At 35.4% G+C, this 72089-nt stretch overlaps 1 protein-coding gene and 1 long non-coding RNA gene across 4 annotated transcripts; both read left to right on the plus strand.

Moving 5' to 3' along the window:
• Window positions 1-8470: 8470 nt before the first annotated feature.
• LOC104239527 (uncharacterized) lies at window positions 8471-13768 on the plus strand. Its single transcript, XR_011406275.1, has 2 exons — window positions 8471-9044; window positions 13513-13768. It is a non-coding gene; the product is annotated as an uncharacterized lncRNA (long non-coding RNA).
• A 10713-nt stretch (window positions 13769-24481) lies between these two features.
• LOC104239532 (uncharacterized membrane protein At1g16860-like) lies at window positions 24482-31838 on the plus strand. 3 transcript variants are annotated; one of them, XM_070171255.1, is made up of 5 exons: window positions 24482-24666; window positions 25536-26561; window positions 30792-30947; window positions 31054-31265; window positions 31451-31838. In XM_070171255.1, the coding sequence occupies exons 2-5, from the start codon at window positions 25662-25664 to the stop codon at window positions 31641-31643; spliced, it is 1461 nt and encodes a 486-aa protein (XP_070027356.1). In that variant the 5' UTR covers window positions 24482-24666; window positions 25536-25661; the 3' UTR covers window positions 31644-31838. The 3 variants fall into 3 exon arrangements, with proteins under 3 accessions (XP_070027356.1, XP_009792486.1, XP_009792493.1); XM_009794184.2 differs by having other exon boundaries at window positions 25636-26561; XM_009794191.2 differs by having other exon boundaries at window positions 24493-24666; window positions 25622-26561.
• Window positions 31839-72089: the final 40251 nt, after the last annotated feature.

Below are 72089 nucleotides of genomic sequence, written 5' to 3' on the forward strand. Positions count from 1 at the left end.
TACGGTCCACACCAATTGACCGCGGTCCGCACAAGCCAGCGCGGTCCAAGCGACACCTACCGCGGCCGCGCGATGCCTACCGCGACCGCGCCCCTTCCGCGCAAGCCAGCGCGGTCCGCGCGACGCCTACCGCGGTCGCGCCCCTGCAGTCCTCTTGGACCTGCTACAGCTGCTGCATTTTTCTGTTATATTTTTCAACTTCAAACTTCCCGTTAGCCATCTGAAATCACCCCGAGGCCCCTGGGACCTCAACCAAAAGCACCAACGTATCCTAAAACATCTTCCAAACTCGTTCCAATCCTCAAAACACCTCAGAGAACATCAAAACCATCAAATTACATCGAATTCAAGCCTAAGAACTCCAAGAACTCTTGAATTATGCTTTCGATCAAAACGTCTATCAAATTTCGTCCGGATGATCTGAAATTTTGCACACATATCCCAAATGACACAACGAAGCTATTGCAACTCTCTAAATTTCATTCCGACCCATATATCAAAATCTCGCCTATCAACCGGAAATTGGCAAATATCAATTTCGCTATTTCAAGCCTAAATCTTCTCTACAACTCCAAAACTCATTCCGATCGCGCTCCTTAGTCACAAATCACCTCCCGAAGCTAACCGAACCATCAGAACTCACATCCGAGTCCTCTAACACATAAGTCAACATCCGGTTGACTTTTTCCAACTTAAGTCTTCTTAGAAGAGACTAAGTGTCTCATTTCTTACCAAAACCACACCAACCGCAAACCAATCAACCCGATCACATAAAACACGGATAACGAAGCATAAATAAGCTGAAATGGGGGAAGACGGAGCGGTAACTCATGAGACGACTGACCGGGTCGTCACACTTTTCATTAACTTGTAACTTTATTTAATATCATTATCAAGTACTATTCTTTAATATAATATAGATAAAAATATTTATTTTGATTTAAAAATATTGCTTGAAAATTTTAAATTATTTAAATTTTAATAATATTTTTAAGTATTGTATATTTACTTTATTTTATTTTCTAAATTTATGATTTATAAATATCCTCACATTATCTCTAATTTATTTTTATTATTCAATATTATTAATTTTTGATTTTGTATATTAGACTTGAGTTACGTGGACTTACCCATATTATGAGTTTTCTTATCACAATATAAAAGACTTTCTTATCTCAAATTTAAATTAGTTTTACCCTTTTTCTCTATGATAAAAAATCTGAATTTATATTTTTTCTCTATTTAGTCTTTATTTTTGATATTATATTATTCAATTCCTAATATTATTACATTGTCATGTGAATTTTTATTAGCTTGTTTGAATTTAATATATATTTCTGTCACACTCATTCTAATATAATATAGATAAAAATTTAATAACTTTCTCATCTCAAATTCAAATATTTTTTTATCATTCTATTTTCTAAATTGGACCTCATTTTTAAAAATTTATGTTATGCTTTCAAACTTAAACTAACTGAATTCAATTCAAATATTAATCATATAAAAATATTTTCTTAATTGTTTGAACCCATTATATCTAAATAACATAGTAATATTTACGTATAAAATATTTGTTTGCCTGATTTATCAATATTAATATGACTTTATTATTCTTGTTATTAAAATGTTTTTTTACTAATTCTTTAATTTTTTTTTCTTACCTTATAAATAATTTATATACTTTATATAAGATCTATGAGTGGATCAATATATAGATACAAATCTACATATAAATATAAATATAAATATAAATAAATAAATATATATATATATATATATATATATATATATATATATTAGATTTGTCTAAGATCTATTTAGATTATGTATAGGATTCATTAAACTACTTCCATTAATTATGTTTCTATTTATAATTTCTAATTATTAATGTTGTCCTAAAATTGCCAAGTGGCTTCATTTTAGCTTGCCACTTGGCTTAACCACAATGCAAATCACTCTCATTTTAATATAACTAGTATAGTACCCGCGCGATGCGCGGACACAAATATCAAATTATAATTTGAGTTATTGGAATTACCTTAAAATTTAAAACTCCCATATAACATGTTTCTTTTTATTTATATTTTTATTTTATATTTGTAATAATCCAACTCCTTGATTTAGTACTTGTATTTTATTTTGTGGTCAATATTAAATAATATTAAACATATCACGTTTTTGATGTGTCTTGTTTGAGCATATTGTTTAACAAAATTCTTACTACCACTTTATGTTTCACCGCAAATTCGAATAAGTCTTATCCTTCTACATTTTCACTCAAAACAACTCTTTCTTTAATCTTTGCTTCTAGTTATTGCATTATCTATTACTTAATAATGTTATATTCATGTAATCTTTTATTAGCTTACTAATTGACTTGATATCTTGTTTATTGCCCTTTTGATAAACACATATAAATATAATTTTTTTTATTCCTAAAAGTTAATTTATTTTTGTACTTTTATCCTCTTACTTGGAACTCTTTTTTCAATAAAATCTTTCAATAATATTTTTGAGTATTATTTAATTATTTAATTTCCTTATACTTAATTAATTCAAAGTATAAATATTCTCACACTATCTCTGTTTTCCTCTTTATACATCCTCTTCCCTACAATAAATTTTTAATTAGTTTTTTATATTAATATTTTACCAATAAATAAAATATATAATATCACATTTTATTTTAAGACTTTGAATTAGTTTAAAATATTAATAAATAAGTTTTTTCTTATTATATTTTAAATCTATAAAATTTTCTTATAATTGTTTTTTGTATCATGTGTAATTAAATTTTCTTTCTCTTTTAACGTTAGGATACAAATTAGAATTTAATTTTCATTCATAAAATTACCCACGTGAGATATTTATTTTGTATTTACTTAGTTTTAATTTGTTATCCAATTTTTAGTTTTTTATGTAGTAAAATTTTAATTTTGTAGTCCTATCCATAGTTTGAGCGTTTTCACCATAATTTTAATCTAAATCTCAAGTTCAAATCGTCTTTCCCTTCTATTTATAATATTAAATATTTTTAAATTTTTGATTATTGATATTAAGTTACCTAATATGTAGTACTTTATTTTTTTATGTGGCTTTCATTAACATGCCTTTTTATTTAATATCATAATCTATTTATATCCTTTAATATTATTATATAAATTGATGTATGATTTTTTTAATATTGAAAAAAAATATTATTTTATTTAAAATTAATACTCAAAATTATTAAATAGTTTAAATTCCTTAATAATATTTTTAAGCATTATATATTTACTTTATTTTTTAAAACTAATTCTTAGTATAAATAACCTCGCATTATCTCTAATTTATTAATATTTTGATATTTTTTTAAAAAAATTAATCTATTAAACTTCAGTTATATGGCCTTATCCACATCATTACCTTTTTATCATACTTTAAAAAACTTTTTTATATCAAATTTAAATAAGTTTTATCCTCTTTTTTTCTTTATGATAGAAATTTTGATTTTTTCTCTATTTGTTTCTTATTTTGCTATTGTATATTCAATACTTAATATTATTAATGTTGTCATGTGCTTTTTATTAGTTTACTTGAATTTAATATCCACTTTTATCACATTCATTTTAATATAATATAAATAATAAATAAAATTATTTCAATAGTAACTTTGACTCTATTGCTCATATTTTTAAATATGATTTTTCTTGTCATATTAAAAAAAAAGTCTCATCTCAAATTCAAATATATCTTATTCTTCTATTTTCTCCATTGGACCACATTTTCAAAAATCATATTATACTTTCAAAATTAACCTAGCAATACTAACTCTAATTGTTGCAGCAATATTTTCACTATTATTTTAACAAAAATATTTATTTATGTATAAAATATTTATTTATCCGAATTGTAAACATTAATATAACCTCATTATATATATATATATATATATATATTATTACTATTTAATTATTTTTCCTACCATAACTGAATTATACACAAAATTTAATTAAAAATACCTATAATAATGTATATTGTTCACAAGTAAGGTCAGATACAAAGCTTGTACTAAATAAAAATTATTATTCCAACTTAAATTAATGTGTAAGATATAAAATAAAAATTTAATTAATTCTTTCTCAAAAAAGAATACCTACCATAATTGAATTATACACAAAATTTTAATAAAAGATACCTACAGTAAAGTATATTGCATCCAAATAAGGTCAGATACAAAGCTTGTACTAAATAAAGAATTATTATTTCAACTTAAAATTAATGTGTAAGATACAAAATAAAAATTTAATTGATTCTTTCTCAAAAAAGGATACCTACCATAACTGAATTATACATAAAATTTTAATTAAAGATACCTATAGTAAAATATATTGTACCAAAATAAGGTCAGTTACAAAGCTTGATCAATTAATTAAAATTTGTCCCTACCATAATTATACGAAAAAATGTTAACTAAATTATACTACTAATAGAGATTTGTATCATAATTAAAAAATAATTCTTATTGAACTACTACTTCCATTAATTATGTTTTTATTTATAATTCAAAATTTTAATGTTTTCTTAAAGTTGCCAAGTGGCTTTTTCTTAGCTTGCTACTTGGCTAACCTCATGCTTCACTACTCTCTTTTTAATATAATATAGATACTTACCATAATTGAATTATACACAAAATTTTAATAAAAGATACCTACAGTAATGTATATTGCGCCCAAATAAGGTCAGATACAAAGTTTGTACTAAATAAAAAATTATTATTTCAACATAAAATTAATGTGTAAGATGCAAAATAAAAATTTAATTGATTCTTTCTCAAAAAAAGATACCTACCATAACTGAATTATACATAAAAGTTTAATTAAAGATACCTACAGTAATGTATATCGTACCAAAATAAGGTCAGTTACAAAGCTTGATCAATTAATTAAAATTCGTCCCTGCAATAATTGTACAAAAGAAATGTTAACTAAATTATACTACTAATAGAGGTTTGTATCATGATTAAAAAATAATTCTTATTGAACTACTACTTCCATTAATTATGTTTCCATTTATAATTCAAATTTTTAATGTTGTCTTAAAATTGCCAAGTGGCTTTTTTTAGCTTGCCACTTGGCTTAACCTCATGCTTCACTATTCTCCTTTTAATATAATCTATATTATATTAAAAGGAGAGTAGTGATGCATGTGGTTAAGCCAAGTGGCAAGCTAAAATGAAGCCACTTGGCTATTTTAAGACAACATTAATTACTAGAAATTATAAATGAAAATATAATTAATGGAAGTAGTTTAATGAATCTTATACATAATCTAAATAGATCTTAGACAAATCTAATTTATATTTATATGTATATTTGTATCTATATCTATATCTATATTTATATCTATATATTGATCAATTCATGGATTTTCTTCTATATTAGCTAGAAATATGGAAGTGAAAAAATAATTAAACATTAAAAAACTATAATAGAAAAAATAAAAAATACAGAAATACGTAAATTGAAATAATCTATGACTATTTATATTTTGGAGTATGTTAAAATATAAAATAAAATTAAACTTTGTTTATGATATTAAAAATTTATCTATCTATATTATATTAAAAGGAGAATAGTGAAGCATGAGGTTAAGCCAAGTGGCTTAATGAGAAAAAGCCACTTGGCACTTTTATGAAATCTATTTGTTGGATTCTATTTGTATAACATTGAAAAATATATTATTTGATATTCTTTTGTATCTAATTATTAATTGGATAAAAAATCTGTTGGGAAAGAAAGATGAAATTGAGCTATCCGTGAACATATATTACCATATCTATATAATATTATATATAAGTTCATGGTTTCCGCCAAAAAATTATTATTAGATGTTCTTTTGTATCTAATTAATAATTAAATTTTTTTGGGTGGGAATGAAATATGAAATAGAGCTGTCCGTGAACATATATAACCATATTTGGAGTAATATTACATATGACAAATATTCTGTTAAAATATGAAATTAATGTTTTGCGTTAATATGAGTAAGAGAAAAAGGTATGAAATATTCTGACATAAAAATAGAAAGAAAAATTCTTTCCAAAAATGTGTTATGGACCAAAGTCCAAAAATAAGTAAAAGAAAAAGATCATTGTGACAAGACAATATATGATTACTCACATTTGCCATACAAAATTACAGGATCATCGATTTGTAATACTATTAAGGATTTCTTTTATGGTAGGCATCCTTTTTCGAGAAAGAATAAATTAAAATTTCATTTTGTATTTTACACATCAGTTTTAAGTTGAAATAATAATTTTATATTTAGTACAAGCTTTGCATCTGACTTTATTTGCAAATAATATACATTAATATATGTATCATATACATTACTATAAGTATCTTTAATTAAATTTTGTGTATAATTCAGTTATGATAAAGAATTAATTAAATAAATATTGTCTTACATCTATATTATACTAAAGAAAATAGACTAAAAAATTTAAGAAAGAATTAATTAAACTAAAATGTTCTCTTTTTAATGACCAGAGTAGAATCTTTTGGTCGTACACAAAAGAAAAAGATGCAATTTTTATTAAGCAGACCAATATATTATAATTATAGGTATCTTTAATTAAATTTTGTGTATAATTCAGTTATGGTAGGTATCCTTTTTTTTTTTTGAGAAAGAATTAATTACAATTTTGTTTTATATCTTACACATTAATTTTAAGTTGAAATAATAATTCTATATTTAGTACAGGCTTTGTATATGACCTTATTTACGAACAATATACATTATTATAAATATCTTTAATTAAATTTTGTGTATAATTCAGTTATTGTAAGTATTCTTTTTTAAGAAAGAAATAATTAAATAAATATTTTGTATCTTACATCTATATTATATTAAAGGAAATAATATTGAAAAATGAACAAGAGGACAAAGGCAAAAGACAAGAAAAATTAAGGCTTAGTGGTTAACAAATTTTAATTAACAAAAAAAAAACGTTGAAAATTAAAATAAGCCAAACTAAAAAAATAAAGATTCGTATCATTTTTTGCGCACTTACTCATACAAATTGATTTACACATACCTTTTTAAATATTAGGATTTAATATACTTAAAAATTGATTTACTTCCTTAGAAATATTTATTTAAACAATTTTGCTTAGGTTTGACTTCTCTACATTACTTAGGGTTTAGCTTCCACACAAACTTCTGCAAAGTATAGCTCCAAACTATAACTATATCAGCGAAATATTAATGTCCAAAATGAGTTAGAATTTGAAGGGTCGTGTTGTTAGATTATGACACATTCCAAACCGCGAGAAACCAAAAAATTCTAATTTAATTGAATTAATTATTCAAGATGAAAATGTGCATACTCTTTTACATGTTATTTTTTTCGAGTTGTGATGTATTTTCTTCAACTTATGCGCCTTACTAAATTAAATTTCTTTTCAAATTTTTTATTTTAGGGAGATCAAATTCATGCAATTATTGGGATTTTCGTACTTTCAATACAAGCATCAGGAAATGTAAGGTGTCTTACGCATAATTAGGTTTTCAAATTTCCAAAATGTTAGTGACAAGGGTTCACTAGAAATTCTTGAGTTTTTACCCATATCTTTTTGTAGTGATAAACCTCAATACAGAGGACAACTTATGGAAAATGCACTGCAACATGTCATGAGCATTTGCTACAAAACTGTTCCCTTAATTACGTGCTTCATATCAAGCAAATTGTATAACATCATTATTTTTTGTGGAACATTCATATCAAATAAATTGTATAGTATCATTATTTTTTATGTAATATTTAGTAGGAGATGTAATGAAAGTTTTACTGGAATCTTAAAATATTTTTAATGTTTGGTTGTAAAGATGGTATTAACACTAACATATTAAACTTTATGGTGTAGATCGTTCTTTTTAATAATCTGCGCATCGCGCGGGTACTAATACTAGTATAGATATAGATGCATACTACTCTCCTTTTAATATAATATAGATATAGATTTAATTAATTTTTTAACTCTTTATTTCTAGCTAATATAGAAGAAAAATCTAAGAGTGGATCAATATATAGATACAAATATACATATAAATATAAATATAGATATATAGATTAGATTTGTCTAAGATCTATTCAGATTATGTATAGGATTCATTAAACTACTTCCATTAATTATGTTTCTAATTATAATTTCTAATTATTAATGTTGTCCTAAAATTGCCAAGTGACTTCATTTTAGTTTGCCACTTGGTTTAACCATAATGCATACTACTCTCCTTTTAATATAATATAGATATGCATTTTATTTTTGTACCAAAGAATCATCTTTTAAAGAGCTTTGTTACACTTTCTTCAAAAAGTTGTTTTAACTTAAACAAGCATATAGGGGAGCCCAAACATACAACTATGTTATCTATAATCTAGAGTGACGACAAAAAAAATGTTGGTTGTTGGTCTCTTAGGGTGATAATGTTTCTACTGACAAATCCAGGGGGTTATATGATTTTCGCAAACTTTAAGCGTGTAATTGGCAAAAGGGAACAAATCGGGGGATGCTTGTGCATTCTCCCTTTTAACTTTATTGTTAGATCGCCGAATAACATAGAATTCGAGGGTCTTGTACGCACTTGACCGAAACTGTTAGTGAGGATTTTTCGCAATACTTGATCCGAAGTAGTCCAAACTGAGGGAAAGTAGTTCATACGGGAAAATCTTCATTTCTAGGGTTAGGGTTTCAGATCTGAGCAAAATCATTGGGGGAAGGATATGTCGATGAGAAACTTTTACAACGAGATCAAGGGCATGCGAGTGAAAGAGGTGGGGACTTACCTCAAGCCGATGTTCTCCGTGGGTTACGCGAAGAGTGCTGTGAAGAGGGGATTGGATAATTACCATGCCAAGTACATCCAAACCAGCTCAGTTGATCCCGTCTACCACGTCTGCTTCGGAGGCATGGCTTTCTCCTACCTCGTCGCCCTTCCCGAAGAGCGTCGCCACCTTGAACACAAGCAACACGCCAAACATTGATCCTCCCGAGGTATCTTTTTATTTCACTTGAATTTAGCTATTAAATTGACATTGAAATAGCGCCTTTACACAATTTTCATTGAAATCATGGGGTGAAATCTGGTGATATTTATATATATATATATATATATATATATATATAGATAGATAGATAGGTTATAGCTTACTGGCTATACTGTTTGCTACCTATGATATATATTAAAATGGATCAGCTGGTGAATTTAGAAGGCAAGGCTCCCGGCAATCTGTATCGTGTGGGAAGCATTCTTCACTTCACACTGATTGGCGCGTTGCATCACTTCACATTCAGCCATCACAGTTTTTTTAATCTTCGCGGGGACATCAAACCATTTCTACATGTTCTCTTAGGATCCTTTCGAACTAGGGATATCTCATTCACGTTGTCCATTTGTGAGAGAGGAGATAGCTTGAGCAGATTTTGATTTTTATACTTCAAATTTGCTCAACTTGTGTGCCGTTAATGCTAGTTTGTTTCCTCTATTGTTTTCTTTGGATGGTTGGTAAGGTGAAACTCTTTTTAAACGTCACGAGGTTGATGAAAAATAACATATAATAATACCTTGGTGGTTGGAGTGTCAACATTATCCTGTTGAAAATGCTATAATATTTGTGGGCCGCAGTCTAAGGATATGTTTTGCTTAGCACTTGGTTCCCCTTAGAGTCAGTATTTGAAGGAGGATTGATTGATGGTCCATCCAATGATCAGCAGAGCTATGTCTTTCTCTAAGCACCAATCGTAGTTGTGGTTAGATCTTGGAACTTAGTGCACAAGGATATGGATTATTCTGTGATTTGAATCTTTTATGACTTTGTCCTAATTCTTCTATTTTCTCGTGCTCTCTCCTTCCTCCCAGTCTCCTAGGCTCTAGTTCCATCCTCCTGTATACCTAGTTTTAAAACGTGATGTTTTTACTCTTCATTTAATTTTTTGTTTTTCTCCCATGTCGGAAATAAAACCTAGTTTCTTTGTTTGCACGTGGGTGCATTCTCCCTCAACTCTTCATCTATTTGTTGTAAAATGTGTCCTCTTTCTTACCCATAAAAAAAAAAGGTGTCATCTTTCTTTTCGCTGCATTTTTCCCTCCTTAACTCATCTACTTTGTTGTAACTTGTATTGTTTGCAAATTGTATTGTTTACGTGCATCATGTTTTTACAGTGGTTTACCACTGTGCAGGGCACAAAGGAAACCCTTTTGTTCTAAGGCAATCATGTGACACTGTATTTTTTTAGGGGCATCATTTCTTTACAGTGATTTACCACTGTGCAGAACTCAAAGGAGAAAGCCTTTTTGTGATTTACCACTGTGCAGAACTCAAAGGAGAAAGCCTTTTTGTTCTAAGGAAATCATGTGAGCTTAAGAAATAGCAGGACGAGAGGAATAATTGAATACTGCAATTTTTTTGTTAATTCTCAAAAATAAATGAATACTGCATTCTCTCTCTCACTCTCTCTCTCTCTCTCTCTCTCTCTGTGTGTGTGTTATTGTCTAGGTTTATCATTTGATAAGTTTTGTAATTCATCTCATCATAGAGGGAAGAGAATAGGCTAAAAGAATTTGCAACCACCCTTTGTTATTTGGCTCATCCTAATGAGTGAGAGAACAAGCTAAGAAAAGGATAATCAATTGTCTTGTTTGGGCACATACTGAGTTGCAACTACCCTTGGGGTAATGACCATATGCAAGATGATAATGTTTCTAAGAATTTCTTCATTTGTATCCGTTATTCAGGCAATGATGATAGAAAATTGTTGTGCTTAACTTAGCTGCAATTGACATAAGATAGTTGCTGAGTTGCAACTACCATTGGGGTAATGACCATATGCAAGATGATAATGTTTCTAATATTTTCTTCATTTGTATCCATTATTAGGGCAATGGTCATAGACAATTGTTATGCATGACTTAATGATTTATTAACTCATGAACTGCATTTTGACGTAAGATAGTCGCTAAATTATCTCCATTTTCGCCTCGCTGTTATTCGTCACTAAGCAAGCCACTTCATACATGACTTCCCTTTCTTATTTATCGTTGCAAACTATACCCTTTTTTTTCTTCAAATGAAGACTATATTCTTCTCAGTAGCATCACAATGATTCACAAGTTACCAATATGTGAAGAGTCGCCCAAACATCTTTTCAGCTTAATGAGGACATGACCATTGATAGGATGGTCTGGAGGTCGAGAATTAGGGTAGTAGATTAGTAAGTAGTCGAGTAATTTTTTTTTCAAACCTGTAATTCTTTTTCATAGCTGTAGTACTAGTGTTATCCTCATATTCCCTATTCTTATATCTCTATTATTACCTGATGCTTCTTTTGCTTCGGTTGTATTATTTTCTGGCTGTTGTTATTGCTTCTCTTCCCCTAGTTCTTTGTCATAACTGCTGTGATTTTGCTTTCATTGAGCCGAGGGTCTATCGTAAACCTAAGTTGCTCGGATTCGGGTGCGGGTATCCGATATGGGGACGAATCCGAGTATCAGATTCATCAACATCTAAATTTTAATATTCGAGGGTGCGGATCCGGATATGGATACGAGTGCGGGGATTCGGCTAAGAAAATTCAAAATAATAAAAAATAGAGATGTAAAAATATTGTAAATTTTGAGCTATAAAAATACTACAAAGGTAACTTCCTAATTTTGATTGTACATTTGGATATAGAATCTTTTAGTTTTTCGAAATAAAATTTACATATTTGAAAATTATACAATACTACTAAGTTACAATATATTATGTACAACTAGTAAATAATTTCGTATAAATTAATTTTGCGCGATTAAAATGTATAAATTATTTAGCAAAAAATCAACATGCTAATAATTAATTTAGAAATTATTCCTATATTGTATGAGAAAGAAACATTTACAAATAGCAATTAAGCGCCTTTCAATTACGTGTCACAAGTATGGAGGATAAAGGGGACAAGTAGCATATAATGGAGAATAAAGGGTTATCTTATTATATTATTACAATTAAGAGTCGAAGGAATTGTAGATCGTCTCTTCTAGGCTGTCTTCCTCAAAATTCCCCAACTTTTTTCAAGCTCTCACAGATGCTCAAAAGCCCCCAACTTCTTTCAAGCTCTTACAGATTGCCATTCACGCTTCGTTCATATCCCTTCGTTCTTCCCTCATAAGAGAACGCCTTCCACCAAGATCCATCTACATCGCTACTGGGTCTACAAGAAGTCCAAAATCAGAACATGACCCCTTGAAATCTTGGTTTCTCTGACACACAAAGCAGCAAATATGAGACAAAAATATTACAATATTGAAGGTATGCCATTTTCTATTACTTAAATCTGTTTTTTTTTTTTTTTTTGATTTTGAGAAATCAAAATCTCAATTTTTCTCCCAAATTTGTAGATGGACTCCGGTCAAAGTGTCCGATGTCAGTTGACCAAATCTGGGACGTATCCTGCTCCCGTCCCTGTCTCGTATCGGGACGGGGAAGGCACCAAAATTGACGAGTCCGCGCAACTTAGCCGTAAACAACCTCTCTACCTTCACGAGGTGGGGTTAAAGTCCGTGTACATACTAACCTCCCCAAACCCCATTTGTGGGAATACACTGGGTATGTTGTTGTTTACAATCCTAAGATTACACCCCAAAAAAAAGGATTCAACAGATGTCAAGTTTTTAGTACTTAGTACTGGGTTTGAAGCTGAAGTCTCCCAAAGCATCTCGTGTTCATTGTCTTTCTTAGTGTCCAAAAAATGCAGTAACGTATTGCTTGCCATCTCTTTTTTTTTTTTATTTTTTTTTTATTTTCCATTTCCATGTTCCATGCTCTCCAGCTTACAAAAGCTTCACAGCATTACCCATCATGTAGAAAAGATATTGAGAAACATACACCTTATATTTCTCTATACAGCACAATGTAGGAACAAGTGTTGTACAACCTCTACACTTGAGTTTCATAGGCAGCATTTGTTTCAAAGTTTCAACCCTCTTTTCATCAGATTTCGAGTTAGGCAAGGCTTTTACATCACTGTCCAGCTGTAGCATGCCACTTTAAACCTTGTTAATTAGTCCATCAGCAGCTAAACCTATACTCTCAGTTGTTTGTGTCATGTTATTCTTTAATGTGCGTAAACGCTTGTTAACGCATGATTTACACAACTACTCAGCGGAAAGAGTATTTTCAACCTTGGAGTTATTGCATTGATTTATTTACTTGTTAATATATTTCTTACGCTCATACTTCTAAGTAAATTTCAATCTTGTAGACATTGGGTACTCATGTATGGTATATCTCCTCAGAAGCTGAGCTACTATTGCAGTTTTCTTATGGAAGTTTTACTAAAAGTCTTGTTGAATGAGAAAGCGATTTGCAACTGTAAATACCTCTGAAGTACACCCATTGGTTGAATTGTGTTTTGGAACAGTGTTCTATATTCTTGCCGACGGAGTTGTATGTTAAAGCTCATCCATTTTTGCCTTTCTTGACAGGTCTCTTGGGAGTCGAAGTTGGATGGTTCAGCAAAGGACTAGCATTGGTGTTTGTTGGTTGCTTTCCGTTTCCTTTTCCTAATGTGCGCAAAATGTGGTTCATTTAGAATGATGAAAATAAAATTTGTGGTACTGCAAGTTCCTGACGTTTATACTTAGTATTGTCATGCCTGAAATAGGCAAAATTGGTTTTGGGTTGTGTTACTGTTGCACCCCGCAATATTACGTCAATATTACATCCTGCAATATTACGTTACGATAGTGTTCTACCCAGCATTATTACATTACGGAGATGTTACGCTTCACATTAATAAATTACGACAGTGTTGAACCTGCAGTATTTTACGTTGAATTTGTCGTAAGGTAATTGACATCGGTCCAAGGAAAAGATTATTTGAGGATTATAAGGATTTTGCAATTTCACAAGTAATTAGTAAATTCATGAAGGTGAAAGGGGGAGCAAGTCTAAGAAAACGAATTGTCAAAGTTTGGCATTATAGGATAAAATATGGCCCGAGTTAAAATACCCGGTATTTATGGACTAGTGTCATACAAGGTACTACATGACCATGATAGTAAGGTATACAAAGTATGTTAAAAGTGAGTAATATTTTAAATAAGTGGGAATAATTCTCAATTTTATGGGTAATTGATTAATTATCAGGTAACGAAATATTACCCGATTAACTAATAAGCGGACAAAACTTAATTAAGTAACTCCAAAAAAAACGTGGCACAAATACCACAAGGCAAGAATGACTCATAAGTCATATATGCCATGTGGCAACTTATGAGTCAAATTAAAATTTAGGTAACAATAAGACTTGAATAAGTCTTATCTTTATTTCATTTCTTAGTCCAACTAAGATCATAAACGTTTCCTTCTTAAAAGGATTGAAGAAAACGTTAAATACACTCTTAACTTCATTTCATTCTTAGCTCCAAATGAGATCAGAAACATTTCCTTCTTAAAATGATTCACGAAAATGTTAAATACTTTCTTATCTTCATTCATTCTTAAGTCTAAATACATGAGAAAGATTGGAAACATTTCCTTCTTAAAGATTCAAGAAAACGTTACACACAGAAGGTAGTTTTCGTTAAAAAAAAAAAAGGAATTTATTGGCATACTAGTAACGTGGAATTTTGCGATTCTGGAAGAGTACAGTGCAATCCTCGTCAAGAATAGTATACGAAATTTTCCCTACTCCAGGTATGTTAAGGCTAAGCTCTTCTTTCATTTGGCATGATCTCGTCATTACATTCATATCCCGGAATTTACGTATATTTTGCTAGTCGCAAATTGCGTATATTTTCTAGTGTTGTAAATTATAATATTCTCTTTCTCGGGATTGCATATTCAGTTGAGTATTTCCTTCTTCCAGTCAAGAGAGCAGAGAATTTATATATATACAGTATTAAAAGTATTTTCATTACCATCGAGCTATAATCGATGGGCAGGCCCTTATTGGGCAACCTCTGATCAGATGGTAAGTTATATACCGAGCCTACTGTGGCCGAACGCGTATGAGTGAGCCAAGTTGGTCGAGATACAGAGCCTAGTATGACCGAGCGCTTATGAGCGAGCCTACTACGGCAGAGCAGTTATATATATACCGAGCCTACTATGGCCGAACGCGTATAAGCGAGCCCAGTTGGCCGAGATATAGAGCTTAGTATGGTCGAGCGCTTATGAGTGAGCCTACTATGGCAGAACAGTTATATATATATATATATATATATATATATATATAAATACCGAGCCTTATAGGGCCAGACAACTATTTTACTTACTATATTGAGAGAATTGAGTCAGTATCAGCAGGTAAGCATATCTTCAGATTATCTTTGACTTCCAGCTACTTGCAGTTATTATATTATCAGTTCAGTTTCAGCTTTCAGTATATTGCCTTACATACTCAGTACATTATTTCGTACTGACGTCCCTTTTCTGGGGGCATTGTATTTCATGCGTGCAGGTCAGACAGATAGACGAGTAGGCCTCTTCAATAAGTGTTGCCCGATTTCAGCTTGATCGGTAAGCTCCATGCCTTTCGGAGTTTCTGGGTCTAGAGCCCTATGTATATCTTGTATATATACGTATATATATGTCATGAGTAGGTCAGAGAGCCGTTCCGATCACAGTATATCTATCAGTAGAGGCTTGTAGACATATCTTGTCAGTTAGTGCAGTATGTTGGGCTTTCAGGCCTTGTATGTATATTTGGTTGGTTTGTCAGCTGTAATAGTTATGACGGCCTTGTCGGCCCAGTTGTACATTGACATTTAGTCAGCACTCGCAGTTATCTTCCAATGTGGCCCATAGCCAAAGTATGACATCATATGTTCAGAGTCCCTTAGTTTCAAGTTAGTACGCAATGATAGGAGAGGCACTGGGTGCCAGTCGGGGCCCATCGATTTGGGTCGTGACAAAAGTGGTATCAGAGCAGTTCTGTCCTAGGGAGTCTACAAGCCGTGTCTAGTAGAGTCTTGTTTATGGATGTGTCGTGCACCACACTTATAAGCAGGAGGCTACAGGGCATTTAGGATTGTCACTCTTTCTTCATACTCTAGATCGTGTGGTAGAGCTCACTTATAAGAATTCAAATTCTGAAATTCTATTTTATTCGTAATAAGACGATACCTACATCCAGAAAGAAGGCTGGAAAGAGAGATAGTTGTGGAAGAGCTGAGTCAGAGGAATTGCATTTTTTGTATACTGCCTATGATATGTAATTATGAGATCTTTAGCAGATCATGGGTATACTGAAAGGTGTAAGCTTCCTGATAAGAAGCCATAAGGCAGGAATGTCTATCCATCTTTATGGTGAAAGATAACGAGAGATTAAAATGATAAATACAAGTTTCAACAAGTAAAAGAAGCAAGATAAAGAAGGGTACGAGGCGCCCAGTTAATGGAGGTTAACAACATTTATAATGAGGCAGAGGAACATAAGATTTTCGAGTTATATTCAACAGTAACAGAGGTATATACAATTGGTTGCACCCATTTCAGATATGCCCTATGGGGATTAACAGAAGTAGTATAAGAAGATATGATGGGTGAATTGTTTGCGTCAATTGACATTTTCGAAGGATATTGCAAATATACTAATAGATCTCTTTATGAGACACCAGATAGTGCACTCTGAAATAGCGCAGCCAGATATGAGTACTACAAAGACATGCACTGTAAGCCTTGAAGGGATAAATATTACCTTAGTGTGGCTTGCATCCCTAGTAAAGCGAAGACGTTAAGCAACTTGAAGAGCCATTGGATAGAGAAAAGGGAAGCTAAGAGCAAAAGAATGTCTTGTTCAAGTTTTCAGAATAAAGTGATAGGCATAAATGTTAGCAGGAAATAAGAAAAGAATTAATAAAGCATTATGAGTAAGATGTGATACATGGGTAACAACGGTATATCAAAAGATGACAATATTACAAAATCTATAGTCAAGTGAAGGAAGAAACGAGAAGTGACAGGCCTTAGAACAACAATAGAGTATAGGCCATACAATCATGTCCTCATTTCAAGAAATAAATTTCGTGACTCCAACACGACTACCAGAAGAGAGAGTTAATCCCCAGAGTAATAGAGATCAGTATGGGCTGGTAAATAAGATAAACTAAGCATGAATTAGGGATTGAGTGACTGGTGATAGTCTCCATCATAAGAACTTCATATTTTGTTCCGCTAATAATAGAATGGACGACAAAAAAAGATTCATGAGAAATTCATAGAATGATCATTTAGGAGGACGCTTCCCTACAACAAGCAATGTGAGCAAAGTTCATCTTAAGGGATTGTATGTGCCAGTTACACTAGGTGTTTTCCCTCATGAGTAAGGAAATTTCTTAACCTTGGTACAGAAAGATTTCCGCAAGGCAAGTAAGGGTCATCGATAATGTAAAAAGACACCAATGATGAAGAGATAAAGCATCTATAGGTATATCCTCATGGCTTCAGCTTTTAGTACACCCCTAAAGGGGGGAATATGGAGTAATGTGGCATTAAGTCAGAATTAAGTGGTTCTAGTGACTATGGAATGGTAAAGGAAGAATGTGATAAATAAAATAGGAATGAGATGGCACTTATCCAAATCTTATAGATACACTACGATTCAAGAATATTGTGCAAGCATGATGTCAAAGAGAGGAAGTAAAGGTTCCTGCCCGAGTTGTTATTAATAAATAAGGAGCCAGTACGAGACGTAAGTTAAAACAAAATAAATAACCCAAGAAAGATTACGAGGAATATTGATATGAGAATGAGCCAACGAGTAGTTAGTAATTGGTCAGGAAGATCTCAGTTTTGGCTAAACAGGAGGTTACAGACGAGTCATCAGATCATTTAAGATAAACATAGTAGTACCCAACATGGAGAATTCAGCCTCGGAGAATATCATTATAATACTTGAGATCTATTAAAATAAGAGTCAGGGTAATTAAAGGTACTGTATTAGTGTTACGGGGATAAAAGAAAGTGCCACTGGGAAGGGAGTCAAAATATCAGTCCAGAAGCAATCATATAAGCACAATGGCATGGAAGTAAGCAACTAGGATAATTATAGGCAAGGAAGGACATCAAAAGGTCCGTAATAAGCTCACAGCCTTACAAGAGTCAAGGGTTCTCCCTAAGTACTACAATGAAAGACTAGCCGAGGAAATAAGGCAGAAGGCTTCAACCTAAGCACTCCAAAAAGAAAGTGGCACCTACCATGGCTAATAAACGGGAAGTAAAAATCAAAAGGAATATTCAAGATCATATGAGTTGCAAAAAAAAAAAAAAAACTCTGACATGTATAGTCACTAAGATGAGTTAAGTATGGACGCAATGAGGGGACAGAAAGACCAGGAAAAGTAATAGCGTACGTTGAAAAAAGCCAAGATGGAACAAAAGAATTATTTGATGAATGATCCCGAGTTGGTGACGTTATTAACACACTTAAGAGTTTGGAGTTCTATACCTGCATCATATATAACTGTAGAAGATTCTGATATACGTTAAAAGAAAGAATTAATCCCAGGTCATAGATGAAGGATTGAATTGTTAAAGGATTTTATCATAAATATCCCTCAGCGCCTATGAAAGGCTAAAGTAATAACTAATACCAGGAGCCGCAGGTCGGAAGATAGCTTAAGCCTACATAGAGGCTGATCAGAAAGAAGAGGAGACTAAATAATTACATCGACTAAGCGAAACAGGAGGGAGCAAGAGAATTATAGACCTCAGAGTCACTCTTAATATTAGAGGTGCAAGAGAGATAGCACAACGACTATGTTCTATAACGACTCTATGATAAAGCCAGTTAGAAGGGAACTAGTCTCATAAGAAGTTAGTATGAAACTCCCATCGGATTGTATATGTACAGAGGTGCGAGTATTATAATAGAGCTTCAAGTTATGGACGTGAATTATACCTATGTGGAAGCGAGGTCATGAAAGAGATAGAAGATACAATACGAGATTTTAAGGTAAGTAAGGTAAAGGTGAACAACGTACGAGATACTCAAAGGCAGAATTTGTGAATAGTCCATACTTCGAATAGAAGGCTAGAAGTGTTGAGATTCAATATCCAGGAATGATAGCGGCATAATCAGTGACATATCTCATAACCTATGGTTTCTAGGTATCGAGGATGCTAATTAAGAGAGCAAAGAAGAGTTAGAGATGATGTGATATCTCGCTTAATGTCCCAGAATGACACAAGGAGATCTATGATGCAAGCAAGTTGAAAGGTTGCAAGTAATATAAATAGAGTTGTGTAGGTCGCAAGCCATTGTATGGTGAAGCGACAAGGTTCTAGAAGACAAGATTAAGGATAAGAAAGGGCGAGTGAGAAGGTAACGAAAATGGATAAGTCCTCAGGATTAAGCCCATGAAAACAAGAAGAGCAGATGGTTTCTCTAAATTATACAAAGCTCACTATAGCCTGAATGTACTCAAAGGAGTCTAAGACTAATAGCATTTAGATCCATCCTGGTAATAGAATGAGGGTGTAATTGTGATAGAAAAAAAATGATATTTGGGCCTTTGATTGAGTAATGATTCAATGAAGAAAAGAAACGGATCTTATGAATTGGATAGGATTAAAGTACCCACGCAAGGTGAATCACATTGGGATGTTGTGAGGTACGATTATGAAAGCAGGGTATCGCCCCAGGTGGATCAATCTAATCATTTCAGACGTTCCCGATAAAACGTGAATCCTAGCAGCAATATTACATAAAAGTTTAAGTTATCAGTGGTATATTGTAGATCAATATTGAGGTGAATCAACAATGGATGGACAAAAGTTGCAAAGTATGAGATAAGATTAGGTCGTCATTCTAAAGATGAATAGTAATAAGGAAGCATTAAAGGACTTAAATTTATACATATGGAATGAGCAACGAGAGTGAGCTGGGACTTGGTAGCAGACCTCAACAGCGATAAATTAATGTAAGAGTTATGACAGTAAATTCATACGGATGATTAAACGGACCTATGCGATGAGATATAGCAATATTCGTAAATCCAACAAAGTATCGAGCAAAGGAATTCAATATACCTATAGAGGCCCAAAGAGGCATCCTATTAAGCCTTGTATATACAAAGTAAGGCCTACAGATCGACTAAAAGGTAAAAAGAAAAAGGAAAGATGAATCGCATAAATGTACCTACAAAGCCAGGGTCATACAGGCCGTATGACAAGAGGTAACAGAAGTTGCATGATTAGGAAGATTTCGACCACAGGTAATGATATGAGCAAAAAGACTAAAGGGGAGAATACCCTAGACTTTGGATTTATTCACAGAGCAACTGCTTGAATGGCAAGTAGAGTATTAATGTATTACGTCAATATTACATCCTGTAGTATTAAGTTATGACAATGTTCTACCCAACATTATTACATTACGGAGATGTTACGCTTCGCAGTAATAAATTACGACAGTGTTGAACCTGCAGTATTTTACGTTGAATTTGTTGTAAGGTAATTGACATTGGTTCAAGGAAAAGATTATTTGGGGATTATAAGGATTTTGCAATTTCACAAGTGATTAGTAAATTCATGAAGGTGAAAGGGGGAGCTAGTCTAGGAAAACGAATTTTGTCAAAGTTTGACCTTTTGGGATAAAATACGGCCCGAGCTAAAATACCCGGTATTTATGGACTAGTGTCATACAAGGTACTACATGGCCATGATAGTAAGGTATACAAAGTATGTTAAAAGTGAGTAATATTTTAACTAAGTGGGAATAATTCTCGATTTTGCGGGTAATTGATTAATTACCGGTTAACGAGATATTACCCGATTAACTAATACGCGGACAAAACTTAATTAAGTAACTCCAAAAAAAAACATGGCACAAATACCACAAGGCAAGAATGACTCATAAGTCATATATGCCATGTGGCAACTTATGAGTCAAATTAAAATCTAGGTAACAATAAGACTTGAATAAGTCTTGTTTTTATTTCATTTCTAAGTCCAAATAAGATCATAAACGTTTCCTTCTTAAAAGGATTGAAGAAAACGTTAAGTGCACTCTTATCTTCATTTCATTCTTAGCTCCAAATGAGATCAGAAACATTTCCTTCTTAAAATGATTCACGAAAATGTTAAATACTTTCTTATCTTCATTCATTCTTAAGTCCAAATACATGAGAAAGATTGGAAACATTTCCTTCTTAAAGATTCAAGAAAACGTTACACACAGAAGGTAGTTTTCATTCCAAAAAAAAAAAGGAATTTGTTGGAATACTAGTAACGTGGAATTTTGCGGTTCTGGAAGAGTACGGTGCAATCCTCGTCAAGAATAGTATACGAAATTTCCCTACTCCAGGTTTGTTAAGGTTAAGCTTTTTTTTCATTTGGCATGATCTCGTCATTACATTCATATCCCGGAATTTACGTATATTTTGCTAGTCTCGCAAATTGCGTATATTTTTCTAGTGTTGTAAATTATAATATTCTCCTTATCGGGACTGCATATTCAGTTGAGTATTTTCTTCTTCCAGTCAAGAGAGCCGAGAATTTATATATAAACAGTATTAAAAGTATTTTCATTACCATCGAGCTATAATCGAAGGGCAGACCCCTATTGGGCAACCTCTGATCAGATGGTAAGTTATATACCAAGCCTACTGTGGCCGAGCGCGTATGAGCGAGCCCAGTTGGTCGAGATACAGAACCTAGTATGGCCGAGCGCTTATGAGCGAACCCAGTTGGCCGAGATACAGAGCCTAGTATGGCCGAGCGCTTATGAACGAGCCTACTACAACAGAGCAGTTATATATATATATATAAATATCGAGCCTTATAGGGCCGGACAACTATTTTACTTACTATATTGAGAGAATTGAGTCAGTATCAGTAGGTAAGCATATCTTCAGATTATCTTTGACTTCCAGCTACTTGCAGTTATTATATTATCAGTTCAGTTTCAGCTTTCAGTATATTGCCTTACATACTCAATACATTATTTCGTACTGACGTCCCTTTTCTGGGGGCGCTGCATTTCATGCGTGCAGGTTAGACAGACAGACGAGTAGGCCTCTTCAATAAGTGTTGCCCGAGTTCAGCTTGATTGGTAAGCTACATGCCTTTCGGAGTTTCCGGGTCTAGAGCCCTATGTATATCTTGTATATATACGTATCTATGTATATCTTGTATATATATGTATATATATGTCATGAGTAGGTCGGAGAGCCGTTCCGATCACAGTATATCTATCAGTAGAGGCTTGTAGACATATCTTGTCAGTTAGTGCAGTATGTTGGGCTTTCATGCCTTGTATGTATATTTGGTTGGTTTGCCAGCTGTAATAATTATGACGGCCTTGTCGGCCCAGTTGTATATTGACATTTAGTCAGCACTCGCAGTTATCTTCCAATGTGGCCCATAGCCAAAGTATGACATCATATGTTTAGAGTCCTTTAGTTTCAAGTTAATACGCAATGATAGGAGAGGCACTGGGTGCCAGTCGGGACCCATCGGTTTGGGTCATGACAGTTACACCCGTTTTAAGGACTGGATGTAAAGATTTTTGCTGCGTCCCAATATCTACAGCGTGTTATCTGATAATCTCATTATGTTGTTACCTTGCTTACGCTACTCTTGAAAATCATTTGTGGTGCGTACTGGCAAGTTCTGGGAACACATGCCTCTGGCCAAGTATGGGAGACCTGGCTATATCTGTTATTACTCTTAATCATGGCCAGGCCTCATTGTAGTATGGAGACAATAACTACAGAGGTACAAGTAATTGAAAGCTGGACGTGAGAAATAGGTCAAGTGTGGCATTCTTAAAGCCCCAAGGATTATCTCTTGGTGTACAAGTGGCGCGTTACTGACACTTAAAATTGCCCGTTTAATCAAATGTTTGTTCGTGATCGATGGTGTTTGAAACATGAAGCTGATATGGTTTGTCAAATAGAAATAAACTATACGGAGAGTCAAGTTAATATCAAATTTGGGCATATGCTGAGACCTTGGGGTGGGAAAAATAGATGTTGGAGTTTGTGGAGTGATCAAGGAGGGGCAAAGATCGTTTCTTTTGTTTAGTAGTAAAAGTTATGAGGCAACACACGTAAAAAGGGTTTTATGACTTCTATGTCTACCTCTTCAATTTGAGCAAAAAAGGAAAAATGGAGTCTTCAATTTTGAATTCAAAATTGAATATAGAGGATGAAATAGATCTCCCTTACTTTGCGTCGAAGCCTTACCAAATGATTACAAGTGAATTATCACGTTTTGCTTGTGTCAAACAAACTAACGATTTTCTCTTTAATTTACCCTCTTTATTCCTAAGAACGAATCTAATATCGTGCGAGTATGTTGGTGTATGAGATCCTACCAAGATATTCAAGTGAAAATGAATTTGAGCAATTTAATCAGATATCAAAATAATTAATGTTATTAATCTTTATATTCATTTGTTTTGATCTTTAAACTACTGTATTTAGAATGTCATATTCAATTGAAACTCGAGCTAATAGATTGGATTTGTGTTTTTGACATATACATTTTTGTTTGGTTCCTATTTGGGTGACGAGCCGTTTTCGTCCGCCGTTCATAGTTTCTCTCTTTTATTTTTAATTTTATTTTTGCTTTTTCATGTATTTTGTTTTTGGTAATATTGCCATGGTTAGTCTGCGAATGTCATCATTATTATGCTATGGCAAAATTTTAACTCACAAGAAAAGTTAATGTGGCACAGAATATTATTTCTTTTAACCTCTAAACATAAAGTGTATAGTCCATAACAATCATTTGTGGGTCACGTTCATCACACTCAAATTTAAATGGTAATGTACCTTTGCTCATATCTTATTAATTGTAATTATCATATTCATGATATCTTGTCTTCTAAACCATGTTAAGAATTTTTTTAATGTGACTAGTGTTGCTAGAACAAAATGTCAGTAATGTTTATTTGCGTTTTAAACTCATGTTATGTTTTTATTCATCGATGTGAGTTTGTTTTAAGTAAATTTATAATGGAACTTTCTAAATATCATATATGATTAAGTTGCGGGAAACATTTGGTGTTCTATTGGTTTTAATGATTCTCCTCAATAAAATGGTCACCCGTATATAAAAAAATAGATAAACATATTTTGATTATTCCTTTAAACATAGTACGGGTGATATATTCAACTGCACTAAAGGAATTATTTTTCCAATTTCCTTTAAATAGAACACGCGTGATATATCCAACTTAAATGAACCTTTTCTTTTTCAAAACATTTACTAAAATAAATTTTGTAGTTACTTTATACTTTTTGACGAATGACCAAGAATTGTACTTAGTACTTACAAAAAAAAAACAGGGGAAAAAGTTGAAAAGCAAGAAGGGTCAATGTTGGTGTTACAGTAGGTGTAAGTCATTAGTCATCCCGTCCGAGTTACGCACTCCCTTTACTTTATGTGTACGCCGTAGTTAGAATAAGTAGTGTATTTGAAATGATTAGTATTAGTTGAGGTAAAAAAATACTAAAATCTATTTGCCGACGAGAGAGGGGACAAATTAAAGGGCAGCAAGTTGTTGCGGCTGAAGTTAGAGCAAAGGAAGCAGCAGATGGTGATGCCCTGACAGTGGGCAGTGATGGGATTGCTGAGTTAGTACGGACTGCAAATACACCTCTCTCTTTCTCTGCCTATTTCTCAGGGTACCTCCAGCTCCTCTCTTTCTTTCTTTGTTTTCCTCCCATATTCCATTTTCCCAAATCCCAACCCCCAACTTTTGCTTCTTTTCTTACTCTACCCAAATCGCTATTTTTCTCTTCCCTTGTTTAACAACTATATGCTTCACTGTACAACTTCATTTCTCAGTTGCTCTTGCTGACTCTTATCTCTTTTCCTTTTTCGTTTTTCTCCCTCCATATCTATCTGTTATGCTGAATTCGCTTCTTATTTGATTTTCTGTTGCCTCCGGTCTTCTGCTTTTTCCCAGGTTGGGGTTTAAAATAGAGAGTCACTGCAGACCCCACAAGTTGACATCCAACTGTGGAGAACAACCTTGCATTTTTTTCTGATTAATATTTTGACGTCTAATGCAAGAATTTTGTGTCAATATTGCTTAGATGCTACTGTATATTCCATGTGATGGTAGTCGGTGGTAATTGGTAAAGGTCCACCTTACCTGCAAGTTTTTGCAGTTTCTATACTTCTTTTCAATTGCTTCTCTCCTCCTATGTTTGCATCCTCTGGAAAATAAGGAAAAAGATAATGACACGCACTGAAAAATGAATTTTTAGATGTTATATCCTGATAACTGATTCTTAGATTTCAGCATACTTCTTGATTTTCTACTTTATTTGTGAAAATCTCTTTATATTCTTTGTCAAATTATTGTATCCTTTTTAGTGCAAACTGGATGGCAAAACTATGACCAGATTAATTTATCAATTGCTCCTTATCATCACATTGTAATTGTCATATGCTTATAAAGTGCCGTTTATCGTCACACTGTAATTGGTATACGCTTTTTTTTTCTTCTACTAGCATCTTACTATTGTTAAATGCATTTTTTGTGAAGTTACTATTAGAACAAGCTGAGCATATTTAATCTGATAGCGTGGTACTGAATGCGGAATGCAAATTTAATAAACTAAGTGACTTCAGCGTGCCTGTGCCAGACTTGTACAGTTGGGAAAAAGATTTGATGGGTTCTAGATTCCCATCTCACCAGCTCAGCAATGGCCTTTACGTGTCAGGCCGGCCAGAGCAACCGAAAGAAAGAACACCAACAATGACTTCCGCGCCAATGCCTTATACTGGCGGTGACATAAAGAAGTCAGGAGAGCTTGGGAAAATGTTTGATATCCCTGTGGATGGCTCCAAGTCGAGGAAATCTGGACCCATAACAGGTGCAACTTCGAGGACTGGATTATATACAGGTGCTGCATCACATTCAGGACCTATCAATCCTAATGCCGCTGCTAGGACTAGCTACTCAACCTCAGGTCCCATATCATCCTCAGGGGTGCCTGGTTCAGTTTCTACAAAGAAATCAAATTCTGGGCCCCTTAGCAAGCATGGCGAGCCTATAAAAAAGTCGTCTGGTCCTCAATCTGGTGGAGTGACACCAACAGGACGCCAAAACTCAGGTCCTCAAGCACCGGTTCTCCCTGCAACAGGTCTTATTACTTCTGGCCCTATTTCTTCTGGGCCTCTGAATTCCTCTGGGGCCCCAAGAAAGGTCTCCGGTCCTTTGGATTCAATGGGGTCAGCCAAGTTTCATGGCCCTTCTGTTGTTAACAGCCAGGCTGTGACAACTCTCAGTGAAAATGATGTGTATTCCTTTAAGAGGAGCTTCCCTAAACCTATTCTGTGGGCAATGATTTTGTTATTTGTGATGGGCTTTATTGCCGGGGGATTTATACTTGGAGCGGTGCACAATGCTATTCTGCTGATTGTTGTTGTGGTTCTCTTTGGCATTGTTGCTGCGTTATTCATATGGAACTCTTGCTGGGGTGGAAGTGCTATAATTAGTTTTATTTCCCGCTATCCAGATGCGGAACTAAGAACAGCCAAAAATGGCCAATATGTCAAGGTTTCTGGGGTATGTATTTTTCCATAACATGATAAGATCTTACTTGTTGCCCTTTGAAGTTTGTGCAGTTCTGGTGCTTGATTCAGAATTAGAATCGTCGGTCATGGGCTCTTTTAATTTCTTTTCCCTTTAAAGTTTATATTATGCCAATTAGAGATGCATTTGTCGTATATGTCTATTCTTAGCTAAAAAAAATATCTTAGCTACAATGATAGCATTATAAAAGATAACCTATAGTTCAAATCTTAATTATGTTAATAAGATCCGGCAATCATTTCAGGCTTTTTTCACTTCACCCCCTCAAAATTTTGAGAGGGGAATAAGATACCCGTAGACTATGGATAGGTATAGTTCACTCCCGCACTATACATTTTCTTTTGAGTTTGGGGATAATTTAATGAGTGATTAAGTAAAATGATTAAAGCATCTTCGTAACAGATAGTAATTAATGTGACAGAATAGGTCATGTATGGTAATACTAAACCATCTAGTTTTTATGAATTGATTTTACTGTTGAACTTTTCTACAAATGATCTCTGTTTATCATTATTGTTAGGGAGAGAGAAAATAAACATGACGTTTGCATTGGTTTTTCCAATGGAACCAATTACTCCCGTATTAGTGCATTCCCTTTTCTCCTCTGTATCATCACACACAGAAAGAGAGATCGAAAAAGCTCGGCCCGCTTTATTTAGATTCACAAATGCAATTTCTTTAAGTAATTGGAGCCAACTACCGAATTGCGAAAAAGAGGAATAGCAATTGCCAATCCTCCTCTCGTTCTTTCTATTTCTCTGGTTTAATACTTGATTTGATATTACAAAGTAGAAATTACGAGATAAAACAAAGAATTGTGTTTTTGATAATCATTTTTTATCCTTTGGGTCTTTCTTCCAAGAAATACATGTTCCACTGGACAGCCAACCTTTTGTTTTTCTTTTATTCAGTATATAAATGTTGTGCTTTGTCAAGTCAGTTTCCTTTTTTTTCATCAAGTACTAATTCCCCTTCTGTATGAGGAATTTTTTTCCCTTTGTTCAACCCTCATTAGAATATTCTCAAAGTAGTCAAAAATGCATGAACAACGTGGCGTTTTGTCCCTATTGATAGTCTAAGAAGATATCTCTTCCCTTATCTTAAAATTGATGGGGTAAAATGAAATGCCATCATTTTATGCAGTACTTTTATGGCTTAACCAGTGTTATTATAAGCCATTGCTTTGTTGCTATTAAGGCAATGGAGCAATGGGAAGTGAGGGGACAAAGTGATGTGCTTACACTTCAAATGATAATGTGCGAAGTGATTCAGGCCAGATGGATTTGATTAATTGCGTGTAACTTCAAAAGATTGAAGAAAAAAATAAAATAAGAGGAGAAAACATAGGGCCTTTTGCTAACTGGGTACTAAGACTCCTTTCCACGTATGCTTAAGTGTTCTCTTTGTTGTCACCCTCTTCTTGTTCTCAAGTTTGTAATGTTTATCTTCTACTACTGATCTGCTTTTCTTGGTTTACTTCCTTTTCTGGGTTAAATGATGATTCTTTCTTCCTGTATGCAAGTCCTCTTCTTCTGCTCTTCTTATTCTATGCTTCTCTCTTCTACTTGCTTAGTATATTTACTTAGGTAATTTAATATGAAATTGAATATATTTGTTACAACTAAATATAAAATTGATTTCTGCAAATTAGTTCCTTTTTATAGTTGATGAAATGAATGCTGAAGATCAATTTTGTGATTGAGAATTTCTTTATGCAGTCTTGTTGAAATTATGTGTTAATGATGTTTAATTTGGGTTGCTGGATTAATATTGATGTTATTGTTTACTGGATACGAAAATTAGTAATTTTAAGTGTAATCGATGTCATATTGCAGCTTATTTGAAGAACTTTTTCTATTTTTTTGTAAATTGTGCACTTCATTCCAAAAAATCGTGCTGAAGAGTCTTGTCATTTTTTACGCCTTTCCAGCTTTAAAAACACAAGATTAATGTGTTAAGTGTATATTAGTGGTCGGTTGAAGATTATAGATGTTTTTGGCTTTATATGGTGTTGTCATCTAGTAGTTAGCAGGTAACAAGTCTATCATTAAAACTTGTCTCTAATATCTCGTAAGCTTTAAGAAGTATTTTTCCACGTTGTAGTTTCCCGTGGTCAACTTAAGACGAGTTTAAATGGACAATTGTTATTATCAGTGATGATTCATATAGCCGATCCCAATTTGTTTGGGAATGAGGCATAGAAGTTGTTGTAGTTCATAATTGTCTTGGTCCTAATGTGACCATATGTGAATGTTGTGACGCTCTTTCTTTTTAGAGTTTAATATATTACAACAAACATGTGTCTTTCTATTTAATTAATCACTTAGTTGTGCTATCAATCATATTGTATTACCTTACTTTTTTTTTCGATCGGTATATTACCTTACCTTATTTATGGATTTTTGTTCTTGAACTCTTAAATTCTCTTTCCTAAACTTTTACTCATATTTATTCCGCAAGATGAAAATCCATTCCTACCACTTAGAAGTTCCCCCTCTCAATCTAAATTATATTGAAGTGTAATTACTAAGTTTCCAGCAGATGTCCTCAATCAGTACAGTTTAGTTAATTTTCTTTTCGATATGGTAACCCCATCCACCCGGAACCTCCCCCTAAGGTGTCAACCGTGGTCCTTTCCCACTTTGTTCCCTTGGTGACTTGAACCTCCAACCAACCTTAAGGTTGGAGATGGAGGATCCTTTCCACTAGGCTACCACTTCTTCAGTTCAGTTACTCATATGGTACTAGGTAAGAAAATCTATTGACAAATAAGAGATAACACTTGGTATATGTTCTTCAAAAGGCAACTTCACCTTTTTCACCTCTCCACATACTTTTTCTTCATGGTCAATTCAAAGTGGTTGTTACTCTGGTGCAACTAGATTTGACCATTTCCTTCCTCCCCTTTTTGAGTGACATGATGGCCAGCAATAGCAGCGGTCTGTTGAAGTTAGGTGAACTATATCTTGGAAGTGTAGATGGGTTTTACTAGTAATGCTTTGTAGATGGCTTAGGTGTTGGTCTACAGTAGATGAAAAGTAGCACATGGTTGTTGTGTGATGGTGTTGGCAGCACTTTTGGTATTTCTTTTCTGGAAGGAGTTAACTCAGTATTTGCATATGGTTGCTGACAGGCAGCTGTAGTGATTTCGGTGGCTGATATAATGGCTTCTCCAATTGTTTCTGCACTGTGGCTGAGTGTCTAGGTGGAGTGTTACTTAGTGGTGAAGGTTATTAGCAAGGACATGGGTGAATGGTGGTCACTGGTGCAATCAGGTGGTATCCTGTTGGGGTCATGGTGTCGAGGTCAGGTTTTCTTAGCAGTTAATGATATTTGGAACATACTAATAAAATTGTTCGATGGCTTTGGTCTTGAAGGAGTTGTTCTTGCCCTTTTTTTTGAATCCCAAATGCCAGGGAGAGGTAAGGGAAACAAAATTGTAGGTATCAATTTAAGTAAGAAACACTTATATCTGGACTATCATTAGGTGCATAGGATTGACTTTGTGTTACAGTTGATGGATTGTTGAATGTTGTCATTGGTGCAACTGCTGAACCAATTGTCTTCCCTACCGACAATTCATTTGATGCTGCAAAGTTTGGAATAGGAGGATAAGAGCTTTATGTCAAGGGACTATTTCCTTTTCTTTGGGTGTCTTTGTATTCAACTAATTGGTGCTATATGAAAGTTAGATCTATAATTGTTGATGCTCAAGCCCTCATTTGCATGATGGAAATGATAGTATTGAATTGTATCAGAAAAAGGCATGGCAGTGTTCAACCTTCTCACTCATGCGTGCTTTTCATAAGCAGATGAAACATCATCCTTAAGGTCTGGTGCGTGGTGTAGAAATGCACTGTAGTTGCACTATTCTCGTGTCCAGAACCAGAACTAACTCTTCTTTAGCATCTGTGCTTTGTTAGCTTCTTCTTAGCTACTAGTTTGTAACCAGCTATGCGATGACACTTGTCTTATGGAAAGTTGCTAGGATAGAACTGCAGGATATTGGTCGTCTCTTTATGGGATAAAGCTATTATTGCTATTTAGTCCGAAGTGACGTTTTAACATATGAATATTGAGATTATTCTGAAGTGATGTTTTAACATATGAACATTGAGATTCTTCCATTCAACATTTTCTTTTCCGGTTGTTGATTGACATCTGTCCAAACTATACCTACTATAACACTCTATTTTCATGAAGGTGGTGACTTGTGGAAACGTGCCTCTTGAGTCATCCTTTCAAAAAGTTCCTAGGTGTGTCTATACATCTACAAGTTTATATGAGTATCGAGGATGGGATTCAAAATCTGCTAATCCTACTCACCGTCGTTTTACTTGGGGCCTCAGATCTTCAGAAGTGAGTCGCTAGGCAGATCCTAATCTTGGTATCCTGTTTAGGTTCAATCAAATTCTTGTAAGTTTTACTTTGCTGACCGGTATTCTTTGTCCATACTGTTTTGCAGAGGCATGTGGTCGATTTTTATATCTCTGATTTTCAGTCAGGGTTAAGAGCATTGGTTAAGAGTGGCTGTGGTGCAAAGGTGACTCCTTATGTAGACGAGTCAATAGTTGTTGACGTGGATCCATTGAATAATGAGTTATCTCCAGAATTTATCAGGTGGTTGAGAGAAAGAAATCTTTCAAGTGATGATCGTAAAATGCAACTGAAGGAAGGGTATGGAAATTGCTAGTACATTATGCTTAATCCTATTACTCCGAGGCACTAAAGTTGGAATTCAACGTAGCTTGATGACTTTTATTTCTTTTATTTTTCGGCAACATCTGCTAAACACGTCAAGTGAATGTGTACCCATGTGCTGAATTATCTCAATCTAATATTACTGACTTATTGATATATAGGTATATAAAAGAAGGAAGCACGGTTAGCGTGATTGGAGTGGTTCAAAGGAATGAGAACGTGCTTATGATAGTCCCTCCTCCCGAGCCATTTACAACAGGTTGCCAGTGGCTGAAATGTATATTTCCGGCTAGCCTTGAAGGCATTGTGTTAAGATGTGAAGATGCGTCAAAAGTTGATGCTATACCAGTATGATAGGTTATGTTCGACATACTTAAGATGGTATGTGTGATGTTAGGTACTTAAGATGTTTATTGTGGAGAGGTGTCTGAAAATAGTTGGTGTTCAATTTCCTGTATAGTTACTAGGTTTGTTTTGAACTTTTATTAGACAATATTGTAGTGACGGGATGGTTAAATGCTGTAGCAATGGAAAATTAAATGTTTGAGCCGTCGTGGTTATACTTGTACTAGTTTCTCGGCATATGCGTTGCATGTGTATGCCCAGTTTAGTAGTACTTGTTATCGTAAACTAATATCACAAATACTAAACATAAATTTTTAATAAGTATACATGAATGAATATAGTATAAGTTTTTGTGAATGATCATTGAGGATCGTCATCAAATAAATTATTCGTCTGAACCTACGAAGATGAACAATGAAAATGTAATTAGATACATGTGATTTGCATACTTATTTAAGATTTTATGAGGTTACAATTTTATAATTAAGTGTATCTCACATAATACTTCCTTATAGACGATATTCCCGTGTATGTTCCTTCCATCCGTTCGGCTGTTCTGTCATAACAAGGACTTCCTTTACGATAGTGTTGTCAGTAAAAGCAATTTTCACTTCTTTGTGAATTGAGGTGTAGTTCAGATTGATACAATCTAGACGGTCACTGATAATATAGTAATTCTTCTTTGATTCAACGAAGTCCTTCCACTTTTCTACATTTTCTACATGCTTATTGAAAAGTGTTGCTTGGATCTTTCTCCCCTATTATAGATGCAACCAACATTTTAGGTCATTAACAAAAATAATATAAATTAGTAAATTATAGATGACAAATATAGAATGGCATTACCTCTTCATCAACTAATATAAGAGTTTTGAGAACACCTTGTGCCTTTGGTTTTTGTATGGTATTACTGTACCCCTTCAAATCACCAAGACTTTCATAATTTAATCAGATGAATATTTTGGTGTCTTTCTAATAGATACGTATTGTTTTGATGATTTTGTTTCAGTTGCTATTTAGTCGCTATTTGGATTGTACTTGAGATGGTTCGATGGACGATTAAAAATAACATAACAATAATAGATTTTGTGATTTTTATTATGATTATTGTGTCATTTGACATAGACAATAGCTTACAACATTTGTAAAAACTAGTCTCTCTGAACGTGCGTTGCACATTTATCTCATATCATTATTATAAAGTTTGTATTGCAATATTCTGAACTTTTATCATATTCATACTTTAAAAATTTCTTTAGTTATAAGGGCATTTGGAGACACATTATTTGAAATTAAATATTTAATTTATAATTTCATCTATTATTTTAATTCTACTTTTAAATTAAAACATTGTGAACCTAAAAATTTTGTTATCTCAAAGGATGTAATGTTTCCCTCACAAAAGTTCTAACTTCTTCTCTAAGTGAAATTCATGTCAAACAATTCCAACTTCAAATTTAACGCAAAATAGTTATTTTCAAACTACAACCAAATATTTTCCAAACATAATCATTTAAAATAAATAAGTAATCAGTATTTGCAGTTAACAATCATAAAATGAATTTCTTTTTTATTAGTTAACATTATATTTTGTTTAAATATGAAAAGATACTTTCAAAACTTTAATATATGTATGATCAAACTATTAGGAGTATTATTGTTTATGAAAGAAAAGGGTAAATAAAAAGGGGGGGGGGTTGACTTAATGATGACGCTGATATAAGTTTGCTTGAGGAACACCCATCTTTCTCTTCCTTTCCAGCGAGGGACAAAGTTCTGTTGTAAAAAGGAATCATTTGAAATATATCTTTTTCCTCCATTTTTTATTCACACTTTACCTAAAAAAAACCCAACACATCATGCACAAATTCTTATGTGTGTGTGCGCGCGCGTGTGTGTTGGAATTATAATGTCATTTATAGATACGAAGGATTGAATTGGATAATGAGTCATTTTTCATTCACTGAATAAAAATGTATGCAGAGAGTAGATGATATGAATATCTGAAATATTATGATAAAAATGATCAAAACAAAATAAACAATTTGTTTTATTTACCAAACTTAAACTGTTTTATCATCCTACTTAACAAATTAATAATACAGTGCCTTTAAATTTTTTTAGTTAAACTTATTCTACCAACTAATCATTGTATGTAGAGGAACATGTACAAACGAAAACAGATCCTAAGCACATAAAGAAAGACTAAAACATTTGCTTTGGTACTATTTGTTAACGGATGAATCCAGAAACATGCCTAGAGGATAAAATTAAGAATATAAAATTTATATTGATAATCCAAGAAGAAAAGACTATCAAAATGTTGGACAATCAGCTTTTTCTAATTACATATCTAATTTAATATATGAAAGGGGTCCAACAATAAACTACCGACTAAAAAAGGTATTATTCTCCATAAACTATCAACATGAAAGTAACCAATATATTTATACTCATTAAAAGAAAAGGTTACTGTGTACTCATAATTAAAGGCACAAATTTGTAAGGACATAAATAATCAGTGGAAATATAAATACTGATTTATTAATTACAGTAAATTAAAATAAACATTAAAATATACTCTAATTGAGTAAAGTTAATCAATGAGAACAATATAACTCAAAATGGGAACACGAAAGCTAAGAAATAAAGGACAAAGAAGAAACATATCACGTACACAAATGCACATGTAAAGTGACTCCTTAAAAGGAATAGTTATGATTGTTATTGTTGGCTTGGTAAAATGAATAGTTGTGACTTTTACCATTGACTTGACAACTCTTTGTAGGAATAAGTTTTTTTTTTTTTATAGTTAAGTCATTAAAATTTTAGTAATTTAATTTTTTAATTTAAGGCTTCCCACTTTTAATATAAAAATAAATGAGAAAAGTAGATATTTTTTATAAAAAATAAAAAATATAGGCACCATAACCAATGTTTGGTAGCAATTGCAGTTTTCTATTAAATCTCGATTAATTGGATTTCACAAACAAAGTTTTTAGGTATTCTAGTTAGTAGTTACCACAATACCAAATCAAATGGAAAACGATTTATTATCCATTTGAAGTGATAATCTTTTTTCTTCTAAAAAATGAATATTAGTCAATATTATGGGTAGACAGATATAGATATAGACTATGTCTAGAGCATCATTAATTACTCGTTAGTATCCTCAAAGAAAAATATTTTGAAAGTTTTTTCCCCGAAGGGAGAGTCCTTTAGTAATGGTTTTTAACACTTAAGATTAACCTACGCACGCATGATTATGTTATAAATTTCACACAGATTTATTTCTCACTTTTTGCAAACCAAAAATTTCCAGAAGTAACTTCAAATATTCTGAATTTCTTGTGTTTACATAAAATTTTACAAGAGTCATATTTAGCATTGAAAACATGCAAACTTTCTCTCTAATAATGAATTATCGAAAGTACTCTCTCAAAAATTATTAATTATTAAATATTTAAAACTATAATCATGGGACATCGATTGATGTTTATATATTTTCTTACTAATAATACGTGTTACTAAATATTGATATATTGGTAATACTACATAATAAAGTAATTAAAATAATTTAGAAGACATTCAACATTTGTAATTAGAAAATACATCAACTCTTTGTAGATAACGATACAAATCATAAAATTTCTTAAGACTTTAATTCTTCTTAAAAACTATGGTGATAGTGACAAATAGAAAGTTAAACTTCAACCAAAGTATAATGGCAACTTACAAGTCTTGTTGGAGAGATAAATCACAAGAAATTCACGAAGGAACAAAATCTTTGTTCGACGGTAGAGCCACCAAGTCAAGCGTCGTTTGAAATTGGCCAGGCAATAAAATTTGGGTTCCATGATAATAAGTGATAATAGAAGAGAAAAAAAATTGAATAGTGAAGTTTTAGAATTCTACTGAAGGAGAGCATCCCTTCATATGAATAACATAACCTGTTCCAAAAGCACGCTCCTTCACATGTAATCGTGCATTTTGGGGTATTTGGTAAATGTTGATTTTCTTAAACTATTTATATAAGTAGGATAATCAGTTCCTTTAATTTCAAAATCTACTTTTATATAGGCATATAGAAGAAGCCCATTATGAGAACTTAATCAAATAAAAGAACTTATGGTGCGAGAAAAGTGGAGAGTACCAAACAAATTTGTTCAGGAACGGGTGCGACTTTTAATTATGAGTATGATCCGTTGGTTTGGAATATTTGTAGGCATCAACTTTTTGTTTTTAATTTAGGGTAGGTTATATATATTGGAGGGCATTTAAGTAATTTAACTTTTCATTTTTGGGGTTCCTACTTTTAATATAGTACTAGTATCTATAAACGTGCGTTGCACGTTAATAATGGCACACGATGGTTTAAACATTTATTTATATGAAGAGAAATTTTATATATAATAATACATCAATTACCTAAATGCCGAATATATTATTACATTAGCATAATACGTGAATTCAAATCTAAAAGGACATCATCAGAATTTACACGAACGATCAATTTAGTCATATTAATTAAATAATTATGTATTGTAGGTTAAAGGTATCTAATGTGATGATATCTTAGTGAATACTTCTTTGTAGATAATGTTTTTTATGTGTGTGCTTTGGTTGCTATGCCATAAGCATAACTCTTGTTATCAATATTGATATCCCTCTTGAAAGTGCAACATATAGTTATTCGTGCAAGAAAATGTGTTGTTGTAAATATAGTTCAATATTTAGAATGTTTATCTTTGTACTTTATTTATTATAATAATTACAAAACATAAACATAATGAAAATTATTTTCACACAAATTTAAAAGGATATTCTTTAGTTTCAGAAGACGAAAGTTGAATTCGGGGATAAACACATACTTAGAAGCACATTAACCAGTATCATAAGTTTTGCATATCTGACGTTATTGTCAAAACTTCTATATACCATCTGTGTACTATTATATAAGCTATTCAGCGGATCTAAGTTTTTAGTAGTATGACGAACGAACATATTTTTCTTCAAAATTAACCTATAAGCAATGGAAGAGCAGTTTTAACTTAGTCTATTATATATATGGTGACATTAACATACGTAAGAAATAATGCACTTGATAACAAACTTGTATGGTAGAAGACTATTTGGTATAAAAGTATTTAAGTATTCTTCTTGGTAGTAATTGTTGGTATCATCTTCTACTAAGCCAAAACTGAAAAATATTTTTTTTAATCATATAATAGCAATCAACATTTTATTTAGTTGATCAATATATTCATTTCTGCTAGCTAAGATAAATCTTTAATTTCTATCATGTAATTTATACAAATTGCGTTTTAATCTAATAATGGAAATATTTTCCTTATTAAATGCACTACTATTACCATTGAGGTTGATAACCAAGTATTTTGGAAGAACCAAATCATCACTTATTGGATATTCTTCTTCGTTTCCGACACGAAGCAAGAAGTCACTGAAGGTTGGATCTGTTCTTACTTTTATATTTTTTGTTATTTGAATCTTTTTTATTTGAGCTATAAGTATAATTTCGGCAAACTAGCTTTTACAGTCTCTGCTTTCATCGATTTTTGAACTACTGATAGTACTTGACAGAAATCACCTCCCACACTATTACTTTTCCACCAAACGGTTCATTGATATCCAATATATCTCTAAAACTCAAGGCAATTGTTTCAATCATTTGACGCTTAATCACAAGCGCTTCATCCCATATTATCAATTTTTATTTTCTTATAAATTTAGCACCATTGCTCTGCTTTGATATATTTATGATGGTTATTTCAGTTGTTTGAAGAGGTATATCAAATCTAAAGTGAGTTGTGCGACCTCATATTAAAATCGGTATACTACTTGTTATTATTGCTAACAATATCATGCTTCTTGATATGATATTTGCAAGTAATGCATGACATATGAATATTATTTTGATTCCACCGAAGGCTTCTACAAAGGATAATCCTGCTATATCAGAGTCGATTTTTTATAATATAGTCTTGAAAGCTTGTTCTTGTTTAGAATTTAGTTTTGATTGTGCTTCCTCATACACTTGTATGGCCTCCTTAATACTATACTAATCTTTTTTACTTTGTGATCTATTTTTTTTAATTTCTAATGCTCTTTTTATGGAATAAATATGTACCCTAAGATTTTTTTAACTTAAAAAATAATTTTACTCATATGATGAATTTAAAAATAATTGAATTGGATTCTCTTTCTAAATAATTAATTGAAAGATTTGATTATTTGGTCTAAACATAAAAAAATAATTATTTTCTATTGATTCAGATTTCAAATATTAGTTCATCTCTTGTTTTGAATATTTAACCGTAATTATAATTTTATCCAACATAAATTTTATTTTCAAAGAGTAAAAAGATCGATCTGACATTTCATTTTTTGATCTTTATGTTTGCAAAATTATGAGTGGTATTGACTTTTACCAATCTTTTTCTTTCTCTTTTTCACACATTTTTATTCTTAAAAAAATAGTTATTCTTTAATAATTGGTATATTTTCAATATATAAAAATATATTATCGTGGAAAATTTTTATTTCTCAATTTCTACGCTTTATGCATTTCATTTAACATTACTTTTTTTAGGTATTGGATATTATGGAGTTGTAATGTATTATCAATACGGAGAATTCTTATGAAATTAATTTTATTAAACCTTCCTACATATATTTAATACGAATTCAATAGATAACATTTTATTAATTTTAAAATCTTAAATATTAAAAAAAAATTAACATAGAAGTTATTCTAGTCCAAAAATAGGTTATTACAGTTATATCATTTCCATATAAGTTATTCTGTTTAATATTTTAGGACTATTTTAGAGTAATTTTTAGTGATTGTAAATAATTTCCTTCTAAATAGTTTATTCTGATCTCAAATCCGACATACGAAAGCGCTCAGATTGCTTAGCAGAGATTCAACATGTTGTCTTTGAGGCTTAACTATGACCATATCCATAATGGATAAACAACAAATTAGCAAGAACATCCCTTTAAATAAAGTACCCAGTTTTCTGCAAAATCACACAGGAAAAAAACTCAAAGTATGTCAAGGATAAGAATGATAAACGTACAACTGCATCCGAAAGCAAAACAAGAGCTGGCAAGACACAGAATTTATATACTTGTGAAGACTTTGATAGATATTTAAATTTTCATATCCGTAAGCTACAATAATTGAGTACACTTATATGTCTATTTGATATAGGAGATCCCTAAAGTTATTTATATTCTAAGTTTTTGAGTTCAATTACATGTCTAACTAAAGTAGAAGACTCCTAAAGTTATTTGCTTTCTAATACAACTTTTTAGTCGACGTTTTTGTACATTAGCATAATCTTATGTGAAGAGATAATTTATTTAATTTTTTAAAACGTGTATATAAGTCTGTCAGTATTATAGGTTATAGATATATAGATAAAAAATTATTGTTAGACGTTAGAATTCTAATTATTAAGTAAAATTCTAAACGTATAATTTTATCCAACAAAGATTATCTCTTTGAAGTAATACTTTAGCTTTCAAAAATTTAGTAGATAAAAATTGAGAAGAAACAAAAGGTGAACGATTAATATGAATAAGAACAAGAATATTTTTCTAAAAAATCCGGAAGATTTGGCGCAAGATTTTTTGTTCTTCAAAAGAAACTGTTTATATACATGCCTTTCTGATCAAAGTTGGATTCGATTTACTTAGGAATGGGGTGGCAAGTACATAGTCGGTTAATCATAGTATATATTAACTCATCCAAAATTTAATACTATATTAAAAGTGATTACGATTCCGTCCTTATATAACTTAAATATTTAAGGCTATTTTGGTATTCCAACATTGTATTCGTGCTTTTATAATAATATAGATATAGATATAAATATAGATATAGATATATATAGATAAGAACAATTTGTGCTGGCAGTAGCTTTTATTAATGTAGTAAACACATTGAAATAATCATAATAATAACTTAAAAGTGTAGTTTTACCAATTACTTTAGCAAGTATTCCGGGGAATTCGAACCTGTTAGAATAGAACTAAACTAATTAATATTGGATAAAACAATATAAGCTATTGTTTACGAAAACATCAAGTGAAATCAAAAGAGCATAAGCATACAATAGGTCCCTAAATCTAATGTTCAATCCGCAAAATATTAATCAAAGGACTATTCTAATAGTATGAGCATACAAGAGATATCGGATGCAAATTCCTTTAAACTTCTCTACAACAGTTATAGCAGCACATATGAAAATGGATAGAACTACGCAAGAATATAACATACTATTTAGATATTTGTTGTAATATACACATATGAAAATGGGTAGAAAGAATCCAACTTTGATTTAGACACTTTTTGTGAACCATGAACATGAGCAGGTTTACAAAGCAAAAGCGTAATTTAATATTTTTATGGCAGTAGCTTTTATTAATATAGTGACCATATCCATAATGGAATAACCGTAATAAATAAAAAATATAGTATTACCAATTGTAATAGTTTAGAAAAATATCAAGTGTATTAACTATCAAATGAGAAGAACCTCTGCTAAAAGATGTAAAAAGTTGCATATAATGAGAGTTTGTCAAGAAGAAGCTATACTATAGTTGAAAACCTTGGAAGTACCATATAAAACAATTACTGGTGGTAGGAGAATAGTACTTTTATATAAAATAACTTTTCCAACATAATTGAAGAAAAAAAAAACTTTCATTGCTACACCTACTTTCCCTTTGCTATATAACTATGTTAACAAAGGCCTCTTAATTTTACTGTCATTAGAGCGAGCAATATGAACTATTGTTTATAGAAACATCAAGTGAAATTAGAATAGCATAAGTACACAATAGGTTCCTAATTAGCGTTCAATTCGCAAAATTAATCAAAGGACTATTATAATAGCATGAGCATACAAGAGATGTGTCACGACCCGGATTTTCCATCCTCGGGAATCGTGATCACGCCTACTGATGTAAGCTAAGCAAGCCAATTATTGAACAAATTGCCCTTTTTACCCATTTTATACACTTGAACATTTATAAAACAATAACGTCTAAACAACGAAAATTTAGAATAAGCGGAAGAAAAAGCAATAAAATATCTGAAATATGGATCTAATACAACTGTTTAAGCCTTAATCACCCAGAATTGGTGTCACAGTACCACAAACGGTTTAAGAGTGCTAAATACAAAGTCTGAAAATAAATATACACTGTTTCCGAATCAAAGAAATGAAACAGGAAATAAAGGATAGAGGAGACGCCAGGGCCTGCGGATGCCTGCAGGTCTACCTTGGATCTCCGCGTGGACTGAAGGTAGCCATCCAATCTACGGTCCAAAAGCTGCTCCGGGATCTGCACATAGTACAGAGTGTAGTATCATCACAACCGACCCCATGTGCTGGTAAGTGCCTAGCCTAACCTCGGCAAAGTAGTGACGAGTCTAGGACCAAACTACCAAATAAACCTGTGCAATTCAACTATATACAGCGGAAAAGAAGAACAAAAATAAACAGTCAAATATGGGAGGGGTAGCATGCTACAGGGGAGATATCAATTCAGAATAGAAAAACAACAGGTAACTCGTGCGGCACAGAATGGTACATCGTGCGGCATAGTATCACCCTTCGTGCTTTACACTCTTTCCTCACAAATCATATACGGCATCACCCTTCGTGCTTTAACACTCTCTCACTAAAATAATACATGGTATCACCCTTCGTGCTTTAACACTCTCCCTCACCCAAACAATAATCATAAATAATAGGTAAGGAAATAAATGAAATTACGATAAGAATCCCGACAAGGGAATAATAGTTCAACAATCAAGTCCCGGCAAGGGAATAACATCAAAAGAGCATCAACATCCCGGCTAGGGAGATAATCATCAAAAACAACAAATTCCCGGTAAGGGAGATAATATAGAGATTTTCTTCTCTTTTTCACTTTTACTTCACAACTCACTTCACAACTTTGAGCCAATGCTCTAACAGGTTCAATTTCCACTCATACTTTCATATTTCATTATACAACTCGAGCCAACGCTCCTCAATGTTCAAATGTCACAATACTTTCACAAACTTTGTCCAATAATAAAAATCATCAACAAAGCATGAATAGTATAACGAAGCCATAATAATCACAATATAAGACTCACGGGCATGCTTGAAACCAACGTATAGATACTCGTCACCATGCCTATACGTCGTTACTCGTCAAATACCACATAGCAAATAGGACTTGACTCCTAATCCCTCAAGCTAAGGTTAGACCAAATACTTACCTGGATGCCACGAACACAATTCACGTCTCAACTATCGCTTTACCTCTTGATTCCACCACTAACTCGCTCGTATCTAGCCACAAATTACTTAATTACATCAACAAACACTAAATGAATCAACTCCAATGCATGAAAATGAATTTTCCAAAGTTTTACCCAAAAATTCAAAAATCGGCCCAGGCCCACATGGTCAAAACCTGAGGTTCGAACCAAAACCCGATTACCCATTCCTCCACGAACCCAAATATATAATTTGTTTTGAAATAAGACCTCAAATCGAGGTCCAAATCCCCAATTTTTGAAAAACCTAGGTTCTACCCAAAACACCCAATTTTTCCCATGAAAATCAATGATTTTGAGTTGAAATCATGTTAAAAGATGTTAATGATTGAAGGAAACGAGTTAAAATTGACTTACAATCGATTTGGAAGAAGAATTGCTCTTGAAAAATCGCCGTAGGGAGTTTATGTTTTGAAAAGATGTAAAAAATGGTTGATTTTCGACTAAGTATAAAAATTGCAGGTCGCAGGTATGGGAAATGCGAACAGGGTTCGCAATTGCGAACCCCGACCTCTGTTAAGTTGGGAATTGCGAACAGCCTCTCATAAATGCGAGTTGGGAATTGCGAAGGTAGGGTCGCATTTGCGACTACTGGCTAGGAAGGGGGCATCGCATTTGCGATGGAATCCTCGCAATTGCGAGGATGGGCTGGCCTGGGCTTCTTTCGCATTTGCGACATGCCCCTCGCAATTACGATCTCGCATTTGCGAGTCAGGCTTCACAATTTGCTAAGCCTGCAATGCACCAGCTAAAAATCTACAATTCCTCAAGTCCAAAATCCACCCCGTGGCCTATCCAAAACTCATCCGAGCCCTCGGGGCCTCCAACCAAACAGGTACACCATGCTAAAAAATCATATGGACTCGCTCGTGCATTCAAATCACTAAATAACATCAACAACTATGAATTTAGCATCAAAATCATGAAATTTTCTTAAGAACTTCAAATTTCCAATTTTCTAAAAAATGATCCGATTCACGCCGTTTCAAGTCCGTTTCTTACCAAATTTTACAGAATTATCTTAAACCACATATAAAACCTGTATCGGGCGCCAGAACCAAAATACGAGCACGATACCATCAAGTTTTAATCACAATTCATTTCCAAAACTCATAAACAATTTTCTTTAAAAATTCATTTCTCGGGCTTGGGACCTCGGAATTCGATTCCGGGCATACACCCAAGTCCCATATTTTCTTACGGACCCTCCAGGAATATCAAATCATGGGTCCGGGTCCGTTTACCCAAAATATTGACCGAAGTCAACTTAATTCATTTTATAGTCAAAATTTATCATTTTTTACAGATTTTCACATATTGGCTTTCTGGCTACGTGCCTGGACTGCACACGTAAATCGAGGTGATGCCGAAAGAAGTTTTGGAGGTCTCGGAATGTAGAATTCACTTTTAAAACAAGTGATTACCTTTTGGGTTATCACAAGATGTTAGATGCCTTTAAATTAAAATTACCTTATTGAATTAAGCTTCTCTACAACAGTTACATCGACATATATAAAAATGGATAAAACTAAGCAAGAATATAACATACTATAAAGACATTTTTTGTGATATATAGACACATATGAAAATGGGTAGAGAAAATAGAATATTTATATTTAGATACTTTATATGAACCGTGAACAAGAGCAAGTTTATAGAACAAAAGGGTAATCTAATATTTTATAACAGTTTTAAGTTTAACTAAGATCATTTCAAACGTGGATGTGATAGAAAAAAAATTTAAAATAGATTCAGGATTATAGGCTACAAATTTCTTTAAAAGCGCAAAGTGTTGCTAGTATTTCCATACAACGTTAAAAAACTCATCGTCAATATTTATGACAGAGGCTCTAATATTATTTTCAATTTTCAGTAGTCTAACACTTATCACTTCTGACTACTCATCAATGTTTTTTCTTCTTTCCTTTTATCAATTTTTGGTCTTCTTTTTCGTTTGAGAGGAACACGAGAACTTTCCAAGCGTTTAGTTCGCTTAGCTCTTAATAGCAAATAATTAAAATGGTCAATAGTTTTTTCATAAATATATGGATTCTCTTAAAAAAATTATCTTTCGCATGTTGATCAGTGAGATAGGAGATAATTTTTCCTAGACTTCTGTCAAAATCTGTTTGATTTCTTTTGCCGCTTCTTCATTGGAAACTATTTCTTCCAATAATATGCTATATGTTACTCCCTCTGTTCCAGTTTACGTGAACCTATTTCTTTTTTGGTCTGTTTCAAAAAGAATAACTCCTTTCTAAATTTGAAAATAATTTAGCTTAAATTTACAATTCTACCCTTAATTAGAAACTTTTATACCCACACAAATACTCTGGGCCACTTTTTGACTTGTTTTGGACCACAAATTTCAAAAATCTTCATTATTTCTTAAATTCCGTACCCAGTCAAACAAGTTCACATAAATTGGAACGTACACACGAGTCAGCTTCCGTCCCATCACCATCATCACTAAGAATTTTTAACCAATTCTTCTCCATAAACACACCATATATGGAGTTTTTTTAAATTTAAAGTGACAATGCTAATCATTTATATAAGAATTAAAATAAGAGATTATGATTTTTTTTATTTTATAGAAGTTAGATTTAGAAACTGTAGCAACAACAGTTAACTCAGGCTACAGAGGAGACGGAAAAATGCAAATTCAAGCACTGTAATGAAGGCATGAAAATTTTAACTTCATTACAGGCTTACACATGATTCAAAATCATAACCATTTTAACTCTAAGCGACGATTTGAAAACCAATAAAGATACAAATATAATAAAATCGGAGAAAACAAAATCAAGTAACTTACAACAAGAATTTGCCAGAGATAAATATCAGGTATGATTCAAAGTAGGAAATAGTTGGATGGAATAGTAATGACACTGGATATCTAATAGACAACGAATTTTGAGGAAAACTCTGAGTAGAAAAAAGATAAAGAATTGAATGAAGGAGAGTTCACATCCCATACCTGTTGCTTTAACAAAGAAGAGTGTAGATTGGGAGAAGATGGAATTGTGATTTTTAAAGAGAACAAAATTCTTGGAGAAGATGATCAAGCTTTCTTCACAACGGGCGTCTTTGGCCGAGGAAAAGTTGCGTCCGCTTATTGTAGGTTTTTAATATTAAAAGAAATGTAATTTTGTATAAATTTATAAAAGGGAGGGTAATTTATTAATTTGATTTTTGCTTAAAGAGCTTCCTGCTTTTAAAATATTGTAGATTATTACTGTATGGGTAAAAATTCGATCGAGGAAATTCAGCACAAAGAGGTGATTATCGTGAGTAATTTGTAACTTATCACGGGCAATTTGGCCGAAGTCGACCAATGATCAACAGAACGAGCCGCCAAACAGTCAATCACGGCCGAGGTCGAGTAGAGCAGATAGTAGTAACGGTTTGTTTTGTATTGGGATCTTCAGAGAGAATATTCTCTATGTTAATACTTTTAGGGTTCTTTGGGAATATCCCATATAAATAGAATGAGAGATAAGACAAAAGACATGTAATATTCCATATGATAAGAACACTTTTGAAAAGTAAGCTCTCTAAATAAATACAAAGAACAACTTTCTGAAGAGATTCAACCTTTTTGGATTATCCATTGTCATTTCCACCAGATCCGTAAAAGTGCCCAATATTCTCTTATATTCTTGTCATTTATCATTGTCAAAGAAAGGAGTCATTCACCTTATTCAATATTGGGTGAATCTTCCTTCTTATTTACATTTATTGCCATTTATTGTTATTTAATACTTATTACTTCATGAACATTATTACATTCGGCATATTTATTGCTAGCACATTAATTCTGTTTCTTCACTGCTCATACCTTTAGCACTGTCAACCCAAGATCTGAAGTTATTAACTTTAAATAGGATCAACTCTCTTTAATAACTAATTAATTAGTTTAACCAAATATTATCATCTTTTGGTCAAACAATTTGGCGCCGTATGTGGGGATATCCTAGTCAAAGTATTAGTTTTTTTCATATCTAAAAGAAAACAACACAAAACCTTGTCTTTTCTAGCATGCGTAGTTTATCATGGTAGGTAATGGAGAGGAAAGAATGAAAGCAGTAGCCAGTCTTACTGCCAACTTCCTAAACACCATCAACGAAGTCACTGGAACAGACACTGAGGACGTGATGCCAAACGCCTCCCCTAGGCGAAGTGTTTCACCCTCCCTCATGGCAGCATCACAACCTCACACGGTAAAGGGTCCTCTATATCTACAACGGAAGAGGCACCACCAGCAGTGAAAAACGAGCAGCACGACCCTCCTCTTTTGACAGGTATTACTCACAACGTTAGTGATGCATGTAACAACACCCTCACGACCATTTTTAGGAAGATGAAGGAGATGGAGAACGAGAACAAAATGCTCTGTGACCAAATGAAAGAGCATCAAGAAAGGGTAGACAAAATACCAGGCGCCCCAAAACTCTTACCAAAAAGGGACGCCGACCGGTTCGTTGAGCAACCGTACAGTGAAGAAGCTGCACCACACGCTATGCCTAAAACCTTCAAAATGCCACCGTACTTGAAAATATACTATGGCACGACGGACCCTGAGGATCATGTGACCCACTATGTCACCGCAGTAAAGGGCAATGACCTCGTCAAAGAACAAGTGTTTTCCATATTACTGAAGAAGTTTGATGAAACCCTCACTGGGGGAGCACTAGCTTGGTACTCACAGCTACCTGCACGCTCCATAGAGACATTCGAGGAAATGGCTGACAAGTTTGTAACTGCCCATGCCGGGGCTAAGAAAGCAGAGGCGAGGGTGAATGACAATTTTGCCATCAAACAGTCATCCGATGAACGACTAAGAGATTTCCTTGCCCGATTCAACTGTGTGAGGATAACCTAACCAAATGTATCAGAGGGAATGGCAGTAGCAGCTTTCCAGAATGGGTTAAACAGGAATGGTTCGAGGGAGACCAGAAAATTGCTAAGCCGACTCATAAAATATCCCCCAACCACTTGGGACGAGATACACAATGCCTACTGCGCCGAAGTACGAGCCGACGAGGATGACTTCAACGGACCAACTCAATGGCTAACTTCAGTCCAAATAAAATCCAGGAAATATCGAAGAAATAACAACAGAAGGGACCATGCAGGCCCGCAACCCAACCATGAAAGACATCAATCGTATGTTAGAGCCGCCGTCATACCACCTCCTCGTCATGGCGACGACCCATCTAGGCCACAAACATGGACTCACCGAAGCGAAAGAGGTATGCCTCCACTACTATCTGCTCACAATTTCTGTGTTTCTCCCTCAGGAATAGTCTACACCCTAGAGAAGCTCGGATAAAAGGTAAAGTGGTCGCAGAAGATTAGGTCTGACCCAAACACTAGAAAGTCAAACACCCTTTGTGAATTCCATCAGGAACGGGCTATAACATCGAAGACTACATCGCTCTAAGGCAAGAGGTTGTGAACATGCTTCACCAAGGACATTTGAAAGAACTTTTGAGCGACCGAGGAAGAACAAAATTTGCTCGAGGAAGTGAATAACATCAGGGTCCACCTAAACCGCCCTCCCATGCTCGAACCATCCAAATGATAATCGGAGGAGGCGATGACGCATCAATCAACCTCGTAAAATTCACGACCACCCACAAGCTGAAACGGTCAATTACTCATGAACGGTATGACAAACTCGAAGAGAGTATCATCATCGATGAATCGGATACCCACAGTTTGGTCTTTCCTCATTATGACGCCCTTGTTATTACTTTATGCATCTTAGATACTGATGTAAAACGTATTATGATCGATAATGGGAGCGGCACATGCATTATCCACCCTCGAGTTCTCGCACAAATGAAGCTCGAGGATAGGATAGCGCCATGCTGCATCACACTGATGGGTTTTAACAATGCAGTTGAGTGGACGTCTGGAGAAATCGCGCTACTTGTCCTGGCCAACGACGTCACTTTGGAGACCACATTTCACATTATGGACCAGGATACAGTGTACAACGCCATCATAGATCGGCCTTGGATACACGCCATAAAAGCCATCCCCTCCAGGTTATATCAAGTCATCAAATTTCCCACCCATTGAGGGGTATTCAACATCTGAGGAGAGCAACACACTACCCGAGAATGCTATCGCATCTCCCAAGACTGTACGTAGACCAACAATTGAAGGGCAAAGCTGAGAAGGCATAGCAATTAAATGGGTCGGGGTCGGGTGGTGACAAAGGGAAAGATGTCATCAGGGATCCCGAAATCATAGAGGCCACAGGGTCAACCGTAGAGGATCTCGACCCCATACAACTCAACAAAGACGACCACAACAAAAAGCCTACATCAGCCACAAACTTCAGGAACCAGGTGAATTCCATCAATTTTTAGCTAACAACGCAGACTTGTTTACCTTTTCCCATGCAGATATGTCGGGAATCCCAAAAGAGATAGAGACACACAAGTTGAACGTCGACCCTCTTTACCCCCAGTATGATAAGTTGGCAGAAACTCAACTCCACAATAAATGATGCGGTCCGCAAAGAGATTGAAAATTTGCTGAAAATAGCTCTATCAGAGAATCAAAGTACCCTCAATGGGTCGCCAACGTGGTTATCGTGAAAAAGAAGAATGGGAAATGGCGGATGTGCGTAGACTTCACATATCTGAACCAAGCCTACCCGAAAGACTCATTCCCACTACCCCATATTGACCAGCTCATTGACGTAACGGCTGGGCATGATCTATTAAGCTTTTTGGATGCCTACTCAAGCTACAACCAGATCCTCATGGAGGAAGAAGACCAAGAGAAGACCACTTTCATCACTCACTAGGGGACATACTGCTACAGAGTGATGCCTTTCGGACTGAAAAATGCAGGGGCGACGTACCAGAGGTTGGTGACAAAAATGTTCAAAGACCAGCTCGGCAAAACCATGGAAGTCTACATCAATGACATATTGGTCAAGTCAAAAAGGAAAGAGAATTACATCGACCACTTGAAAGAGGCCTTCGACATACTCAGACGATACAGTATGAAATTGAATCCCGAAATGTGCGCCTTTGGTGTAACCTCGGGAAAGTTCCTCGGCTTCTTGATATCACAACGAGGCATCGAGGTCAACCCCGACCAAATCAAAACTATAGAAGGAATACCGTATAACCTAACCAGTAAGAAACAGGTACAGAAATTGACCGACCACATATTCGCCTTGTCAAGATTCATCTCACGGTCCTCCGACAGATGCCACAAATTTTTCAGCTAACTCAAGGAAGATAATGAACTCCAATGGAACTCCAGGTGCGTCGAATCCTTAAAAGAATTAAAGGCATACCTATCTTTACCCCCGCTGCTCACTAAGGCAGAACCTGGGTAACGTCTCTTCATTTACCTGACCGTGTCTGATGTTGCTGTGAGTGCGGTCCTGGTTCAAGAAAACAAAGGTACACAATATCCCATCTACTAAATTTGGTTGACGTTGAAATGAGGTACCCACACCTCGAGAATCTAGCCCTGACTTTGGTCGTAGCTTCACGAAAGCTTAGACCCTATTTCCAGTGTCACCCCATCTCGGTGGTCACCACTTTTCACCAAGGAATATTCTGCACAAACCCGAGTTGTCGGGCATATTGGCCAAATAGGCCATAGAATTGAGCAAATATGATATAAGGTATCAACCACGAACGGCGATAAAGTCGCAAGTGCTCGCCGACTTTGTCGCGAACTTCAGCAAAAAAATAACACCTAAAGTCGAAAAGGAAGCCGCTCGTACTTCCCCCAAAAATACACGACCTATGGTTTTTGTATACCGATGGTGCCTCTAATGCATCGGGATCAGGACTGGGACTCGTGCTCGAGGTCCCAATAGGCGAAGTAATTCGCTAGTCCGAGTATGAGGCCATGATTGCAGGACTAAAATTAGAACTCAAATACGGATCAAAGCGAGTTGTCCTATGCTGCGACTCTCAGCTCGTCGTCAATCAAGTCACAAGGACTTTCCAAATCATGGAACAAAGGCTACAAAGATACCAGGCCGAGATCTACCAGCTATTACCTGAGTTCGATGAGTGCCAGCTTAACCAAATACCATGAGCATAGAATATCGAAGCAGATGGCCTTGCCACACTAGCAGCGACCACTAAAAGCAAAACCGGAGAAAGAAACGTGGTCACTCTCCTCCACTCGTCGATCGATCAAATCTAGGTACAAACTATAAACTTAACTTGGGACTGGCGCAACCGTATTATCTCACATTTATAGGATGACGTGCTCCTAGACGATAAAAAAGAATCCAAAAAGCTTCGAATTTAGGTGGCCAGGTACATCGTCATCAACAACTTGTACAAAAGAACGTATGGCGACCCCTAGCGAAATGCTTAGGCCCAAACCAGACACGACGTGTTCTAGAGGAAGTCCGTGAAGGTCACTGCAGAGCCCATACCAACAATCGGGCCCTAGTTAGATGCCTCATACGAGCAGGCTACTACTGACCCACAATGAAAAAATATGCCGCCGACTTCGCGAAAAAATGCGAATAATGCCAAAGATACGCCTCCATGATCCACCAAGCGGGCGAGAACCTCCACTTAGTCACCTCGCCTTGGCCTTTCATCAAATGGGGAATGGAATCGTCGGACCCCTCTCAGCATGATGAGGTAATGTACGGTTCTTTTAGTTTTAACTGATTATTTTTCAAAGTGGGTGGAAGTAGGTGCATTCTCCCAAATACGCAAGAAAGAAGTGATCGCCTTCATATGGAGGAATATCGTATGCTGTTTCGACCTCCCCAAAGAAATCAATTGTGACAACTAGCCTCAATTCACTGGAAAAAAGATTGTTGAGTTCTTCGAGAAATGGCATATCAAAAGAATACTCTCCACGCCATATCATCTTGCTGGCAATGGACAAGCGAAGTCCTCCAATAAGTCAATATTGAATATCATGAAGAAGAAGCTCGAGAACACCAAAGGACTGTGGCTGGAGTTGCTACAGGAAGTGTTATAGGCATATCGCACAACGCCAAAAGCAAGCGCAGGAGAAACAATGTACTCACTAGTCTATGGAACTGATACAATAATACCGGTTGAGATCAGAGAACCAAGTCTAAGGTACTCACATGAGAGGGGGCCAAGAAACAAAGAAAGCAGGAAGCAAAACCTCGATGAAGCCAAAGAACGAAGAGACATGACTTACATAAGGATGGTCGCCCAGAAACAACCGGCAGAGCAATACTACAACAAAAAAGCTAAGATCAGACCGCTCAAAGTTGGGGACTACATACTCAAAGCCAAAATATAGGCAAGCAAGGATCTACGGGAGGAAAGCTAGGGACTAATTGGCACAACCCATACAAAATTACGGCAGTAGCAAGCAAAGGGTTGTTCCAACTGGAAACGATGGAAGGAAAACTACTACCAAACAACTAGAACATCACCCACCTCAAGTACTTCAACTTCTAAGAAAAGATGTTCTCCGAGCTGTACTCTTTTTCCCTCACTCGAGTTTTGTCCCAATTGGGTTTTATCGAAGAGGTTTTTAACAAGGCGACGAGGAGGACATTTTGAAGTTAAGCACAAGCAGGCAAGAATGCAAGTTAGCCAGTTCATTGCTCGACCCATCGTATACTTCTCCAAGTCGACCAATAAAGGGACTAGGTAGACTGGGACCGGAATACCAGCCCGAAAAATGTGTAAACATCTCCAATGTATATATGCAAGCAAAGCATACAAGCACATGATGTTTGCCTGTCTCCACCAAGTTTAACACTGCACCAGTTAAGACACTCACATTCGACCTTGTTCGAATTAATTAAGAGTAACATTCAACCTCGCTTGAATCAACTCATTCTACCTCATTCAAATTAATTAAGAGTAACATTCGACCTCGCTCGAATCAACTCACATTCAGCCTCGTTCGAGTTAATTAGGAGTAATATTCGACCTCGCTAGAATCAACTCACATTCGACCTCGTTCAAATTAATTAAGAGTAACATATGATGACGTTCAAATCCACAACTAAAAAGTAAAGGGACACGGGCGCATGCAATATAATTTACCCAACTATGAGTCGGGGTAAAATCCCTCTGGGAACAATTTGTGGGAGATTAGTAATGTAAGAGAGTTATCACTTGTCGCGCAATGCCAAACAGTTAGAATTGATTTGAGAAAATATCTATACCTAAATGCGGAAATGTAAACTAACCTAGAAAGCAAGTAAAATGATTAATGGCTACAAGTATGAATGCATCGGGAATTACACTCAAGTAACGATCCAATGTATTTCACGATTTTACAAATATGAGCAAGTTTATGTTAATTAGCCACGGGTAATAATTCTAATTAGCTTCTTCCAAAGATCGACAAGACTTCCTAATTGAATTATCCCTAAAACAATTAAGAGATTAAGCACACCCGGAATGGCTATAAGTAGTTCAATCCTATCCCTAGGTAGAATCTATAAAATGAGGGTTAACGCCTCAAGTTCTTGTTAATTGATCTTTCCCAACCCCAAATTATCTTTTCCAAAATTAATTAGGAGTTAATGGGTGAGTCCTAGGGTTAGGTAATCCCTTTGGAAACACTAAAGAACAAGAATAATTAAAGAAACAATAACTTGCTTCATAAATAATTGAAAATCATTCAATACATAAGCACAATATGGTATTTAATCCACACTTTAAATAAGAATATTTCTATAAACAAGATTCAAGTGTTGGAAATAAATACTACACATTTAAATATTCAATACAAAGCAAGGAAATGAAGAAATAAACATAAATGGGTAAGAAATCATTAACCACAAGCGTGAAATCTTCAAAACCCAAGTGTGTTTGCAAAACCCTAGCTTCCACCTTGTTCTCTCTAGTCTTTAGAACTGAAAATATGCCAAAGATGATGAAAATATTTGCTAGGACGAGTATTTGTGGGTTTGGAATTGAGAACATGTGAAATGCCTAAATTGCCCAGGTCTGATGCCCGTTGACCGCACTTGCGGAAGAATACTCGCAGATGCGTCTCTGCAGATGCAGATAGACCATCGTAGAAGCGGAAGGTGAGCTGAGTGATGGATCTGCAGATGCGGTCTTCCAAGCGCAGATGCGTAAGTGCTTCTGCGGTTCTTGACTCGTAGGTGCGATGCTAAACGAAATTGCAGATCCGCAGATGCAGACATCTCCCCGCAGGTTCAAGATCGCTTCTGTGATCTTTGTTCCGCAGATGTGTAATTCCTAAAGAGTTTTGTGCTTTTTCAACCAATTTTTGCTCAATTCCACTTCAACTCAACACAAATCACTTCATGACATCATTTCCCTAAAAGTCAAAAAATACACACTATAAAAGACCTCATGTTATCATTAAAGGATGCAAAATCTAACGAAAAGAGGCTAAAATGAGTGGTAAAATCACAACTCATCAACACCCCCAACTTAAAGCTTTTGCTTGTCCTCGAGCAAATCGAAACCAACAATTCAATGAAGTTCTACCATTTAAAGCACAAGTCATATTGCTAGCATTTACAATTCACATTCTCCAGTTAAGCTTTATACTTATGGATTTGGTTGGTACTAATAATTAGGCTCAAGTATGTGCATCTTTCCTGAATAACTCCCTCATTTAAAAACAACTTCAAGAAGTGCAAGGGAGTTTCAAAATAATCAAGTGATAAGAATAAGCCTCAAGAAGTGACTCAAAAGCACTAGTCCACTGCATATGCTCATCTTACTCAATTTTACCAGTCTGTCCTAATTCATGTGCCCTCACAAGAAAAAAAGTCCCAAAATTATTATATTTACAATATAACATAAGGGACAAATTTACAAAGACACGCACTCTCACAAAGAATTTTAACTGTTACAACATCTCATACCATAAGCTTGCCCTTATTTTAATTCATCGCCTATTCAAGAACATTTGGTTGGAGATCCCATAAGGACCTTTTAAGCTTGTAATGTAGATTTAGGGAAGGGTCGGATAAGCATTTGGATACAAGTGACTACACCCTCCTTGAACACTACTCACATTTTTCTTTCTTTTTGCACTTTGTTTCTTTTCAAACCACATTGCCTCATTGGCATCTAGTTACCAACATAGAACCACCTTAAATAGCTCTCTAATTTTCTTCAAGGCTCCATATTTATATACTTACATATATTTCTCTCTTTTTTTATATACATATTTTTCTTTTGGAGCTTGAATAATTTAATATGAACACTTTGAGGTCTATGTTCCTAAACTCAATGTACAACCTTATCAATTTCCACTTTGACACCATACCCCCAACTTAGGCTTTTCGCCTCATTGTCAATGTTCAAGGAGGGTCGGGTTCAAAAGAAGGAATTATTTTACAAAAAAGGGAAAAATTTGTAATGAAGTGGCCAAAGAAAAGGTTGAAGGCTCAAATAGGGTACTAGTGATAGTATTTATGCAATGGTAAGCTTGAAAGGCTAAAGAGGTTTTACAAAAATATCACAAAGAATGCCTAAGATCATCCCTCCAACCAAACATAACTAACATTAGCGTTGAAAGACCAACCGGGCAAGTTCTAGATGATAAAAGTAAACACAAGATTTATTTGTACAAACACTAACACACATGGCATATGAATTAATCAAGATAGATCAATTTTATTTTCTAATAAGAGCATCTAGAATAACATTATTCAAACTAGTGGGCAAAGAGTCACTAAAAGAGCCAAAAATTTAGCACAAAAATTATTCTTCACCATGCAACTTACTTGTTTTAGTTCAAAACCAAAATTTCGAGGGGTATTCTTAATTCATATTTCACATACAAGAGACTAATTTTGTTCGTACCAAATAATCCAAAAGCCTCCTACTAACAAAACAAGACTAATTCCCTTAAGAAAGTTGTCAAGCCATCTATCATAGGGAAAAGTCACCTGGTTCACTTCAAAAATGTTCCTTGGGTAAGAACCGTATCATGAAGAAAACCCAAGGAAATACTACTAAGGAAATAAAAATAAAAGAACAAAACTACTAAAGAGGATACTAAAATAAAAGCGACTAATACTAATAACACCAAGCTACTAAAGAAAATAAATAACGAAAGAAAGATAAAAATAGACTAATAACACCAAGCTCAGCAGGAGCACATGATACAACAAAACAAGCCCGACAAGGGCACACAATATCCATAACAACAAAATAATCCCGGCAAGGGCGCACAATATCAAAGTATGAATATAGTATACTCCTAAAGCCACCCCGAACTAAAAACATTGCAGTATCCTCACTGCACAATATCAAAATAAAGCATAAATAGTTTGAGGGTCTCCCTGAGGTCTGCATTAGACTAGCAGACTGTGGGAGAAAGGCTGATCACTGCTGTGCTGAACTCGTAGCCTTATCATCCTCAGTCTCATCATCATCATCACCATCACCAGCATATGATATGAAGGAATATTCCTCGCTATCATCTTTATCCCCCACTGGTATCTTCTTTCCTGGATGCCCCCATTTGAAGATGGCCTTTATACCTCTCCACATTTTGATCATGAATTTGCTCTTCTTCTTGTTCTTCTCCTTTTTCTTCTTGAAGTCTGGCTGGAGATCTGCATGCGCCTTAGCCAAAGTACCGTAGGCTGTCTCGAGTCTGCTAACTGATGCTGCCATCTTCTCCTGAGGCTCTTTCTGACTCTTCTTCGCATCTAAGTAACTCCTCATTTCTTCCCTGGAGAAGTACGCAGGCCCAGGTTGGGAGGATGAGGGCCTACTCGGAAGCTGTGAAACTAACTCCCGGATGGATGCAAGCTCAGAGTTTAGCACCCCAAATGATCCCTCAGGTGCAGCTACCTGTGAAGATGACTCTGGACCAGCAGTCGTAGTGGTGACCTTTCTTTTCTTGTTTTTGACTACACTACCCTCTCCTGTCACTCTTAGTGGGTGAAAAGGTTTATCAGCTAGTAACCATGGATCGGTGCTACACACCTCAACCTCTACCCTCATGCATAACTGTGTGATCAACGAAAGGAACATCAACCCTGCATAATTGTCCAGCAAATACTCCCTAAGCTCCCGTAGGATATAGTAACTGACATTTATAGGAATGCCGTCCAGGATGCGTGCAATGATCAATGCCCTGGTGTAGGAGACATCTGAGATATTTCCACAAGGAGACACCCTGTTGCAGAGGATGTACAACCACATCTTTGCTTCAGCTGTGAAGTCAATTGACTTCAAACCTTTTCTCTTGTTTCCCCATTTTGCTCTAAGGCTTGGAGGGTGGAGTTTTGAGACAATCCATTCCCTATTGTCACACTGGTTCTTCTCTCGCACCGGCTCAACTGGATAGTTAAGAATCCCAAGGGTGTCATTTATCTGTTTCATCCCAAACCTTACCAATTTTCTTCTAATGATGAGTTGTGGGTTGGAAAAGTCTGTGCGCTTAAGATTCACATAAAATTTACGAACCCACTCCTCATTGGCTTTGCATGGATTGTGAATGAAGCATGACCATCTGGAAGTATGGAGACGGGCATAGAAATCTAGGAGCCGTTCGGCCAATTTCTCCTCGTTGATCCCCTTTTCAAGCACTATCTTTTTGGTGACGAGGTTGTCATAATATCTGCACTGACAGTCAACAGACATGAATCGTGAGTTATCAAACGGTTCCTCAACCTCCTCCTCAATTGGTGGAGCTTTTTCATTCATGTTTGGGTCTATTTTAGATCAAAGTACCTTCACAAAATCAACACAATGTTAGTCGGGCAATAAAACCATGTTAAGCAATTTAAAACACTGCAATTAGTCAAAAGAATTGACTTGAACGACCGGGAAGGGCCTGTTGCAAAGCTACTAGAATTTGGCATTCTGCTCAGTTTTCGCATCTACGGAAGATTCACCGTAGGAGCGGTCCCGCTTCTGCGAGATTTTCACCGCATCTGCGGTTTTGTTCAGACTGTATAGAATCGCACCTGCGGAAAGTTCTCGTAGGTGCGAGAACGCATTTGCGGTGGAGTTTCCGTATTTGCGGTGTTAGAGCAAGGGTTCAAATGCCCAGAATTTTTCAATTGTAGCACGTTTTTTTAGCAACTAATTTGTACTCAAGACTTCCAAATTAGTGTACCAAATGGACCTATAACTCTATTAATGTTGAATTTTAGGTACCTAACACACATTTTTCTTTTGGACAATTTATCAAGCACTGTGCATGTAGTTTAAAATCACTTCTTCTTCACAAAATTTGGGTACTCAGATTTTTCACAAATTTGTTTCATAGTAAGCAGAACACACACATGCACCCTCAACAAATTTCCTCACCCTAATCTCACATAAATTAGAGGACAACAGGGAATTTGCTGAAATAGCAATGGGAACTTCAGAAATGGAGAAGAAGAAGAAGAATAAAAGAGAAGTAGAAGAGAGTAGGCCATGTTACCTGTGTAGCCTTGTGCTTGCTAAAATCGATTGAGATCTGTGTAATAGTGTGAGATATGGGGAAGTTTGTGGTTTTGGGAGAAGAGAAATATTCAGAGACTACAAGAAATGAGAGTTCTATTTTTTTTAAAACCTGCCCGATTACCGCATCTGTGGTATTTTACCGCTTCTACGACGCCGCTTATACATCCAAGGAAACGCTTCTGTGAAAGGGGCCGCTTCTGTTGTAGCAAATCCGCTTCTGCGTGATCGCATCTGCGAGCAAGATCCGCAGATGTAGTTACACCTGATAACTGGTGCCCAGAATTGCAACCACTGTTTTGTGCCATTCCAACGTCCCAAACTCCTTAATTCAACTCCAAAAATCTGAAACTTGGCAGATTAGTCAAAAATAATATACTAAGCTGTTCTCAAAAAGAAAATTTTAAAAATGACTAAAATTTTTGAAAAACGATGGGTTGACTCTCACCAAGCGCCGCATTTAATGTCGTGGCACGACACAATTCAACTTTACCACTTTTCTCGATACTTGGATGATATGAATTGGGCACCCAACTTGGAATCAAGCTTGTGACCACGAGCAGTGGGGGATGGTAAGTAGATGATCAAGACAAGACTTAATTTCTTCATTTGCACTTCTTAGATTTTATGTGAGGAATGTCATTTTGCCTTCTTGTTCCCTTAAATTATAAAATGTATGGCCTTTGTCTTTCCTCCTCACAATATCTCATTGACTCGTGTAGTTCAATTCCCATTTCACCACACAATTCCAATGTTGAACAATGCTTGGAATGTGACATCAACCCTCCAAATTGCAATTCTTCCCGGATTTTGACATCCTCTTTTCCCCTGGACTAGAGTCAATCTCAACCAAATTTTCGTTTACACAGGTTGACTCTAATTCCATATTTTTCTTGGCATCACTAACACTCATGGAGTTGGTTGTCGGATGTTCAATTCTTGATTCCTCAAAGTATAGCTCACTCTCTTCCTTGAAATCAGACTCTTCTTGACTTCCTTTCACACTCTCAAGTTGGTGGGCATAATGAGCCTCAACCAATATTTTCATTTTAGCTTCCAAGTGCGGATATGTTCATCATTGTGAGCCAAGCCTTGTTTCAAGTCCTCGAGTGAAAAGTTATGCTTCTCCTCATTTTCAAGAATGGTCTCCAACATGAGCATCATCATCTCATTTTGAGCATTTGAGAGTTCTTCTTGGTTTTGATCAAGCGCCGAGGAAGGATTTTTAGCTTCCATATCTAAGGAAAATTCTTGACTATCATTAACTTCCGAGGCTTTTTGGACCTCTAGAGTTTCAAGCATTTCCCCAATTTGTGAGTGCAACCTTTCAAGTGCCAAGTCATTTTGGAGATTATTTTCTAAAAGCTCCTCCAAGACACTTTGTTCTTTGTTTCCTCCTTCAATTAGGCATTCTAACATGAGCTTGAACTCTCCACTTTGACCATGCTCAACTTCTTCCATTTCCATAGCCCTATCATTTTCATCACAAAAAGTAGAATCATCATAGTGGGGGCTTGGGGAAGGGAAGGACAAATAAGCACAATACTCCCAATGACCATTTTGACAACCACACATATCACAAATACTCCGCTCATGGGTTTGAGATTGTGCGCACAATCCACCCTCAGGAGAATTTAAATAATTTTGCCACGAGTGTGGTCCTCCACAATAAGGACAAGGGTCATCAAAGTATAAACAACTACCATCCGACCAATTTTCATTAAATAATGCCATTTTTCAAAAATAAGAAAATAAACAAGAAACAAACAAGAAAAATAGACCAAGGTAAGAAAAATAATTACACAAATATTCACAAGTTTGGACCAAAGCACTTATGCTGATTTCTCAAACAACCTAAATTACGCCAAATTGTTCCCCAACAACGGCGCCAATTTTGATGAAGTCCAAATTCACAACTAAAAAGTAAAGGGACACGGGCGCATGCAATATAATTTACCCAACTATGAGTCGGGGTCAAATCCCATAGGGAACAATTTGTGGCCGATTAGGAATGTAAGAGAGTTATCACTTGTCGCGCAATGCCAAACACTTAGAATTGATTTGAGAAAATATCTATACCTAAATGCAGAAATGTAAACTAACCTAGAAAGCAAGTAAAATGATCAATGGCTACAAGTATGGATGCATCGGAAATTACACTCAAGTAACAATCCAATGTATTTCACGATTTTACAAATATGAGCAAGTTTATGTTAATTAGCCACGGGTAATAATTCTAATTAGCTTCTTCCAAAGACCGACAAGACTTCCTAATTGAATTATCCCTAAAACAATTAAGAGATTAAGCACACCCGGAATGGCTACAAGTAGTTCAATCCTATCCCTAGGTAGAATCTATAAAATGAGGGTTAATGCCTCAAGTTCTTGTTAATTAATCTTTCCCAACCCCAAATTATCTTTTCCAAAATTAATTCAGAGTTAATGGGTGAGTGCTAGGGTTAGCTAATCCCTTTGGAAACATTAAAGAACAAGAATAATTAAAGAAACAATAACTCACTTCATAAATAATTGAAAATCATTCAATACATAAGCACAACATGATATTTAATCCACACTTTAAATATGAATATTTCTATAAACAAGATTCAAGTGTTGGAAATAAATACTACACATTTAAATATTCAATACAAAGCAAGAAAATGAAGAAATAAACATAAATGGGTAAGAAATCTTTAACCACAAGCGTAATCTTCAAAACCCAAGTGTGTTTGCAAAACCCTAGCTTCCACCTTGTTCTCTCTAGTCTTTAGAACTGAAAATATGCCAAAGATGATGAAAATATCTTCTAAGACGAGTATTTGTGGGTTTGGAATTGAGAACATGTGAAATGCCTAAATTGTCCAGGTCTGATGCCCGTTGACCGCACCTGCGGAAGAATACTCGCAGGTGCGTCTCCGCAGATACGTATAGACCATCGCAGAAGCGGAAGGTGAGCTGAGTGCTGGATTTGTAGATGCGGTCTTCCAAGTACAGATACGGATAGAGCATCACAGAAGCGGAAGGTGAGCTGAGTACTGGATCTGCTGATGTGGTCTTCTAAGTGCAGATGCGTAATCGCTTCTGCGGTTCTTGACTCGCACGTGCGATGCTAAGCGAAATTGTTCAGATCCGCAGATGCGGACAACTCCCCGCAGGTGCGAGATCACTTCTGCGATCTTTGTTGCGCATATGCGGATTCCTAGAGAGTTTTGTGTTCTTTCAGCCAATTTTTGCTCAATTCCACTTCAACTCAACGCAAATACTTCATGACATCATTTCCTTGAAAGTCGAACAATACACACTATAAACGACTTCATATTATCATTAAAGGATGCAAAATCTAACGAAAAGAGCCTAAAATGAGTGGTAAAATCACCACTCATCAACATTCGACCGTGCTCGAATCAACTCATATTCGACCTCGTTCAAATTAATTAAGAGTAACATTCGACCTCGTCCAAATTAATTAAGTGTAACTTTCGACCTCGCTCGAGTCAACTCATATTCGACCCAACTCGAATTTTATTTAGTTAACCTCGTCCGAATCAATTATGGTGACATTTAACTTTGGTCGAACTAATCGAAAACACATTCAGTCATGTTCAAGCTAACGCCTACCAATATAGTTCTTTTAAATCAAGACAATCAATCGAGAAAAACATTCAAAGAAAAGATAGAAGACTTAAAAATAAACAGCAAAAGTAGCATTCCAAGTCAAAAAGATATCTTACAAGGGCTAAATAGACGCCCACAAAAGTATAAACAAAAATTACAAAAAGCATCACTTAGCGGCATCATCCCCACCATCATCCTTGCCGGTCGAGTACGCATAATCATACCAAGCACCTTGCTCGATTCTACCCAATTCGTCTTTATCATCGCCTGCCCATGGCATGGAGGGATCATAACCACAGGCGACTCGAACTGTGCATGCCTTGGCACGAGCACCCTCCAACTCAACCTCAGTAACTCTCCCTGCCACTATCAAGTCCCTAAATATGTCTAGTTGGGCCTCAACATGGATCCACTTTTCATATGAATCCTACACAATGTCAGGATAAACAGAAGTGTGAGAGGAAGATGGTTGATCCAATAGCCAATAACTGTGCCTTTTCGGCCTCAAGAGCGGCGACCTGATCATTTAAATTCAAAACCTCTCCCTCAAGCTCGCCAACCCGCTCTTCAAGCCTTACCTCCCTGACCATGCCACATTCGCTTCACTTGCCTATTTAGATTTGGGGATGTGGATGACCTCCTCTAATGCCGCCACTCCTTTCCAAAACCGCCTTCCTGGCCTCCTCGGACTTCCCCAACTCGGCCTTCTTTCCAATTAACTCATCACTCAAGTCATTGGCCCTGGTCGAACTCTGCTCAAGTTCAGCCCGCAGGGATGCCACTTGAGCCTGAAGGTTGGCGCACTCATCCGCGACCCTCATGCTTAACTCAAGCTCATCATCCTTGGCTCTAAGTTCTCCCTCGAGCTTGATATATTTGCCGATGACCCTCACGAGTTCATCGTCCTTCTGTCTCAACTCATCTCTAAGAGACTGGAAATTACCATCCGTGCCGAATCAGGCCCGTATCTCATGGTACTTGGCATGGTACTCACAAAACTTCAAAATCATTTTCTTAAAAACAACCTTCCGCTTCTCCTCTCGGCGGGCACTCTCGATCTCCAAAATGAGAGTCTAGTGAAAAAAGAAGAGCCAAAAAGAGTCAGTAAAAACAAAAAGTAGAGAGGACGTAAGGTACAAGAACAAAAAAAAACTTGCCCTCACAGCCATTTCGGATATGCCTAATGACATATAGGCATCATTAAACGTCTATAAAGTCCTGTTCTCGATGATAGATCATAGAGGAACCAAAGAAGGAACTACGCTCTCTGTATTCACCAAATGGTGCGAGTAGATCCCTCCGTCCTCACTTCTACCCGAGTAAAACCCTCATCGAACATTCATGCCTCTCTGGGGTTGATGTTGGAACCGGTTTAATAGCCGTCCACGGACACACCCTTCCCTCTCTCCTCGACCGATGAAGGAACGTCAGCCTACCCGGATGATGACGGATCGCCCCTAAGAACGGCCTCCGCCACTTCTGATCGCTCTCTTTCTTCGGTAATGACTTCGGGTGAAGGATCAATTTCTGCAACCTCTGTAGGTGGCAAAGCCTCTATGTTCAAACCCAGGTTTCCCTCAGATGCAGCCATGGCAAGCTCTACCCTTGTTGACCCTATGTTTCCTACTGTCTCGCTGCCAACTTCTACTCTCTGCTATTTTAATGGAGCTGCTTTCTCCTCGCTCGGCGATGACTCATCCACTAAGTGAAATATAGGAGGAGTCGGAGTTTCCGCCGAAGGGCCTGTCGAGGTCTGAGAAGAAGCAGCAAACAATACAATTTTGCTTGCAATCGCAGTGAGTAGAGACCCGGTTGATGCACCCGTCTGATGAAAAACGGGGGTAAGAGCCTTCACTCTTCTTACAGCCCTCCGACCTGATAGCAAAAACAAAAGTTAAAACTGACCCTACTGTATGAAGGAAGGGAGTGAAAAATAAGATGCCATGAAAGTTTAAGCAATAGAAGATCAAAATGGATGACTTACTGGTCGAAAAGGGTTTACGTCCAAACTTCTTGTTAAACGACGACCATTCACGGATCCCCATCGTGTGGGATAAAATTTGACTCACCTAGTTGTGAATGTCAGTGACCAGTGTAGGAGGCTTCTTCTCGGTTGCATAAAAGAGGAAGAACGATTAAGTCACTGGAGAGTGACAACAAGCAACCGGTTACCAAAAACACTTACGGGTGAAGTTCCACACTTTAGGGAATCCACTGAGGTTTGCCACCATTTGCTCGGTCTTAATGTAGAAAAAGTTAAACCAAAAACTGACGATTTGCCTTATCGTCCATCTTCACCACCAATCCCTTGGTCCTACGGTGGCAGAGGCGTATCATTGTACCTTGGTGAAAGCTTGGCACAAAAAGATGTAGCAGATGACGGATGGAAATCCCGTGATTTGCCAGCTCCGCGTACTTTATCAACATAAGGAAAAGTTTATAAATATAGGGGGAGAGCTGGGCCGGACAGATGCTGTAGTAGCAACATAATTCCTCCGCCAATAGGGGAAGAGAAAGACAATAGCCCACTTGGAACGGGTACGCATAAAATGCGTAATACCCAGGACGATGAATATGGATCACGTCGTTCCTAGCTGGGACCAGATCGATGTGAGCAGGGATGTTGTACTTGGCCCTAAGCTCGGCAAGATGGACTGCATTCATCTCGGACTTCACAGGCTCAGGATCGTCTGCAAGGGAATTCGAGAAGTCTGACCTGGAGCCTGAATTACGAGGAATGATTTCCTCCACGGTGGGAAAGCTCTCATCCTCGATAGCGACAACAGCCTCATCATCGTGAGGGGGCATTCTCACTTCTAGTGGAGTTGGTTCAGGAACCCCATCAGATACAAGAGGTGTATTAACCATTTTTGTTAGTTGTAAATGCATAAGATACGAACATAAAGAGGTAGAAATAGCAGAAATCACTCAAATTAGAAAGGAGAACAAGGTGCGAAAATGGAAGCAACGGGAGTGAGAATACAGGAAGAAGAAAAAGGGAGGAAAATATGCAAATTCAAATGATAGAAAACATAAAGGATCACACAAGGGGTTCCCAATCCCTATTTATAGAGAACACAGACACCCTAATCGAGAAAATCAACCGCCAATACACAAAGATCGAAACGACATGGGTACGGTGTTGATACCCAATTTTTCCTATATATTTTTAATATGCAAATACCTTTAAAATAGGATATATGCATATATAAGCAGGACCAAATGTTTTATTATTTTTGCCATAATTTTTAAAGGTTTAAATTGATTTATTTTTCCCTCTTTTATCCACAAAATCTCAATAATTATTTCCAAATTATTATTTTTGATGATTCATTTATTGGATTCTTATATTTATGCCAAAATATTGTTAAGGTAATTTTTACAATTTCATTTAGTATTTTTTAAAGCTAATTGCACATAACTACAATATTAGCCATTTTTAGGTTTAAATTTGTCTCATGTTTATAAAATGGGATCCTATATTTTTAAATTGTTAATTATATATTATAAATCATTTTAGCACTTTTAATTTATTTTTAGAAATTTATTTACTATTTTTCTTTATAAATTAAAAAGGAAAAGTGGCTATTTATTTAGCCCAAATTGGTTTTCAATTATAACCCAAATCAGGCCCCAATTTCCCCAACACAATTTCAATTTTAACCCGACCCCTAACCCAATTAAACCAACCAAACCCAGATTCCCTACCTACCCTTTTAGATCTAGGCCGTTGATCATTCAGATCAACGACCACCGTTCCCCTTTCCATTTTTAACCCCAAATGTCCCCTTACCCTAACTCATTTCCCACCACCCGCCGCCTCTGAATCCCTTCCCTCTCAATTCTCTCTGCAACCTCACATGAACCCTAGCCGCTGCCATCTAATTCCACCCTAATCCACCTCAATCCCTACCTAATCCATGGCCTCTCATAGCCATTTGAGATGTGTATCGGCCTCCTATGACTCCTGGGTGTTTGTTTCCGTGATTTCATGGCCAGATCTCAAAGAGACCTGGTCCAGTCCTTGTTCAACCTCTGTCCTTGGTCTTTCTCCAGCCATCCATGGCCGTTCAAGTCAGATCCTTGACTTTTCTGGTTAGATCGGTAACTTTCAAGGTCTTTCTCACCTTTTCTGGGTTCTCTAAAACCCTAGCTTTAAGATATTTTGATTTTCTTTCAGATTTATCTTAGATTTGTGTTTACTATGAACTTCTTAAGTGTTTTCTTGAAGGATCTTTGACTTTCTTTCAAAATGACTCTTCATTTTTCAACGATTAGGGTTTCTCTTAGATTTTACTATGATCAAACAACTTGTCTATGCTTTTCTTCTACTTGATTCAGCATGTTAAAAACCCTAGTTCCTTTTTGGTCTTCTCTGAGTTCTGAAACTATTTATTTTAATGTGTACTTGTTCGATTAAGTTCTTCGTTTCTGACTCTCTTTTCCTTGTTTGACTTATCTGATTTGAGTTCTTATCATCTCATAAACTCGACTACTGTGAAGCCCTAATTTCTTAAAAGGGGTTTTCCTCACTTATTACTACTGTGAGACCTTTACTTGTTTCTAATTTTTCTTACCTGTCAGTTTGGTTCTCTCACTTTGGGTTCTATGTGACTGCTTGACTACTGTGCTTCGAATAGTTTCTTTTACTATTGAATCCTAGCTTACCCTGTTGCTACTGTATGTTTGTGTTGCTTCTTTTTGTCAACATGTTTGACTCTGCATGGCTGTTCATTCCTTGCTATTTATATGTTGAGGTGCAGAATCTTGACCCTTTCTTGGTTGATTCTGACTCCCTCAATGTTGCGACTGATTGCAAAAGGTTTTCTTATGAACCCTAATTGTATTCGTTTGTTTAAATTAATTGATTCCCCTCATTTAATTATTGTGGCGTTTTACCTTGTTGAATCCTTTCCCAAAACTAAGCATATTTTGTACTTAGACTTGATTATTTACTTCATGCTTTTACTGCCCCTTATATGGCAATAATCAATCTATCTCAAGCTAATTTCTTTCCTTAATTAAACCTGTTAGTATTTGTTAAGCAGTGATTCCTTAATTAAAAGGAATCACTTGTGTTAATTGATTCTAATTGTGATTATTTCCATGTTTGTGTTAAGACTTTACTTATTACCTTATTCTTCACTCGTTTTCAAAACTATAAATACCCTACCCTCTCTTCTTTCAAAGACACGAACAATTTGAGTTCAGAACACACACTTACACTCAAAACTTTCTCTCTTTTCTCTACTACTACTACTTGTGCTACTCCTTTGTCTAGCCGACTGAAAGCCAAGGCTAGACTGTGGAATTTTGCTTACTTTTTCTTTCTGCACTTTGCTTTCTGGTATGTCCTAGTTAATTTTTAAGCATCAACAACAACATGTTTCTCTAATTGTTCCAATTTCTCTCATTCTTGTCTACTTCTGCTCATGTTTATACAGTCAAGTTACATTACTAGCATGTTGTACTATGTTCCCTTTCCCTTTTAAATTAATGCTTCCCTTTGTGTGTACTCTATCAGTCACCTGTTATGTGTCTGCTGACTTATGAATCCCAAACCCCATATCCCCTCTATGTGTTTGTGTTTTCTGGCTGGTTTGTGGGCATGCCAGCATCAGCCATTGTTGTGCATGACCAAACCTGACCCCTACTGGGGTTATATGCTTCATACAATGTATTCCCAAAACCCCTTGACCCCTTTGTGTGACTACTGATTCTGTGTGTTTGAGTTTTTGTTCATCACCCCAACTGATTTCAAACACTTCTACTACTAATTACCTTCAAAAAATGGACTTGCCAGTCCAGTTTTTAAATAAATCTCTTTCAAACTATGTCTTGCGCTTCCACTATATTCGTAGAGTCTAGGTTCTGCCCCTCTTGTGTGAGCCTTGCCTTGGGACCCTTGAGCTCCCTCTGAACTTGGACACATAAAGGCTGGCCCTTCCACACTACACTCATCTCTGTCTGGCTATGCAAACCTGGGTGTAAGCACTGCCCGGGATCCCTTAAGATCCTTAGGGAACTTTGACACACCCAGGTATGAGAAAGGCTTTGAAATTCTGGCATTGAAGTGGTTCATTACATTCAGAGAGGAAGTCTCATTTCTGCACTTCTTTTGTAATTCAATCATTTGGGCTGTAATAATTTGTAAACAGTTATGGTTAATGATTAGCAAAAAGGGTGGGTAGTTGCATGTGGGGTAAATTGGGTAGATAGCATACCTATAGAGCCTGCTCTGGTTTAAAATAAATTCTGCATGTTTTACTTCCACACTTAGATACTATGCCTATAGGATCTAAATGGCTATAATTAGATATCATGCCTATAGGGTCTGCTCTGATTTAAAATAAATTCTGCATGTTTTACTTCCGCACTTAGATACCATGCCTATAGGATCTAAATGACTATAATTAGATATCATGCCTATAGGGTTAAAAATCAGCTTTGTAATCAGATATCATGTCTATAGGGTTAAAACCAATTGAAGTTCAATTTTCATTACAGTATGTATCCAGAATCATTTCCCTTAGAGATCATGCCTATAAGGTCTAAAACCAGTTTAGTTAAAAATCAGTTTGACTCATGCCTTCCTGAATCAGATTAAATAACCTACTCTTTTCGTGTTAAGCCATATCATTAGAGAGAATGCTTATAGGATCCAAATTGCCTATTTAAAATTAAGCTCTGCTTTACTGCATCAATATATATATATATATATATATATATATATATATATATATATATATATATCATGCTCATAGGACATTGCTGTTACACCTAGGCAAGCCTTAGGTAACTACTTAAATAAAACTAGAACTGCCTTTGTTAATTACCAACTGCTATAACTAGCAGGCATGCCCGATTTAGACTTCTTTTCTGAATTATATAATGAATCTGGTTCTGACTCAAACTTTGCTTTAGGAATTTTTAAAAACTCAGACCTTAATTGTGCTTAAGTCATGCTATTTATATGCATTGTTTGCGGAGGTATACATGATCCCTTTAATTGTTTATATGTTTCCCCTTCAAAATACAGTCCTACGTGTTTTTTGTATGTCGTCTTAGCCCTTTTACCTTTAAACCTAAGAGTCAGCCTAAAACCCTCCCTCTTATAGGAATAGTAGTCCTAAACTCCTCCGAGACTGATTGGAATGGGACGGGTAATATCATGCAATAGAGGTTGAGACCAATCCGCGCTTATACCTTAATGGGGTGGGAAAGGTAGATATTATGATGACCGGTGCGCTAATACCACGTGTATCCCCTCTTTTGAGGAGTGTCATACCGGGTATTGCATTGAGGTGATCCATATTATAAACAAACCTAGGACCCCCTTTATTTTTTTTACAAGCATGTTTAGCTTATAACTCTTTCAAAACCTTGCCTTTCAATAATTGTTTTCAAACGCTTGTGTGTTTAACTTAAATCCCCCTCTTGCTTGAGCCTTACTTGTTTACTTGCTAATTGCACAAATTTACAAAAACTATCTGGCTGGGAACCACACTAGTAGATCTTGAGGGGTACCTAACACCTTCCCCTTAGGATAATTTCTAGCCCTTACCCACTCTCTGGTTATCAAGCATAGTTGTAAATAAACTCTATAGGTGTCCTAATGAGCCTTAAATTATTAGGTGGCGACTATTCAAAATACCTAATTTCCAAAGAGGAAATGAATCATTACACCCCATGAATGTGAAAACCCAAAAACTCCTCTCCGTTTGGAAGGGGGAAAAAGGGGGCGCGACATACGGGAGGCGATGCACCATATCGGGAAGATGCGTAATAATGACGCATGATGTTGTGACGTCAGTCTGAACCAACGTCACGATAAGTTGTGGCCTACAAAGTGCCATGTTACCATCTCGATCATGATCTTTACTACTCAACCTACCCACCTAAATTTCTCGACTATGACTAATGAAGTCCGCTCACCGAGGTCGACCAAAGGACAACCTTGATAAGCGGAGGGAATAACTGTATGGTCAAAATCCGATCGAGGAAATTCAACACGAAGAGGTAATTATCGTGAGTAATTTGTAACTTATCATGAGCAATTTGACCGAAGTCGACCAATGATTAAAGGAATGAGTCGCCAAGTAGTCAACCACGACCGAGGTCGAGTAGAGCAGATAGGAGTAACGACTTATTTCGTATTGGGATATTCAGAGGGAATATTCTCTTTAATATTCTCTCTATTTGTACTTTTAGGGTTCTTTGGGAATATCCCATATAAATAGAATGAGAGATAAGGAAAATGGCATGTAATATTCCATATGATAGGAACACTTTTAAAAAGTAAGCTCTTTATATAAATACAAAGAATAACTTTCTGAAGAGATTCGACCTTTTTGGATTATCCATTATCATTTCCACCATATCCGAGAAAGTGCTCAATATTTTCTTATATTCTTGTCATTCATCATTGTAAGAGGAAGCAATCATTCACCTCATTCAATATTGGGTGAATCTTCCTCCTTATTTACATTTATTGCCATTTATTTTTATTTAATACTTATTACTTCATGCACATTATTACATTCGACGCATTTATTACTAGCACATTAATTCTGTTTCTTCACTATTCATACCTTTAGCACTGTCAACCAAGATATGAAGTTATTAGATTTAACTAGGATTAAATCTCTTTAATAACTGATTAATTAGTTTAACCAAAGATTATCATCTTTTGGTCAAACAATTACTATACCAAGTATCAGCTATGGGAAAGAGTCGAAGAAAAAGGTGAATATTATCTTTATGTTTGCTTATTTCTTTTTAGGGTGAAAGACAAACAAAGTAAACGTTACTTATGTATTCTCTAGCCTCCAGTAGGAACTTGGCAAAGCATGGGATGGATCTTTGTTTCATTTGATAATCAATCAACTAAAAAAAGAAAATTCTTTTAATTTATGCAATAAGACAAAAAAAAGAGTTATGCTCTTTAGGGGAGTGACCAGTTGAGACCCGGACTTTATATATGTATAGGATGAAATAGGTTTATATTAAATGTTCGGATAATTACATGACACGTGGAATCGGAGGCAGACGGAAGATGAAGCAAAACCAAAACCGAGGACAACAACGTCAGTTGACACCAGGTAAATGCCTAAAAGGAACATAGTCAATGGAAGGAAACGAATTAATGTTTGTCACCAAATGACATTTAATGAAGAATATTCCTCAGTATTAAATATACATCCGTTGTAGAGAATTTTGACATTCATGGCCTACCGTTACATATTCATCAATGACTCCAATTATTGTCATTAAAAGGGGCTTGATCTAGGACCTTGTTCCCTAGGTATAGCTATAAATAGTGATTTCAACAACAATCGTAACACACGAAAATCTCTGACAAAACTTATGCTATTCATCATTCTCAAGCTAAATAATACTTTATTTTCTGTCTAATTTTGTTCTTATCGCTGTTTTCAGAAGCCTTGCTTCCCGAACCAGGCTATCTGCTGTTTATTTTGATTTCAACTCCAAGTCTTATAATTTTATTTAATTTATTTGTAATTTTGGGATCAAATTAATTCGCTTGTATATAAATCACGTAACAAATTCAACTGTACCATTTTACGGGTAAATATTTTGGTGTCCACTATGAATTTTAGACAATTGCGTAATTGAGTTGATCCTTTGCATCTATTACTAACTTGTTTGATTCTTTGTTTCATATCAAAAATAGAAAAATGGCAGTCAACATGTGATGACCCTAAAGGTCATCTCTTATTTTAGAAGTCAAAACTGTGTTTCGAGGCCTTAAAACCTTCTTTTTGTCTCACCTCGATTTGCATGCGCAGTCCGGGTGTGTGACGACCTGGCCAGTCGTATCATGAGTTACCGCTCCATTTTCACTATTTTCTGCTTCCTTATGCCTTATTTATCCGTGCTATGTGGTATCGGGTTGGTCGGATCGAGTTCGTAAAATTTGGTAAGGATTGGGACACTTAGTCTCTCTAGAGTGAGTTTAAGTTGGAAAAGTCAACCGGATGTTGATGTCACAACCCAAACTGGAGGGCCATGACTAGCACCCGACCATACTTGCCGAGCACCAACGTACATTTTATCTAACTTTTTTTATTATCTTTTGGGGTTGACGAGATCAATATAAATGGTAGACCTGGATCATGGACAACCAGCAATAAAATATGACAGCATGAACATAAATAGCAGGGGATGACCAGACAATCAATAAACTACATATAAGGTATGAGCTACCACGCTACCATGAAAGACTATACAACAAAAACCAGCCGACAAGGCATACCAAACTATACATGAGTTGATACTTGTTTGTGAGCCTCTAAATGAACATAAGTGCTGCAACATAGCCGGAACAAGGCCCCGACATACCCATAATGTCTATAACAGAAATTCATACCAAGACCACAACAAGTTCGGAGAAGGGATCTCGCCAATCACTGCTGAACTGGACAACCTACTGTGGTGGGGGAGCTGCACCTGCCTATCTATTAGGGCCTGCAGCACGACATGCAGTGTCCACAAATAAAAGGACGTCAGTACGAATAAAGTACTGAGTATGTAAGGCAGGGAACCATAAATACGAACAATAATGTAAGCAGGGATAGAGAATATACAACCTAGAACATCTGAGTTTCCCAAAATAGCTACTGACATGAAATGCATGATACATATGTATGTATACATAAACTTTTAAAACATACACCTCTGTGGGCATCATCATCATCATATCGTACCCAGCCATAATAGGCTTGGTAAAAACATACCCGACCGTCATAAGGCTCGGTAGAATCATACTCGGCCACGTGGAGCTCTGTAAAACCCAACTGATCAGTGGTTGCACAACATGTGCCGTACCCGGCCGACTATAGCGCGGCTCGGTAGAGGCAAATAGATACATATATATAATGCATGCTCGACTCATGGAATCACATTCTAAACCTTTCGGAGTGACGTAAGGTCGGTATCCTCTATACACGTTATTAGGACCAACTCTTCATTACGAACCTTATAAGAATCAAGAAGTACCAACAACATTGATAACATAAGAATAAGAGAAGAAACATTAACATCAATCGT

Source organism: Nicotiana sylvestris, chromosome 3 (genome assembly GCF_000393655.2).
Source record: "Nicotiana sylvestris chromosome 3, ASM39365v2, whole genome shotgun sequence".
In the NCBI taxonomy this organism is placed as follows: Eukaryota; Viridiplantae; Streptophyta; class Magnoliopsida; order Solanales; family Solanaceae; genus Nicotiana; species Nicotiana sylvestris.

What these genes read in the sequence shown, in the direction of transcription:
- LOC104239532 (XM_070171255.1), top strand. Translation starts at nt 25,662, where the DNA reads ATGGGTTCTAGATTCCCATCTCACCAGCTCAGCAATGGCCTTTACGTG. An exon ending in AATATGTCAAGGTTTCTGGG is followed by an intron (nt 26,562 to 30,791) that starts GTATGTATTTTT and finishes ATTTTCATGAAG; the next exon opens with GTGGTGACTTGTGGAAACGT. An exon ending in GGGGCCTCAGATCTTCAGAA is followed by an intron (nt 30,948 to 31,053) that starts GTGAGTCGCTAG and finishes ACTGTTTTGCAG; the next exon opens with AGGCATGTGGTCGATTTTTA.